The sequence below is a fragment of the Dermacentor andersoni genome, chromosome 7 (genome assembly GCF_023375885.2).
Source record: "Dermacentor andersoni chromosome 7, qqDerAnde1_hic_scaffold, whole genome shotgun sequence".
Classification (NCBI taxonomy): Eukaryota; Metazoa; Arthropoda; class Arachnida; order Ixodida; family Ixodidae; genus Dermacentor; species Dermacentor andersoni.
Genome location: NC_092820.1, coordinates 98,176,830 through 98,235,540, shown reverse-complemented (window position 1 = coordinate 98,235,540; position 58,711 = coordinate 98,176,830). Strand labels below are relative to the sequence as shown.

General features: G+C 46.0%; 2 long non-coding RNA genes across 2 annotated transcripts; both read right to left on the bottom strand.

Annotated features, from left to right (window-relative positions):
• Positions 1-7,662: 7,662 nt before the first annotated feature.
• LOC126534075 (uncharacterized) lies at positions 7,663-23,393 on the bottom strand. The gene is made up of 3 exons (XR_008612964.1): positions 23,142-23,393; positions 12,495-12,578; positions 7,663-8,093 (listed from the first exon to the last, which is right to left on the bottom strand). It is a non-coding gene; the product is annotated as an uncharacterized lncRNA (long non-coding RNA).
• A 7,752-nt stretch (positions 23,394-31,145) lies between these two features.
• LOC129385434 (uncharacterized) lies at positions 31,146-47,395 on the bottom strand. Its single transcript, XR_008612965.1, has 3 exons — positions 47,280-47,395; positions 31,672-33,554; positions 31,146-31,214 (listed from the first exon to the last, which is right to left on the bottom strand). It is a non-coding gene; the product is annotated as an uncharacterized lncRNA (long non-coding RNA).
• Between the last annotated feature and the right edge of the window lie 11,316 nt (positions 47,396-58,711).

Here is a 58,711-nt window from a genome sequence, read left to right as displayed (position 1 = left end):
TTTTGCGCTGTCCGTGGAAACATCAGTGACTTTGGTCGTGTTGCCTTTCAAAGTTGTACCCGTTTGAACGTTAACAACTTTATGGCATAAGAGCCGAGACCTTCCAAGGGAGGAGTTTGTATTGAATTATGCAATGCTCTGGTTCTAGTGATCAGTTTTTTATTTTTTTGTAACAACCATACTTCGATATGCCTTTACACAGCACGCACATCTAAGATTTTGCATATTTGGAGATATTGTGATGATTCCTGAGTTATCCTAAAGGATGTGCGGTCTGAGTCTTCCCAAGACCTAGTGAAGCTAGTGCTTGGTGCTTTTGATTTTTGTGGCGAAAGGCTCAAATTCCTGTTTCAGTTACCTGAAGCGCCGGAGCGGTAGAAAGACAGTGACAGCTCAGACAGCGCGATGAGGAAGTCGGATGAGGAGGGCATGGCGAAAGCCTGAGAAGAGAAGTGTAGTGGTACGCAAGACGGGCTCCGTGGTGAGGGCCGCTACGAGATTGCGCCAGAGTAGCGCGTGTCGTTTCTTCACCGTTGAGGCCATCGATAAAACATGTGGCGAGCACGTCCGCCCATACCATGTATGGAAACAAAGCGTTGCATAAGCGGAGGTCTGTCTGCGGCGGCAGGTGTGAATTGTGCCCACGCGCCACTCACTTGCAGCTTCTAGCGACCTCACGATTAGCGAGGCAGTCGGCCACACTTCGGTCCGATTGCAAGTTGCCTCACCAGGTAGATTGTCGGTGCCAGCCGATATGTCACAAGATTGAGGCACGTGTATAGCTGCACTCATATCTTGAATTAGGGAATATCGTAACCGTTGGTGAATTTTTCTGCCGTAGGGAGGTCGACGGGGTTTTGGCAGCAGATGACAATCAGTTGTAGACAATGGGTTTCGCCATCGCCTATCCCTTCTGTTTGTGCCCTATTCATGCATACAGTCTGCCTTCTGAGTCGATCGTCAGTTGGCAGGTTGCATAAAGGCACTAATCTCGCATCGCGGGAGTGGTCACATGACTTCTTTTAAACGATACTTTATATGGCTAGGGGAAACGGAAATCCGTCAGTCCGCGCCCGTTTACAGAAAACTATCATCATGAGAAATGGCTCGAGCGTCTTCGTCTTCTTCACATCTGGCCCCGTTGCCACTCATCATTCTACTGTACAATTTCACCTCTTCTGTCATCCTAACGAGGAGGCCGCGTTTGTGGGGGCATGAACCATTGCTCAAGGGGGTATGAGGCAGGCAAAGGCTAAAAATCGCAAGCGGCAATGGCTGGCGTATGCTCCTAACCACGCCACTAAGCAAACTCAAGATATCGAATCTAAGCGACAATGGCGGACTGCAGGCCTACCGTCAATGACCTCGTACTCTCCATCGCAGACAAACGTGTGGGCAACCTCATTTAGAAGCACAAAGACGTAACCAATAGGTGGTAGGGACATTAATGCACTGTCGGGATTAACCTAGTGATAAATGCCGGAGCCGCACGATTCAGCTTCGCTAGTTAACCATCCGAACCGAGTGCTTGGGCGGCGATATATCTTTTTTTCCATTATCACGCAATTCCGCTGTATCCCTGAAAATTAAAAAAAAAAAACATCTGCTATTAGCACAGAAAGAAATTATTTGGATGTTTCTCAATAGTCCTTGCATCTTCTACATAGAAAATTTTGGGTTTGTATCATTGATGTTAAAGTTCCCTAATTATTTATTGCCAAAGCCTACCTAAGCTCCTACCGAAAAATAGATCAAGAGGCTCAAGAGGAGAGTGAGCAATTCTAAGTTGGCTGTATTTTCGTAAGGCACACGTAAATTTTTTTATCTTCGGCCCGACTTAGCTGAAACATCTTTATTTGGCATAGCAAGAAGGCCAATTTAGGAGACAGTAGAATGCGGGATCATGTGTGTCACGTGGAGTGTCTCCAAATGTTTTCACCTTCACTGGCCCGCACGTAATCGCCATGCCACAAAACTCTTTGCTGAATAAAATCAGTTGCTTAGCATTTCATGACCAACCTCACACAAGCTCCCCTTCTAGGATTCCAAAATATGAGTTGGATCTGCATATTTCTTTGCCATGTTTACTATGGATGCTTAGGACTCCATCATGTTTGCCACAGAGCACTTTCCCTGAGGCTTAAGTGTTGTTCACTGTCTTCTCAACAGATTTCATACTCTCAAGTTTTAGGCTTTTAGATTGATCTAGACTATCAAATTTCTGATTGTTTCAGTAACAATGTTTGTAGCGCTAACAGAAAGTAGCATATGTAGTAAAATCTTGATGGTCGTTGCAGTAACACTGTTACATTTTCCACTGCAACATATGAATACAAAGACTGTACAATCAATAGATGATGCTCCGCTACAAGAGACACCTTAAACACAGTTAGACTGGCTTGTATAATGAACAGTTTGTGCCACGCCGCCAAATTCAAAGCGAAAGCCCGGACGCTCCGTGTACGCATAGCCGCCTACAACCGTTGAAAAACGCCTAGGAGGGGGCAACACCGAAAAGACATTAGCCCTTGAGCGGCCCTTTTTGCCTCCTTACCCACGGCACGCACGAAGCCCTTACGCGTGCGTGGACGACTCGCCGATACTGTATCTCTAAGCGAGCGAGATGGCTATGCTTCGTGTGTACGCCCCTTCCTCCTCTTTTTTGGTGAGGCGGACGCCGCAGTGTCGGTGTGGGCGCGTTTCCCTCTGCTGCGCCTGCAGCGGTTAGAAAATGTGTTGAACTAACTGCCACATACGGAGCGGGGGGCGCTGATCTCGGACGCTATGCGGGTGTGCGTTCGCTGCATGTCCTCATGGCCGAGGGTGCTCTATATAGGGTGCCCCCGCCAAAGAATTTCAAGCTTCAGCTGAACCTAAAGCATTTTGTCGCTCTCCGTCATGAAGCTTGTATAGCTGGCCGCTCCGTAGCGACGTAATTAAACGTTCTTCTTACTGGTTATGCCATTGTCACGAGGCTCTGACTCTTGCAGTTCAGCTTATTTAAATCACTGAAAACACTATGTTAAAGTAATCAGAAACGTCGTAGCAGCTTGTAAAGGCGGACGACAAGCAAGCTATATTTAAAGCACATTGAGAAAACAAACAGAAAGCACAGACAACAGAGCTAAAGTTCATGCAAGTGTGTGTTCAAGGTACGCGAAGACCGTTCAACACGGTAGTGGGCACGATGTACAGTCAAGCCGATGAGTGCGCGAAGAGCAGATTGGAGCAATTCGTGGGGATGGAGCTCGGCGCAGGGTCTATGCTTATGCGTGCTGGCTGCGGTCGGACATTCATTGTCCGGATATTGGCCGAGGTAGTGTGGATGGCGGACAGACCTGGCTGGAAGCCGTTACGACGTTCGCCAGCCGCACTTTTGTGGAGGGACTGCGTGAGGCGCCTGCGTCCAGTGAGAGCCTGTCGTGACTACAGGCTGAGAGCTCCAGCCCTCCGCACAGGCTACCGTGCATCGGATGCCGCATTCCAGCTCGCGCCGCGTCTTCTGCTATCGCCAGCCTCTGCCCGAACGCTCTTCTTTTTCTTCCACTGCCCGTGGGGCTGCTAATTGGTTGATTCTCATGTACCGCCCTGCTGCAGCTTCGCGCCTAGATTGTCCTCTACATATTCTTCTTGATGCGCCCGCAACACCATTCTGTGTCGTCGTCGTCTTCGTAGTGTCGACACGCACAGTGACGGCGCACATCATGACATGTGTCCCACTTGAGGAGGTTTTTTTGGAAAAACGGCAGCAATGTCCGTCGCATAGTTCTACAAGACTAAATTTGCAGGTAAAGTGTACAATGACACACTTGTTTTCAGGTAAAGGCGCTGAGAGAAGCCAACTGTTAATTAAAAATGACCTTATGTGATTCCATTCCATGTTTGTCTAATAAGTGACCACATTGGCACGCCACCGTACACTTGGAAGATGAGACTGCAAAGTTCTGGCATAGTTTTGTAGACCCAACAAATTTATAACAACACTAAAAAGGATCTCGGCAGATGAAGTATTATAATCTTTATCAGCAAAGTCTTCTTTCAGCAAATAGTCACGGATCCTGTAGTGATGGATCCCAATGGTACTCTGGCGGTTGGCCAGGCTGCGATTATTCTACGGCACGTTTATTTCTTCCTTTACGTACTCTGGTAGGATTAGGTCATAGTTAGAGGCTACAAGATGACATTTTTTTGACATTTCCTAAAGTTACACAAGTTATAGTAGCATCTTCTTTTGAATTTACGCTAAGCTTTAAACATAATGCAGTTTCTTTGATTGAAAATAGGGTACCCTATCAGAAAGCACGGACGCCACTTCAGTAATCTTAACAGACAAAACCTTATTAGTATTTTGGCAGTAAACATACACTGACCTTTTCTCCGCATCGACATCGAGACGCTCTGTATTGCCTCTCGACGATTGGCATACCAGCATATTTACTTTCTTTGTCATAGATGGTAGAGATCATTCCGCTTAACCTACACTTACTCACTAGATAAATGTATACCGAGGAGAGAGTGCGTCTCCATCACTGTGTAGAAGATTAGAACGAGCGTGAGGTTTTTCCAACATGCCGCCAGATGTGGCTGCCATGCATTTTTCAGTAGGTAATATTAGGTGTAATGATTCTGCCTTTAATTATTGTTTCTTCTTTTCTAATTTAATTTTCCATCATAGTGCGACTTGGTCATCATCAGCAACAGGAGATTTTATTTTTGGTATCGTAAGAATCTCAGAAACATTATTTTCTAACCCCAGGCCTAAATGATCCATCACATCAATAGTTCTGTCAGCGTACTGTGCTTCAAGTGCTGCCATCTCTGCTGCCAGCATGCAACGCTCTTCGACCCAACGAGCTTGCTTAACTCGAAGGTACTCTTATTCACCTAGAAACTGCTTTTTCTGCCAAGCGCGTGTGGCTTCTATTACAGCAGCAGTCTCCTCACGGTTAATATCCCATCTTTGCTCCACAAGAAGCTCTCAACTACACAATCTGAAGGCCCATGCCTTCCCCTTTCTCTACAAGCTCTCCGAGACCCATGATGCTGCTTTCCCTCTGTTTCGCGCTTGCAATCGGCCTCGTCCTGTCGTAGACACCATGCACACAACAAACAAGCTATATTGAAAGCACATTCGGAAAGCATACGGAAAACAAACCAGAGAGCTAAAGTTCATGCAAGTGTTCAAGGTATACGAAGACCCTTTCACATTGTAGTGGGCGCGATATATAGCCAGAACGATGAGTGTGCCAAGACCAGATTGGAACAGGTCCTCGGGATGGGCCTCTGCCCATTGTCAATGCTTGTGTATGTTTGCTGCTGCCGGATACCCTGTCGATGTTCACTGACCGGAGCTTGGCTGATACATGGGAGATGCCCGACAGGCCCGGCTGGATGTCCTTACAACGTTCACCAGCCACAGGCTTCGGCATGAACTATACGAGGCGCCTGCATTGAAGTGGTAGCCTGTGGTGACCAGTGGCTCCGAGCTTAGATGGCCGCTATCCCTGCGCCACGGACGCCATCTTCCAGTTTCCCATGCGTCTTCCACGCTATCTCGCTTCCCCCCCAGCGCTCATCTCATATTTTTCTTCCATGCCACGTGGAGGCTGCTGACACGTTTCGATTCTCACGCAGCCTCGTGTTGCAGCTTCGCACCAACTTCGTCGTCAACACTTTCTTGTTGGTGCGCCTGCGTGACCATTCTGCGGTGTCGTCGTCTTCGTAGTGTCGGGACGCACAGTGACCGTGCCAATCGTGACAGTTGCCGCGGTGCACACGGCCTGCCTGCCCTCTCTCGTGACTAGTGAGCCGCTGCAAAGTAAGCGGCACGATCGTATCAATTGGGCACCCGTTTGTAAAATTGAACATCTCTCGGCTGGTCAAGTTCGAGACCCCTAAACCCACGCTACCTCGACGGTCTTGAGGCCACGTCGTTAACATGGTGCATTGCAATATGCTCTTCTGAAATATCTATCTCTAGCAGTATCAATTTCAACGGCGGCTGCAGAGGCACGATTCATCTCCAGACTAGACCGCCTTGATGGCGTAGTGACTATGGATTTGCGCTTTGACCAAGTACCGGCGTGGCAGCCACATTTCTATGGAGGCGAAATGCAAAACGGCCATGGGATGGGCATCTAGTGTGCTTTAGATAACACCGTATTGGGCAGAAACTTTACGGAGTCCTCCACTACAGCAAAGCGTAAGAGAGAGAAGTCGTCTCCGACCAGCTGTTACGCGTCCTCCGCGGCGCTGATTCGAGTACCCTCAAGCACTGCACCGTCATCTGGTTTCGCGCCCACCTGGGTCGGATCTCAGGTGGATCAACCTCGCCCAACCTCAACGAGACAGCGCGCACGCTTACCGGCCACGCCCCCCCCCCCCCCCCCCCCCCCCTGGGCAACAGCGTCTCGACGAGCTGGAGGCGAACAGGTACGCCCCAGTACCGTATAACGAAGTCACTAAACACTTTTACTTGGGACTAGGTCTCGTTCCGCCCCCGCACCTCAAACTAAACCGGCTGCAGGCACTAACGCTACGCTTGTTAAAAATACACTTGCCCGACTCTACCTCGGCCAAGTGGGAGAAAACCTACGAATCCAGCTAATCCAAGACCAGCGATGCGCCGTCCAGCAGGCTCACGCAGCGGCCGCCAGTAGCTCCCTGTCGGTCCCAGCGTCGGAGACGTCCAGTGCGCGCTCACGTGCATCCAGCAGGACCTTTATTAATTAAAGTTTGTCCAATCCAATCCTCCACTACAGCTTGCCTCAAAATCTTATTGCGCTTTTGGCCCGTACTTCCACATAATTATTCAACTACACATAGGAACGGAAAGGTCGCGGATATAATTTGCACTAACGTGCCAAAAATATTAACCAACCATTCCCCAGCCGGAAAATGAAGGTAAGCGAAGCTTGTCCGCCGTGCACCTGACCTTCGTCACAGTTAAGTAACCCCCAGGTAACGGTGCCTGATTTCTTCGGCCTCACGCTCCCTCAGCTAGATTCCTCCTCGTTGCTGTCGGATTGCGTGGACTCGGGTGGCAATAGCGGCTTGGCTGGCGCGCCGACGGCGAGCCCATTTCACGGGCAAGTGGGCGAGTTGTCGGTGCCGCTCGGCGAAAGCTGCTCTTCCTCACAATGCGCGGCCGTCCCATCCTCTTTCCGGGACTGAACTGAACGAAAACTAAGCCGGCACAGCACGCGCAATACCCTTTCCTGCTCTTAGCCCCTCTGACGGAAGCGAAACAGCTCTGATTGATTGCGGAATCTTTGCTGGTGGCTCATGCTCCAGCGCTGGCGCAGTTGTCAACTCATGAAACCGCCCTTACCCACAGCTGCTCTGAGCTGGTCGCAACTGGCTTTTTGTGCGTGACCACGACAACGCTACTTGTGAGCCAATACAAGCTTCGCGTAAAAATAGAGAGTGTTGCTTGCATATCCTACACGCAGTTACCACGCCTATCTGCCTTTTGTCCAGATTGATGCCAAAGCGCATCAGCTGTATCGCCTACGGATGCTTGTAGAAGATGGTGTCATCTCTCCACTAGGGGCGTCATTACAGCGCTAGCGATAATTGAACAGTTTTTGTTTCATGTGTCCTACCTCGCTGTAACTGATGTATGCCTTGTGAAAAAAATGGACAATCATAAGGTAAGCAAACTATGTGATTATATATGTCAATATTTATTTCATACTTTCACATACACCAAGAAAAGCTTTTCTTGCATGCCAAAAGAATAAAAAAGTAATCCACACATGAGATGGCGGGGCAATGATGTCCTATTTCCTACAATGAAACTGCTAATTATTACTGAATATGAATAACAACTTCTACTAGCCGCCAATGATGTCAGATTGAACTTCTTCTCGACATAGTACCTAACACCTAACGGCGGTGCTCATCTTTTGGCGATGGCTTCGTTTGAATGGTAAACTCTGGTTCGGTCTTGTTGTGCAGTATGCCCTGACAAATCGTGTCATAAATACTATGTGGTTTATTAGTGAGCTTGGAAAACTTTCGCATGCAGCCGCGGCTAGGGCCCTGGATGATGGAGGAGTTTCGTACTCTGAGGTCATAGATTGGTTGGTTTCCTGGAAGGTAGAGTGAAAAGAAAATATAATATTTGTTAATTAGCTAACCCCAATATCAAAATCAAGAAGTTATTAATCACCACTTGATTTCTTCACAGCATATACTTGTCACAGTGTGCGGAAACAAACTAATTTTTACTCATGAGCGCTAGTTCGAGATAACTTGCAGTGCTGTCATAAATAGCACATATTATGGAGAAACGTTTTCTCGTTCGTGTATGTTTACAATTACCGGAGAACAACAAATGCCATTCCACATAATAGAACAAACGTGTATCAATCTACACCGAAACGCTTTCTTTGCGAAACATTACGCCTGTTTGACAGGAATCACTCTGTACATACAATCATTCTCACTTGAAGTTTGCATCAATACGTGATTATCGTGAGCAATACGTGAGCAAACGAGTGAAACAGGGGGGAGAGGGGGTCGTCGCCCAATAGGGGGAACAGATTTGCGTACGTCCTCTCCTCTGCAACATGGCCGTGCCTGAGATGGTCAACAGGGCGAGCTGAGATGGTTACAGGCTACCCGTGAGCCTTTTCCTTGCCTATACTATTCAAGTTTGCGTAATTTCAACTTTCGTAGACTTGCTGAAATAAGACGCCGTATTAACCGTTTCCTTCCCGCTGCCGGCGCCTTTCCTTATGCCAGGGTTGTAACAGCGAATGCTCATTCTGAAGTCGTCAAATGAGATCTGTTCAATCTAACCCGGCTTTAGAATTTTTTTAACTCTAATACTAACAAAAGCTGTTGGGCATTCACGATTTACATGAAAGATCTGTTTTATTCTTTACCCCACAAACTCATTCTTGAATGCATTCAGCATTCTGTCTACAAGTATGGTACCATTGATTTCCAAAATGAAACTTGGGTATCAGTTTCACTTTAACTAATTTAACTTTTATCAACTTTTAACGTTTTATTGAGGGTCAGGCTACATCCAGTTTGAAGGGACATCATATTTGCAAAAGCAGGGTGTCCGCATTGGGTCCTTAGTGACTTAGTACTTGCTCATTTCGATCCTCCCAGACATGCTTTGCTTCCAAAAAAGAATGTCCTTAAGGTGTTCCGCTTTGTCGATGATATTTTGGTGCTTTTAAATTGTGGAGCGCAGGCCATTGAATGGTAAAGCAGAAATGTGTCGACAATGTTCAAAGATGCAATGAGCCCGCTTGCGCTTGACCTGAAGCACCAACTCCCATACAATGGCCAAATTATATTTGTGAGATATCTGGTTCTGGCTTAAATGCGTTCGTGTCTGTTGGAGCTATGAACCTCATGCCAACAAACCACTTCTGCCTTTCAAGTCCACCCACACTAAGCTCGTTAAACGAACTATTGTCTCTGATGCCTTCAATGTCTTCAATGATCAATGCCTTCAATGCCTTCAATGATCAAAGCCGAAAGGTTGCTGAGCGCCGGGTAGCCTCAGCGCCTCCTCATTTCGGTCGCAGAGGGCCTTCTTAAAGAGATGCACACAAAGCGATAAATGTGGAAAGTTCGCGCACAGCGTAGGCAGAAGATAGCTGCGATACCTTACATGCGCACCCCACCGCACAATCGAAAAAAGTGGCCCAACATTGCGACGTGAAAGTCGTGTTCTCTGTCCCCCCCCCCCCCACCCACACACACGCACAAGCTGTCGAAGCTTTGCAGGTTGACCAACCCGACGGCAACCCAGCAGCGTGACGGCGGCCCAAATTGCAAGCGGTCTTTTGTTGAATGCGCAGGGGAAGTTTATCAAATTGCTTTAAGGTGCGGGAATGTGTATGTTGGCCAAACTGGGAGATGTGTTAATGATAGGTAAAAAGAGAACTCAAACAACGTAAAAGAATGCACGCGAAGGGAATGAGTTTGAGGCTTTACTAGCAAGTCATTGTTAGACTTGCAAAGACGGCTCGCCCAACATCGAAAACACTTCCGTTATCAAGAGGAGTAAAACACGTGTGACAGAGGGAATCGCAGAATATAAACCCATCTATAGACTTGGCGTGGTATGTATCAGGAAGGGGTCCCTCACGCTTGTAGACAAAGAGCGGCATATTTACGCACGCGAAGATGTTAACCTCTGGCTCGGATAGCCTTTATATTTATGCGCGAACCATTCACAATGACGTTGTTGGAAGTTCAGCGCTCCTCCTTGTCGGCCTGTTTCCGTGCATGTCTTTGTTTATTGCACTGCCGCCTCTTCAAATGTGTTACGCCAAATTCGCCACATTAATCAGTGTTTCTTATCTGGGGGAAATCTATTATTGGGAACCAGCTTGTGGACATCTGCCGCTGTCTAAGCGAGAGTTTTGGCAATCTGAAGATAAATCGAGGTGGCACCGTCGGCAGGGTAATTTTCTTAAACGATTTCTACGTTTTATGTGGCCTTGAATTGCACTCGATCTATAGGGTTCAGTTAACGCCTCTGGTTTTCAGATCTCTGAAAGTACACTGAGCACTGTGTACAATGCCTCAGCGTGGTGGCAATGCCTGGGAGCATTTCAGACTTAAATGCTGAGCTTCAGCATATGGGCAGGGTGCGTAGCAGATAAAAAAGTGGGAATGGGCAGAATTTAAAGTACAAATAGAGCGCTGTCGCGTCCAGCGCTCTTTAGATGTAGGATATGGGCATGAGAGCACGAAATACTTGAGACGAACGTTATGGAAAATTGCATGCGCTCATGCAATGTCCTGCGCTACTATACCGATAGTAGGGATTCCAGTGCGCGTAACTTCAAATTCGCGTAAATACGTTCTTGGGCAAAGCCTTGCGCAATAAGAAGGCTGGGTTACAGAAAGAAGCTGCATGACTTATGAATTTACTTCACTAAAAAGCTTGTTCTCGCAGCTATATTCAGTTGCACAACATCGTGAGTAGCACGCTGAAAAGACAAAAAGCACTGGTTTCGTGCAGCCGCCGTTATCAGCGGAACAAGGATCAACATTTTTGTGGCATTGCCTGGAATAATTCACTGCCGTCACTGCTTTTACCATAGTTCCTCGTGCTACACACTTTCATACTGTCAGAAGCATCAGTTTACAGTATGCTATGGACTTCGATACCTAATAATTTTCACTTTAGAAAACACCTGGGACCACAGTCGAACGCTTGCATCGATAACAACGACGGCGATGACAACTTCGCTAGAATAGCCGGTACATGCAGACTCTTGCCATCTTGTCCATCATTTTGGTTTCAACACAGTGCAGCAGACCGATTTTGACCCCCTGATGGTTATCCGAGAATGCGAATTAGGATAGGAATGTTTACAAAATAATCATGGAGGTTTTATAGAGGACAGAAAATATCAGGGAGGCATAGACAAAATGCTATGCTGTTAAGTGAGTTTAGATGGCTTGAGGGGCTCAATATAGCTGGGAATTCGGAACTGCCCTATGTCTCATTATATGCCAAAAATCATTATTGTCATTCCGACTGATGCGTGGAAAGCAGTCTGACAACTCTGGCTCCCGATGGGGGCAACATAAGTAAACCCTATATTTGCACAGCAATGCAATGCGTGTTTGTAAGGGTTTGTTTATCCGAAGTGAAAACACTTGGTGGCATCCGGAACCTAACAGCTCGCAAAGTCCAACAGTGGTCTAGATGAAACACACAGGCCAGGTATACGTAAGTAACGCCTAGATTACTCTTTCCTTCGGAAACTGCTTTCATATATTCGCTTATCCTAAACTGTTGCGCTGCCACTACAGCCTAATGTCATGGTCGGTGGCGTTATCTTTATTTTCAACTGTACATTTCATGTGGGAAATGTGAACATTCGTCTCACGTTTGTACTTACAGAATGTCAGTGCAATTTCGTTTTTGTTCTATACGTATATTTATATTTTAGCTCCTTCAAAACAATGTTGTGGTAGGTGTGATGGCTGCAGATTTGAACGAACACTAGAGATTGACTTTACCCAATACATGAATTATTAGGGATATCGCTGCGACTTGATTTGTCTCGCAGTAAACTTGATAGAGCTGATGGTATTGAGTAGAAATCAAGCTTCATGTTTCTTATATATGGTATAAACATAAGGTCACCTTCTTCAGGCTGAATTTATAAATGTCCGCCATAGGTCACGAAGTAAGTACGTCTTGTAAATATGTAAAGCATGTTTTTAGGTTATACACTGTCAAACAAAATTTTATTTAATCTTGCCTGTTTGAAATAAGACAAAATGCACTTGTGTAATTAGACGAAATGAACCATGCTGTAATAATGTCAAACCAAAATTATATTTCATTTCAAATTATAAATCACGAACCGAAAATATATTGCATAATATAAGCAGAAAGACACCAAAGTGGTGTGCAGCAATACAGCTTTCCTATTATGTGGTTGCAACATATTTGTTGGAGGCGTTTACTCCAAATAAAAAAAACTCGGTATTTTACTTACCGGGAAATATGGTAACCTTAATCACAGCTCATCTTAACTTCGTACTAAGATACACAACATCTTCCGTCTGCTTATACGGAATACCTGAAATAGTAATAACACGTGAATTTAGTGTAGCCTACTGCAGATAGCAAGCTTTTTAATGTCGTGCAATGTGCAGTGCAGAAGCAAACATTCCGCCTTCCCAATGCCGCATTGGCTGCTATTTTGTTTTATGAGTGCGAATATTTTATTTTTGAGAGTCCCGGTGAAGGCAGCATACACAGAAGATATATTTGTCCGAAGGACAGAAATTCTGTCTACGATATCCTGTTTACTGTACACGTTCTCAGTGAAGAGCCACAAAACACAAAAGTAAACATACTGATGATGGTAAAGATATTTAAGCAGGTCACTATAACGCGTAGCCAGTGCCTGAGAACAAAACCTACATTATAGCAACTTAGTTCAACTATTAGTATAAAGAAATTACAAAGACCTGCTTAGCGTGCGCGCTGAAAATTATGATATTGATACATGCATATTGCGTGTTTCTTGTGGACGATGCACGCGGGTGCCGCGACGAAGACGACAAACGCTCTCTGGCTCTCGAGCTGTTGGCTGAACTGGCCAGCGCTGCAGTTGGCAATTACTTTGTAATATGCGTTGTACATAGTCTCCATTTCTGAATCATTCGCTCGCGTAACAATATCATATATGGGGCACCCCCTGTCAAAGAATACAATAAAATCACCGGTTCGATAGTTAGTACATTGAGTAGGTAAAACAAACTTCTAATATCAGTCTAAAGTCAGCGCTCTTGTCACTCTGCCTCTGTTGCCGTGCCTTCCTTAGGTTTCGCGCGGTGACGTAAGTTTCTAATCTCACGCGCATTTATGGGCGCACATTTATGAAAATTTGGTATCAAAAACAGCAGCGCGCCGTTTAAAGGCTTCAAACGACACCACTTGCTATCGTTATATTTGACTTTTGTATTCAACGTAGACCTCACAGAACGTCGCTCGTCATGGTTATTATCAAGTCATAACTTGAAATGGGAACAAACGATTAAATAAGAAGACGCAGTGCGGAACTGGTCTTGATTATTCAGCAGGAATAGCCTAGTGCAGAAATGTGACTGCGGGGAGAACTGTGTTTCAAAGGAATAGCTACCCTTTGATGTCACGGCAAGGCAAATTCCTGTGAAGGGCATTTCGATTCAGGAAATACTCGTTGTATTGCGGGTTGATTGAAAAATCAGTTTAATGTCCCAAAGTTGAGCAATATGTTTGTTGTCATGAAGGAAGGGTAGAAGAAGCGGCTACGCTGCAACTCTAGAAGTAATGTGTTGTTTGCGATGTGTACTAACTTGACGGTATGAGCGACATTGCCGGGCTGAAACGCGTCCACAGTGCCAGCGTTGCAGCTAGGTTGTCGAAGTTATAAAGTTGCTGTTTACACGTTGGATGAATGGGTGTGTGGCCCGATAGATTAAGCATTCGGACAATACACTGCTTGAGCCTGGTTCCAGTGCCACCCTCCGACTTATTGAACTCATGCAAGGAGCCCCAGCATAGCCGAGTGAAGTACCTAGCGGCCTTTCCAGACGAAAATATTGCTTTGCTATAGATACTACGATATGGATCAGAAGGTAAGGCACTAGACTAGACGCTGAGTGAAAGAGAAGAGCGATGGAATGACGCCAAGGGCTAAACTAGTAAAAATAAAACTGACTGTACTATGCATGCTGGAATGGCCAGGAGCCTAGCCCCATGGCTGATTACTCACCGGGAGAACGATGACGAAGTGCCTGTTTCGTCAGAACGTTGCTCGCGTACTTCTTGCCTTTTTTGCAAAATTATACGTGTACATTTGAGGCGTCGCTATTTTGTCTATCGGAGATGGACGTGGACAACCTTGGACATCTACCAGACTTGACAACGTCAAGAAAACTGACTGGTCCTCATACGGACTGTGACAGCTACGACTCCCGTATCAACTCATTGAGCAGAGAGGAGACTTCAACGAAGACTTCAAACTTGTTGTGAGCCGTAAGGCAAAAATACGTAACACCTGGACGTCTTCGTCCTCGAGCACATTGAATGATATACCACAGTGGAGGCCTGTGACCAACGTCATCCTTTTTGTTCCTGCTGTGCCCGGCGGGAAGAGCAGCTGCTGAAGGTATTAGTGCCGAAAGAAATTACTGACATCAGAATGAAAACGTGTAAAAATGTCCAGGCGATTGATGTCACGCATGCGGCCACGCTGAATATCCTGCGCGGCGTCGCTTACTTGGACGTCATGACCGTCGATTCCCGCATACCGCTGGGCTCTGAAGTCATCACTGGCATCATCTACGAAGTGGATTCCTCCATTCAAAACTCCTACTTGGGAATTCTTATACAATCAGCCAGTGAAGCTGCTGTCAACGCGAGTGTCACTGCCTGGGTAACTCATGTTTTTTGAAGATAGTATTCAAGGGAGACAATCCACGTTATGTAAAGCTGGGCCACTTCAACATTCTGTACGACCTTTCCTACCTAAGCCATTGCAATGCCTCAACTGCATGAACCTGGGACACGTGAGAAGCGTATGCGAGAATACAGCACAGCGTTCTCGCTGCGCTGAAACCCACTCCGTGGATGATTGTTGCGCCACTGTTCTTAAATGCTCGAAAGGTCATGGTTCACACGAACCTTCGTGAAAGTATCTCCAAAATATTCAAATGGAGCTGGCTGTCTTAAGTCTCATTCCGAAGCTGCCAAAACCATCAGAAAGCGGAGATATCGTCATTCAAGGATGTCGGTTCCTCTACCGCGTCCATCGCATGCCCTGCTGCTTCATCTCTCTTGCCGTCAAGACCGGTCGCGGCTGATTGGAATCAGAATGCTGAAAAAGCGCGGCTGCAGCTGATTCAGCTTGGCCAATGTTGTCCAAGCCACGCAGTCCACAAATTCACAATGCACATAGGCAACCTCCAAAACTGGGCCTCCGCCTATAAACTGCCTGAAAAGGACAAAAAGGGAATTGCAATGTATCGAACACTGATGAACGCCTTTCGCGTGCTCTTAACAAATTAAATCCCCGTCACCTCTGAGTGCACTTCAGGTACTGGATGCTTTAGGTCCAGTAGTTAGAAGCCTTGAGTGGACACCATGGCTCATGCAATGCTGTCATTTCGCACTGAGGTCATACAAGCTTCCATATTATAGCAGAACACCAGAAGATAGAGGTGCTGCATCTTATCCTTCCGTCAATATATCCTCACAAATAGCATTTCCGTAATCACTATTTGGGAACCCTACGCACTTACTCCAACACAATATCAGGGTAGGAACCATTTCTTTCGTCGACATCTGAGGAGCGCAATGAAATTGTCGTGCACATCCGCACATATTTTAGGTATTCCGAGCAAGCAGTAGAACCACATGATAACAAACATTATGTCTGCCTACATCTAAGAAAGCAGCAAGTATCATTCACCCGCCGTGGTTGCTCAGTGGCTATGGTGTTGGGCTGCTGAGCACGAGGTCGCGGGATCGAATCCCGGCCATGGCGGCCGCATTTCGATGGAGGCGAAATGCGAAAACACCCGTGTACTTAGATTTAGGTGCAGGTTAAAGATCCCCAGGTGGTCGAAATTTCCGGAGTCCTCCACTACGGCGTGCCTCATAATCAGAAAGTGGTTTTGGCACGCAAAACCCCATGATTACGATTAAGTGTCATTCATCTAGGAATACCACCGTCCGGACGATTTCAACGCTACAGACTTCGAGGTATTTGTTACAGATCAGTTAACCTTGGATCATAACGGGAGAGTTCAACGCGTATCACTTGCTGTAGGGTAGCTCGGCAATCAGTTGCAGAGGCAGGAATCTTGTGTCATTCAGCTCTGATAATGACCTTTGTATCATGAATGATGACAGTCCTACACACCTGTGGGGCCTTAAGTACAGTAGTTGCCTGGAGTTGACCTTGGTATAACGATGTTTCAATTCGTGAGTCCAGTTTTTTTTCTCACATCGAAGCACATGGAAGAAACCATATTTCTAGATGCGTGCGGATCAGGGGGCCAAACAATTCCTCCTTGTTGAATGCAGTACGAAGAATAGACTGGCCTAAATTTGAGCTACACATGGAAAATGCATGCAGAAAACGCATTTTCCATAGCCTAGAGGATGCCATCACAGAGGCAATGAGAGAAGCTTCATGCCTCCTAGCGATGAAAGCGAACTTTTTCCAATTAGACGTAGAACTGGATAGGATAACTGCACTTCGACGACGAGCTAAAGGAGATACAGGTGGACGAAGGCAGTTAGTGACCTCAGAATTGCACGGAGAACGCAGAAGAAAATCCAGCACCATTTGGACAAATTGTAAGAAACAACGTTGGAAGAGCTTTTTGTGAATCACTGGACCCTCGTAAACCACTTTAATACGTCTGGCGTACTGTTCGTGGCCTGCGCTCGTCTCCGCACCAGTGACATCCTTTCATGTCCGTAGCCCTGCATCACTGCCAGACGTAACTTTATGTGGCGAAATATTTTTCAGCGCAGATAGCTTGCGTGTGTGTCACCCTCAACACCGAAGACGTGAGTGTCGTCCCTGTGTCTGGCGTCCCAGAACTGGAAATTTCATATACTATGGGAAAACTGCTCACAGCTTTGGCTGCTTCTCGACGTTCACCTTCACCAGCACCAGGCGACATCACCTATGCAACTCTTGCCCATCTTGGACAAGAGGCCAGGCAAGAGCAGTTGAATTGCTACAGCCGATCATGATATGATGACATAGTTCTTCAGCAGTTGAATATTAGTAGGCTCGTGACGCTACTCAAATAAAAAAAGTCGCCTTTCGGCCTGACGTCTTAGGGTCCTATTGCCCTGACAAGCTACTTAGGAAAAGCAATGTGAAAGATGATCCTTACCCCCATTGAATGGTATCTTGAACGCCACGATGTGTAGCTTGACCTAATAACACGCTTTCGGCAAGTCAGATCATCAACAGACAATGGTTTTGACCTCCTAACGTTCACACAACAAAAATGCCTCCTGCGCGTATTAGTGACGCTCCCTTATTATGTAGAAGGGGGTACGATAATGTCACACATGAAGCGATCCACGAGATAGTGCAGACTGTCGGAATCGGTGGCCACCTGTTTCAGTGGATACGCGAATATGTGACCAGAAGCTCCGTCTTTGTGTACACCGAAGATGGCCCAACTGCCAACTATTATACATACGGTGGCGTCACACAGGGCGGGGTATTCAGCCCTATTCTCTTTAGCATACCCATGGTTGGCCTTGCTAAGATATAACCCAAGGAAATTCACCTATCAATGTTCGGTGATATCTGCCCTTGTTCTTCTGCGGTGAGGCGTCTTCAAGAGCGTGCAAGAATTCAGCGGTCACTCACCCTAACGTCGTCGTATATCCACAAACAAGCCCTTAGTGTGTCCATCGAAAAATGCGCGTAAATCACGTTGACGCGCAAACCTATGACACCGTACCCTGTTTCTGGCAATGACCATGCTATCGCGTACGAGAAGTCTAACCGCTTCTTATGTGTACTTATTGACAGGAACCTTTCGTGGAACCCCCCTGTTTCTACCTGAAGCTGAGGCTAATTTGGATTGTACAGATATGAAGTTCCTCTTCGGAGAAACTTGGGAACGTCGGTATGGTGCATGCTGCAGCTGCACAATGCACTGCTTCTGGGATGTTAGGATACAGCTTGGCGGATTTTGCGTACACATCTAAAACAAATAATCGTATCCTTGAATGTTTGCAAGGCCAGGCTGTCCTGGACTACCACGATGCGCGTCGGCTCAAGAAACAATAATGATTGCTAAAGACTAGTTGGTTCCAACATAATGATTGACAAACAAATAGCATTCTGGACGTTGCCGCTTTGTCAAGTACAACCTTTCCACTCTTATTTTCAAATTAATAAACGACAAAATGTCATTGTCGCTAATTCTGATTTCATCTCTAACGAACACTACCTGAAGACGTTTCACGCTGCATAATTTTTACATTCTCCCCAAGGTTCTCCCTAATTATTGCGAAGAGACCGTTCAGTTTGCAGCCATATTATCATAGAATACATCATCATTTGTCATACAACTCCAAAACGTCCACTAATTTTGCCATGAACTGAAAAAATCTTTAGTTATGGGATATGCATCTGACACAGTGTACTGTATAACCCTATTTTTGTTTTATACCTGCCACTCTTATGTACTTCAACATGCTACTAGGTATTTTGTAAATTCCTTACTTCTCTTCTTTTCCCTCCTTTTCTGTGTTAGTTTTGTCTAGGTTGACAATAGTACTTACTACCGATAGAGTGTTGTCTATCATTAACGTCAGTTACTTATATTTGTATTTCCTTATTTATCATTTCTGAAATTGCGCCGATTCAGCTGCTGTGTTTTGCCGATGTAACTTTTCTCTTAACCATAAACAGGAAGTCCCAATTCAGTATTATATTTGTAAAGTATTTTTGTGAAATGATAAAAAATAAGAAGTTGATTTATTGATTAATTGATTGATTGGCAGCATTAGAGCACTCCTTCGACATCTGTGCCGCGTAGCCAGTCGCTATATTGCTGCTTTGCTCGCGCAAATACACCAGGCTACATTTTTCAAACTTGTTGCGACACATCAAGGCTCCCTTCCGTCGGGTTTTACACCAGCAGTAAGACCACTGTTACCACTGTTGTGCTTACAACAACCACAAGTACGCCTCACGATTCCGGTCATTGCGAAGACACGTCATTCTACCACGGCTGTGCAGCAGTTGGCACCGTCATTACTGAACAAAGCATATGGACGAAGAACGTACTTTTACACCGACACATTTTCTCAGTCCACACCTGCACAGACGTTGTTATCGTCCCCACCATACAAGCCACAATTAGGTTCAAAGTGTCCCACATAACGACCTCTACAGCTACATAACTAGCCGCCCTACATACCACTGTTAGTTACATGGTACAAGCAGTATATCGAAATTGGGTCCTTTTTGCGACTCCAAGACAACCAACCCTTGAGAGTCTGCAGTCCTCATTACCCATAAAAAACGCGTGTTTTTCGCAGAGTGTTTCTCCATTAAACCCTCCTTACGGACATCATATCGTCTTCCAATGGTTTCCTGGGACCGTGGCACCGTCGGAAATGACTTTGCTGGTGATGCCGCCCGGTCAGTCCATAAAGAAACCCTGTCTGCTCCTATACCCTTATCAAGGACGCACGCTGCGAGGGGTCCTCGTTTACTTGCTCAAACCAAGACTGAAACTACGTGGAACATCCAGATTTTCTCCAACTGTCGTCTACACCGGCTGGATCCTACAGTGACGCTGCAGATTCCGTAGAACTTCTCCCGCCATGGTGCAACTTTACTGCGCCGCCTCTGGTTAGGGTCTGACTACGGGCTAGTTGGAATTCCATGGTATAACTCGTCAATTACAGCGCAAACATAGACGGAGGACAAAAAAGACGACGTAGACAAGCGCTGTCTTAAAGACTGACGGTAGATCCTTGCCTGCCTCATCCATTCGGAGCGCATGATTTTACACACCCTTTTTCCATGCCCTGCAGACGGATGAAATCCACCGAAGACCGTAAGAACCTCGGCGGGTAGTTGTCCAGTCCGGCTATGAATGCAGTAAGTCAGGATGCGCGCCTGGCAAAGGGCAAAGGTTGTCAAGGTGACAAGGACGGATGGGTGAAGACAAACAGTGTTAGCGATGCCCGACGAACTAGAAATATACTGAAGCAAGGTCTGACTACGGGCTAGTTGGAATTCCATGGTATAACTCGTCAATTACAGCGCAAACATAGACGGAGGACAAAAAAGACGACGTAGACAAGCGCTGTCTTAAAGACTGACGGTAGATCCTTGCCTGCCTCATCCATTCGGAGCGCATGATTTTACACACCCTTTTTCCATGCCCTGCAGACGGATGAAATCCACCGAAGACCGTAAGAACCTCGGCGGGTAGTTGTCCAGTCCGGCTATGAATGCAGTAAGTCAGGATGCGCGCCTGGCAAAGGGCAAAGGTTGTCAAGGTGACAAGGACGGATGGGTGAAGACAAACAGTGTTAGCGATGCCCGACGAACTAGAAATATACTGAAGCAAGGTCTGACTACGGGCTAGTTGGAATTCCATGGTATAACTCGTCAATTACAGCGCAAACATAGACGGAGGACAAAAAAGACGACGTAGACAAGCGCTGTCTTAAAGACTGACGGTAGATCCTTGCCTGCCTCATCCATTCGGAGCGCATGATTTTACACACCCTTTTTCCATGCCCTGCAGACGGATGAAATCCACCGAAGACCGTAAGAACCTCGGCGGGTAGTTGTCCAGTCCGGCTATGAATGCAGTAAGTCAGGATGCGCGCCTGGCAAAGGGCAAAGGTTGTCAAGGTGACTTCCGTCACCTTGACAACATCGGTGATTTCATCCGTCTGCAGGGCATGGAAAAAGGGTGTGTAAAAATTATGCGCTCCGAATGGATGAGGCAGGCAAGGATCTACCGTCAGTCTTTAAGACAGCGCTTGTCTACGTCGTCTTTTTTGTCCTCCGTCTATGTTTGCGCTGTAATTGACGAGTTATACCATGGAATTCCAACTAGCCCGTAGTCAGACCTTGCTTCAGTATATTTCTAGTTCGTCGGGCATCGCTAACACTGTTTGTCTTCACCCATCCGTCCTTGTCACCTTGACAACCTTTGCCCTTTGCCAGGCGCGCATCCTGACTTACTGCATTCATAGCCGGACTGGACAACTACCCGCCGAGGTTCTTACGGTCTTCGGTGGATTTCATCCGTCTGCAGGGCATGGAAAAAGGGTGTGTAAAATCATGCGCTCCGAATGGATGAGGCAGGCAAGGATCTACCGTCAGTCTTTAAGACAGCGCTTGTCTACGTCGTCTTTTTTGTCCTCCGTCTATGTTTGCGCTGTAATTGACGAGTTATACCATGGAATTCCAACTAGCCCGTAGTCAGACCTTGCTTCAGTATATTTCTAGTTCGTCGGGCATCGCTAACACTGTTTGTCTTCACCCATCCGTCCTTGTCACCTTGACAACCTTTGCCCTTTGCCAGGCGCGCATCCTGACTTACTGCATTCATAGCCGGACTGGACAACTACCCGCCGAGGTTCTTACGGTCTTCGGTGGATTTCATCCGTCTGCAGGGCATGGAAAAAGGGTGTGTAAAATCATGCGCTCCGAATGGATGAGGCAGGCAAGGATCTACCGTCAGTCTTTAAGACAGCGCTTGTCTACGTCGTCTTTTTTGTCCTCCGTCTATGTTTGCGCTGTAATTGACGAGTTATACCATGGAATTCCAACTAGCCCGTAGTCAGACCTTGCTTCAGTATATTTCTAGTTCGTCGGGCATCGCTAACACTGTTTGTCTTCACCCATCCGTCCTTGTCACCTTGACAACCTTTGCCCTTTGCCAGGCGCGCATCCTGACTTACTGCATTCATAGCCGGACTGGACAACTACCCGCCGAGGTTCTTACGGTCTTCGGTGGATTTCATCCGTCTGCAGGGCATGGAAAAAGGGTGTGTAAAATCATGCGCTCCGAATGGATGAGGCAGGCAAGGATCTACCGTCAGTCTTTAAGACAGCGCTTGTCTACGTCGTCTTTTTTGTCCTCCGTCTATGTTTGCGCTGTAATTGACGAGTTATACTCTGGTTAGGGGTTACTTTTATGAAAGCGTGCTCATTCCTTAGAGAATGCACCACCTTCCAATCTGTGACTCATGCAACTGTGAATAGACCATGGAGCACGTCTTGTATTTTTTAAATCTCTATGACATCGAAGGCGACGTTCTTCGGAGTGTGTTAAACCGATTAAAAGACAGGCCTTTTTCAGTCTAATATTTTCGGACCATGGCCCCACGCTTCGTCAGCTTAGAAAGCGATGCTGGTATTACTACTAGGCCGATATCTCTGGAGACAAAAAAAAATTTTACGTCGTCCTTCGACTTAAAAATCCGCAGTAATCCAGCCACTGTAAGCTTAAGGGTGGAGTTAAATGTGTAGATTTCGTTCTGGTCTTAAAAGGTTATAGAGCGGCTATTATTCGTACTAGCAGCGCGCAGTGTACACCGAATATCACGTTACCTTTGTTTAATATTCTGTAAAAAGCGAATGCGCCCACCGAGTTAATTTCTACTAGTGAAATGACCTTCATATATAAATTACATATTGGGCTTTATGTAAGTGGGCCTAGATTGTGTTACTCTGTGGACTTATGCCGTTTTTATTTATCAACACCCGCAAAGTATGTTCTGGTTCCCGAACTGTATCTTCCGTTTGATGAAGATTCGATGCCCTATGTATTCAAACCACAATGCTGATGACAAAGAGTTTCCTTCTAAACAGTATGCATTAGTGTTTGTCAATCGTTCGAGTTGCATCCCGTCGCGCCCATAATCACACGCATTTCACATAAATGCATGATGGAGGAAGCGCTACTTTGTCTCTAGTAAGCACTGCGATTGAACTATTAGTAGAGAAAAAATATGTTTATGTACGGACTGTATTTACTGAACACATATTTTCCTCAGCTCATCACGGACGCCATCAGGGTTGAATGTTTCTACAAACGCAAAGACAAAGAAACAGTTCTACGTTTCGGGGTACCTTGATTATGAATAAGCATCTGATTCACATGGCCTGGGTCAAATGTTGCTTGTAGGTAGCCAGATACTCTGCGACTAAAAAAAAAGACAGATATGAATACTCTACGTTCCATTGAACGTGAAAGTGATCACACCTTTTGCCATTTTCGTAACGTGATCGCAATAAAAGAACTGAAATTTGATTGATATTCTTCATTTGATCCACTTCACATTCGCGGTTTAGATCTCCGGTGGTTTTATATAACTATATTGGCTCCGCTGTAGACAAAAACTGAAACAGGCAAAAATATATCTATGAGCTTAGAAATGTAACACTCAATGTTTCTCACACTACAAAAAGCCTCCTGTGATCGCTGAAGCAAATAGAGTTTTATTATCAAATACTTGCTGTCCAAGTTGCAAAATATATTGCGCCTGCACGTTAGGATTGCGTCTAGGAACATTCTTTCAAAGATATACAGTCGAAACCTAGTAAACATTTCATTTCCTTCACTGAGTCTTATAAAGTACATGCAAGTAAGGTCGCAATCATGGATGCTTGCAAACCCAGCATTAGCTCTTGTCCTAAAACACCTGTACTGAATATATATAACAACTAGTGTAAATGGAAAAGTGAGCTTTTTGTTCGCACACAAGCGTTATAACCACAATCCAACCTAGAAAATGCGAAATGATGACAGGAGAGTTTTACCTATTGCATGTGAAAACCTATTGCTTTAGTTCAAGTTATCTCGTTTCAGAAGTGTTAGCAAACGTTGTTGATCCAATGAGCTTAATTTTCTCAGAAAACAGCAACTAGAATACAACTAGGTTCATCCGTTTGAAAAGAACTCGAAACTACCGGCTCAAATCAACTGAGTGACACCCTGTTTTGTCATTTAAGGCACGCATAACTGCTTTGTCCACAATTGACAAAGCTAAAGATTACGAACCAAATCATAAACAAGTGAAAAGAAATAATTAACTGGGAAAAGTAACAACAAGTTCTTAAGGCATGCCTTGTGAAAAAAATTAATATATGGGCCAAATAAATGGATATAGAGGGCTGATGCGCTTTTTATTAACATTTATACGCGGTGAAATGCATTGGTCTAGTCAATTTTGTGTTGGTTCACTTGTGAAACACTTAAGATAAGCAGCGGTAAATTGCATTAGAGAGCGAGCAAAAACTCAATGCAAGAAATAAAAATATGGCATTTAAAAGATGAATGCACAGTGCAATGAACAAAGAGAATGCATAAAATATAAAACTAGCTATAACACAAACAAAAACAAACAACGAATTACACAATACAAAGCAATTTATTAAACATTATTACCCCAAATCAAGCATTCAATGCTGTCGACTAAGTTATCTCTAGGTAATTGGCATGGCACTGTAATATTCGGTGTTCGTTAGTGCGTTTTTTTAAAAGAATGGGGTCACTGATGTGTGTAATGAAGCAGATAGGTTACTCAATTGGAGCAAAGTTAAAGAAGGGAATGATCGGGATCACGTGAGGGTGTTACGGCGGGGTATATTGATGTTATGTTCGTTATCACTATGCGCGGATTGATATGAAACTCGGTTGGACGTAAAAAGAATCGCAGGGTTGCCTTCTTGTAGAATAATTTCTGAAAAGGAGAAACGGCGGTTACCTTCCGGCGAAGGGAGATGAGAGGAATGCGAAGTGTGCCTTTCAATATTGTAGCACTTGCAGGACGATGGTAGATTGCTCCGCGATACTGCGCTTCTTCCAGTTTATCTAATTATGGGCTTGATGTGGATCCCTGATAGATGATGCTCATTGAACCCGCGGGCGGCTGTATGCGGTGAGCAACAGTAATGTTGTTGGAATTGTTACGACGGAAATAATTCTCTTCCAGCATCCTAACGTGCGGTTTGCTTTCTAAAATTTTGGGCTTTTAAGCGCTAGCACCACGATATTGATTATGAGGCGTGCCGCAGTGAAGAACACCTAAATAATTTCTACCGTCTGCGCAACACTGAAGCCACTACGCCATCAGGGGGATTGTGGCGGTCATCTTTAAGTATTAGGTAGCGTACATTTTGCTTCAAGTGAGACTTCGAGCTTCATCAATGACAACATACTAGTAGTATGGCATGATTGAAGAGGACAGTCATTCATGATGCAGGTAGGACCAATTGCGTTAAATTTGGAAATGCACAGAAGTTTGTACTTAATAATGTTTAGCTCCATTTGCCAAGTAGGGCAGCATTAAGGGGACAGGGTAGGTCTTATTCTTGCCATGCATTTTAGGCTTTGTTCGTGACCCTTTTCTCATGATCTGCTGGGGTTAGAACATTAACCTTGGTGGCATTGTAATCAGCAATGTTAGGTAGTGTTACTGAACCAGGATTATTTTTTTCTAATGTTTAGATTTTTTGTTTTCTTTATTTTACTGGACCGACCAAATTTTAGAGCTAACATCTGCAGTAAATAGCCTGTAAACAAAAATCCCCTACAAGAATATTTATAATCCTGGTTCAGTAGACTGTCCGTAATGTTTGCTCAATATATGGAAAATATTATCTCCCTAGCGCTTGTAGTTTCTGAAAAAAAGGGTCAAATGCAGCAAAATTTTTTTGTTTTGAGATAATTGGCTTTGAAGTGGAAGAAAGAGCTTTATTGCAATATAGGACTATAGAAACAAATTCTGGCGCATTTTTTCAATAGCCACCAGCCTGGTAGTCCCCTCCACCGTTAACACTTCTTTTCTGTGCTAGCTGTCTTGTTTTCCGGGCCTCCTTAGTGACCAGTAGTGTAGCCCTCTCTGCAAAGTACAGTCGCCGTCGGTCAGCTTCGCGCAACCACTGGACTGTGAACCGTCCTGGAGAAACTCCAAATGACCTCAATATGTCGGTTCGAGCAATGCTGCGTTCATTAAAAGTTAGCACAGCATCTATTGTCGCTATTTTCAGCGTCTTGAGGCCAAGAAAGACATTCTTCGGAGCGCGCTCCCATACAACGTTGTTGAATGCCTCATTCGGGTTCTGATTTTTTCGATGGAGACATTTCTGGAGAAGCTCAGGCTTTGAGAGCTGCTGAAACATCGGCGTTCCGCTTCAAGCGTTCAGCCGAGCGCGAAAGCTTCGATGCAGACGCGCACGTGGTGGCCGCGGCGCCCACTCCTGGATTGTGTTGCGGAGAATTGGCGTCATTGGAGATCGACTTATGCCGGTTTCCGTGAAAGAGACGTTTTCTAAAGCACTTCTTTGGCTTCGTCACTGCATTAAAGCTAAATAACCGGCACCAAAGTATAAACAAATTCGATTGTCCGCGAAAACACGCCGAAGCACGAGCAAACCGCCGCGCGTTGCGAGTAATCCAGCTGCGTCTCAGGATTCGTTTGGCTAAGTGAAATATGCTAGCTAGGTTTTCACTGTTGTCAGATGAGTGACAGCCGTTCCGCTAAACGTGAGAAAAAATAGGCGGTGAAACAAAAATTTTTTTTTCAGTTTAGGAGAGGCACAGGTGTCAAAGGGGGCATGGTTGGATGCTGCCTAGGTTTCGAAAAAATTGATTTTGAGGTAAGTATATTGCGTGCGCGCAAATGAAACACTGGGCCATGTTAAGGAAAGAATAGAGAATTTAAATTACACAAAAACAAAAAATCTATTTTTTTCGGAAACTTTGCCTACCCTGTTCCCTTAAGGGAGGTTGTTTAGACCGGATGAAAGAGGCATTACATCAGAGCTATTGTTTATGTTAAAACTTGTAAGACAGTCATCGGGAAATCAACTCATTTGTGAACGAATTTGTTGGGTTAAATCATTTACATATACGAACACATAAAAAGGTCCAAGAACAGACACCTGCTGGATGCCGCATTTATCTGGAGCTGTGAAAAATGTGGAAGTATCAACCAATTTCAAACAAGAATATCGTTAGCTACATCCGGGTCGATGTTGAGAGACTTTGTGTAGCAGCAATGGATATTGAACCTGGTCAAAATTTTTCACAAAATGCAGAAATATGTAATGAGTAAGGAAAACGCTGTCAAGATATGCACACAAAAGTTTCAATGAGCGATGTCAGCTTAATATAAGAAGAAGATTATTTCTAATAGCCATGTTGAAAGTCGGACGCAAAATTGTTGACTGACAAAGTGAGAAAATACACTGTGCTCAATTATTTTGTAGGCTACGGAAGTTACAAATATCGGTCTATAATTAAAAAGCATCGTGTGTTTCCCCAGATTAGTGCGTAGAACATTTTTTTCAGACAGCCGGCAAGCAAACCATAGGTACAACTGGCCTCCAACATTTGCCTCTGAGATTATTAAGGTATACTCAGAAGTGGGTTTCGGTACTTTTAATGGCATTTCATTTGTTACACATGAAGAACTAAGTTTATGATGTGAGGGATATACGTTTATTTATGTTAGATATGTGCTTCTATAGTTCAGTGTATTCAGTATATCACGAAACATAAACCGTCCGGCCAGATTGTGCACATGTGCTTTGAACATATTTTGCTTCGAGCCAGTGAGCGCAGACATCCAAATGTTAGTTCTCGGGCGTTCGGGTATTCTAGATGTTGTCGTTGCTCTCTAAACATGCACACTTTGTCGACTAACTGTCCTTCTCATACGCAGCTTACGTACGTTCAGCACATGTATCAAAAAATACCGCCTCACTGTGCAGAGTGTAACTGGAGACATGGCATCAGCCCTATTTGTATTACACTGCTCGTGTTTTCTGTATTCTTTAGTTTTGGTACCGGAAACATGGAAGTTTGGTTATGAACAACAAACTCAGTGAAGGCTATGTTACACGCAATTGTTAAAGGGAGACTAAATAAAATTATTAGGTGAAGCTACATTGAAGTCGTAGGTCTGTAGTAAAAATTTATTGTTAGTAGCCACAGCAGTGCACTTGGAGGGGAAAACGGAGACACACGATAATGATGATATATTAGCATTCCCTTAGAAATGGGGCGGTGACAATTCAGCTAATTCCGCAATCAATACATGTCTATCAGTCCAGGCTTATTAAAACCTATGTGGCGCCACCAATTTTAGAATATGGTACCTTTCATCATTTCATGTGATACCTTGCTGATGTACAATGAGTGACAAAGAGGGAAGGTTTAGTTGGGATTACTTCAACTCGTGTGTATTACTGCAAACGAATGAATTGATCAGCAGAAGTGGGATTTTCGTTGGCAAACTTATACGCAACAAAGTCATATACAATCGAACATAGGAACTGATCATATACTTCTGGGCGAATAATCCATCGACTTAATTCAGCTTAGTGTTTCAGAGCGCAGCTCTTAGACACCGTTAGTGTGGCGAGCGTTGGTGTCGGCCTCGACGTCGCCCTAATGAAGCGGATGAGCACAAAAGCGCAGGAGGTAAAAGCGAACACGAAGCGGGATATTGACACGCGTACTTGTATATCTTTTTCCTGTGACCACTTTTCTCCGTCTAAAGAATATTATCGCTCAGCGCGGGACGCGCCCACATTTATCGGAAGTTTCTCGAATGCTATCGACGGTTCTTGCTGCTGTCTGCTGTCACCGAAGCTTGTGTAACCTGATTGCATGTGCGACGCGAATTGTGTCGAACTTTCTGAAAGACACGCGGGCACCAGCGATTACTCTGGAACCTTCGATGGCTCATGTAGGAAAAAGCCGGTGCGCTTGACCGGCAAATCAGATTTCGAAGACCGCCGACTATGTTCGCCACTATCGTTGTGCTTTAAGTATAGCAGGTTTTTGTGGGCACGGGCTCGCCCAGTCAAGGTTAATTACCTCATTCACACTATTGCTACTGTCTTCTTTGCCGTCACTACAACGTGACAGTATGAAACATGCGAGCCACGAACGGCGGGGACCGATGAAAGCGGTCAATGCATATTCGTACTTGGCATTAGCCGGGCCGCTCGTTTCGTACTATTGTCTGCTCGCGTCAGTTGTCGCTCACGAACGTTGGGTTTGTTTGATTTCGCCTTGTTCGCGCTTGTATCGACTGTCCTGTTTTCAAATTGTTTATTGACAATGATGTGTTCAAGCCGGGACGTCCTGATAGAAATTATTTTTTAGAGACAGTGGGCCATGTAAAATTGTTCATACAAGAAAGCGGAGGCGACACCCAGTACCTCATTGACTTTAGAATGTAGCGACGTAGCAACAGAAGCGAGCATGCCAACGTGATTGTGATCAGCGGCAACGACGTTGTCATCTTCCTAAGGCACGAGTCGCGTTACGAACGGAAGCCGAAGAACGTAGACACAGAGCTGACCTGGCAGCAGACGAAGGAAAAAGCACGCGAGAGCTCCTACCTCCAGGGAGGAGGCGAGGTTTTCATGCTGTCACGTTACTGGCACAGCTGATCGCCATGGGTTGGTGTGGCAACTCTGCCGCAGCGGCGTTTTAAAGGAACGGACAACCTATTTTCATGGCACTTATTTTTTTATTGTGACGAAAAGCTTACTGGCAGAGTATCTAATCGTGAAGTGGTACCATGGAAAACACAGTGGAACATCTTTTTATCAGAATTCTTACGTCTGCACTGAGGATGTAGCCGTTCAGTGCAGGCATGCTCAAAACGGTGGCATGTGAGCGGCCTAGCCGTAATACGCCAGCATTAGTAGGAGGCAGACGTAATAAAGTAATATTTCGTTTGTGAAGTCGATGTCTCTGCGTTTCATCTTTTCCCATGTGTTAAGGTATTTCTGCGATTATAACTACGTGTTTTCGTGGTTTCCTGTTCAACTGCTTTGGTATTTAACCAGCCAAAACAAACGCAATTGGATCGAAAATGAAACGACGCTTTTACACGTAATAAGCAGTTCAGCGTGTTGACGCGCACCTTTTCATTTCCGAAGTATAGAAGAATGCGCTATTGTTTTATCATATAGCAACTCCAATTTTAAGCCGTAACTATGGTGTACTTAACAGCCGACTTACGTCCAGTAATCTTATAGACGGCATCTGAAGTACGACTACAACTGAAGCACCGCCAGGCGTCGCCGCACACTGGTTTTTGAGACTTCCCATGCCTAGTTTAAATTATAATTCCTACTTAAATCGCGAAGAGCGTGCTCGATTCTTATCAATATATATATAATAGTCTTTTTTTTTCCATCAGCGTCTCACAACACATTCTGGCAAGTTGTCAGTTCCTTAACGCCAGCGGCGCGCCGCGCGCGTTGTAGTGCAAGTGTGTATGGAGCTTTCTTCGGCGATGGTCGCCCCTAGATAGCGCCACAGCAGCGCGCGTCATCTGTTCACCGATGACGTCATCGATAAGGCATGTGGCGAGCGTGTCAAAACAAAGCGCTGCCTGGGCGAAGGTCTGTCTGAGGCGCCTTCATTGAATCGCGCCCACGCGTCACCTGCAGGTTGCCTCTCGTGATGTTTCGATTAGCGAGGCATTTGCCCAGAACTTAGGTCATTTACAACGTGGCGCACGAGACCGCCTGTAGGCGTCAGCCAAGATATCGCGAAACGAAAACACGTGTAGGGCTGCTCTCTAATCTCGCATTACGGAGCGTCGCAATCGTCGGTGAATTATTTTCTTCCGCGCTACTTCGGTGGACGGATCAAGTAGAAGGGCCGTAAGCACGTCTGTAATGGTGGCGCACATAGGTAAACTATGAACTTAAAAACTTTGTTCATTGTGGGGCCCAGCAGCGCTTTATCGTAACTACGGAGGAGGTAAGAGCTACTTGAATTATTTCAACGTTTCCAGGAGAATTATTGCGGGTATTGCTGACAAAACCTAATGTTATACTGGCAAGGAATAAGGTAATTGGGGTCTCGCAACTACGGTTCGCAGTAATTGCCATGCGGAAATTGTAGCGCTACTATGAGATGCGGATACTTAAAAATATATTTTTCTTCTACAGCGTACGATACGTAGTCGAGGTCCCTTTACAAACCTATTTTCTATTTTCAAATTTTAGGTTATGCGTTTGAAGAAAGAAGGAGAGATGGTGATTCAAAGGCGGTCCAAAATTCGACCTTATTTTGTCGAAGATCCGTTGGTTGCTTACTTTTGCGATGCTTTCTTCATTACGTCGTTTTGTTTGATTGCGATGACGTGTTCCAATGTGCGTAGCATACTGAAAATAAAAGTAACAGAAATATTTCGTTAACCTTCATGTAACGGACGCTGGAGTAACTACAGGACTTTTCCTAAAGCGAATCCTTGAAAGTACGTCTCTCGCCCTATATACGCGTGGATGTATATACGGTGTTTCAATGAGCTCCGAATAAAAGTATCGTGAAACTTGCTTATGTAACATTTTATGCAGACCGCCGAAGCTGTGCGTGTTTGCGCGCTGTCCAGAAATAATCGCCAAGCATCTTCCTCACGCTCGAAATTTTCGCGACGTTAGAATTCACACATTCCGTTTTCTTTGATATCGAGAATATAGGAGGTTGTATTGGTGGTATCCCCTGCCTTTGTTAAGAAAAGCCATTCCTTATTAACCAAGAACATTTTTAGGTAATACGCAGGTTTGTTTAGCAATTCTCTAAGAAAAGCGAGCAGGTATGCAGGTTTAAAAGAGCAATTACAAATTATGAAGTCCTGTTTTCTTTCCTGGCTGCCGGAGAGAAGATGAAGCAAGACTTGTACGCAGAGTAGTCCCAGTGAGACCCGTCAAAATGACATGTTCTGTAAAGTCAATACTTAAGCAAGTTGCGTAGCGTTAGTATTGAATACTGAGGGGGGAAGCGCAGAAGAAATATTACTTATAATAATGCCTCGTTTTTCGTGCTCAGCTTTTGCGCGCTCCCCCTTTCAATATTCAGTTGTGCATTGATGCTTACACACATTGATAATTCTTTTCACATAAAAATATAAAGCTACAGCTGCAGTAAAGAGAACTTGAATAACGTTTCCAGTTGGGCTTCTTAACTAGGACATCGTGAGGGAGAAAAAGCGCGCAATCAGGCGAAGACAAAGGTAGGCACATAAAAATGACTCACACGGCATCTTACTTTTACGGAAACGTTTATTTGGCTGGCAGGCGGATTATGTACTGGAAACTATAACACAAGAGTAAGGAAAAACTGGATTGATTCGGTTTGAACTGCATTGAAATACATTGATTCGGTCGCAGGACCATCGCTTTAGTCTAACCGGTTATGCCTTATCTCAGGAGCGTAGTGATCGGCCGCTCACCGCTCGAAAGCTGCGGTCACGGCTAACTAAATTATGGTAAGCAGGCCGATTGCCTCGTCAACGTCGTTCTCAAATGGAATGTTGTATGGCCACCACTGGAGTACCTCGGTCAGGAGAAGTTTAGGCGATTAGCAAAAATACGGTCCTTCACCTGTCAGCCGCCCAAATTGGCACGTCCACGGCGGAGACGCCATCAGTGCAAGGATAAGGCCCATCACCTGTCCACCGCCCCATTTGACATGTCCACGCTGGAGACGGAGTCAATGCGCGATCCCCCATCCCCTGCTTGTGCCCAGTGATGAGCGTGTTTCCAAGAAAGCCCTCTTCGGAGAGAAAGGGCAACAATCCTCCGAAGTGGTGAGATCCGACGTCATCGGTATCCTGATGCCGGATTGGGGGAGGTGACTGAACAATGACGACGCTCGGGATAAGAACAGCGACGGACGCCTGGAGAGATCGGCTGCTACAACTTCTTCATGAACTTCTTCTGTACTCTGGATTTTCTCGTAGATATGTAAATATAAACTTGTTTGCAAAACGTCTTGGATGTCAGGCCCAGCCTTATGTTCCCTTACTCCTCCGAAATCAAAGCATACTCCACGTCTTCGGATTCCAAGTCGCCACAGCACCTCAGTGCGGCGGAAAGCTCTTTCACAAAGTAAAAATATCCGCTGGCTTGTGGGAGCAGGGGAGAGAACACGAGAGAGAGCGTAAACTTTTATTTCAAATCAACAAGATTTGAGTCCGGCGTCTTTTTAGTGGGTCCGGGCACCCGCCGCGGACACGGTTCCGAGACCTTGTCTCGAAGCGGCTTCCTCGGCTCGCTGGACGGCCCAGAGTTGTGCTGTCAGTTCAGAGCTGAGCAGTGCGGTCATCCAGCGTGACCGGAGGCTGGCGGTGGAAGAGACAGAGGGGTCGGCACTGCCCGACTTGTTTGTTAGCTCCCGACACTCCCATAACATGTGATTTAGTGTGGCAACCTTGCCACACGATGTGCATCTGTTTGTAGTGTACATGTCTGGATACTTGACGTGCATGAGTCTGGGGTTTCTGTAAGAGTCTCTTTGTAATTGTCTGAAGTGTTCTGCTTGCGTCCTGTCTGACCTAGCGTGAGCGAATGGGTATATGCGTCTTTGTAATTGGTAGTGTGCCGTGATGTCGTGAAAACTGGTCATACGATCCTCCCATGCCCAGACGTTTGCAGTACCCCGCGGGGGCTCTTCCTCCGATGCTGCTCGGTGAGTCAGGCCTCGAGCAACACGAAGATCAGGAGCTAAAAAGAAAGGAGGAAGGCTGTTATTCCCAACTTTCTCGAAATCTCGCAGAGCTTAAGTAGGTAGGTCACCATGAGCTAGTTCAAGCTGTTTCTTCTGCACCTAGAACATTTCTACACTTACACAGGAAAATTTGTCCAAGCTCTCAGGAGAGGCCAGAAAGCAAGAATAAATAGACGGAACGCTTAAGGCAATGCATTCGCGTGCAAGATACATATACCTTGCGGCAAAGTTTGTATCGGCCAAGCTTGCCGTTGCATACACGGTCGGTGTAGTCAGGACCTTTACAAATTCAGTGTGCTGAATTCAAGAGAACCGTGGTGTGCACTGCCCTGATTGCGGCTGTACACGCGCCTTCGATAAAATGTGGGATGAAATACAGGCACAAATGAGCACTTTCAGGGAAATAATTGAGCCTACCGAAACAGCACGAGCGGGTAGAAATTGTGCAACGTGTGATTCTGCGGCTTTGTCCGAAAAAGAGATAACATTTTTTTTGCAACCACCGCCATAGCGTGGTAGTATTAGAAGAAGCAGTCTAAATGCAGCTTTTTCATGTTTTGTTATGGTTTTCAGTACATCATCTTTGCCGACAATGTTGTTACGGGGATGTTCGGAGTATAAGACAGTATTTACAATGTATATGCAAGCAGAGTCAATGGGCTTAAAATGTCTGACTAGTAACAACACACAGCAGCCAGCGTTTCGCCGATGTTCTTCCTCTCTCACTTCTTTCATCCTTTCGTAACAGGACCCCCGGTTGGTGAAGCGCAGTCTCGGCGCATGGTGGGCGAAGAAGCGCGAGCGAACTATGGCTTCAGCCGCGAAACGTGCACGACGTCAACAGGCGGCGGTCTTGAGAATGAATGAAACTGTAATGTCACGATCTAGTAATTGACGCCGTTAACTTGACGTAGGACATCATAAGGCCCTGTTTAGCGAGAGAGAAGCTTCTCGGAGAGGCCGACCCAATGACATCGTGACGAATGCAGCGCCCAAGAACCTGAGGCGAACTGAACATCGCGATGACCCCGGTGGTAACGCTCTTTTTTCAGATACTGCGAGTCTAATAAGCGAGATCGGGCGACTTGACGCGCCATGTGAGCACTATCGAATACATCACGAGCGTACTCAGTGGCAACGCGGGGCACAGAAGGTAGGATGGTGTCAAAGGGCAAAGTCGGGTCGCGACCATGCATACAAAAGATGAAAGGACGTATATCCTGCGGTGTCATGTCGGGACGAGTTATACGCGAATGTCATGTAGGCCAGCGTGGCGTCCCAGTCGTGGTGATCGTTGGAAACGTACATCGACAGCATCTCTGTGAGTGTTCGGTTGAGACATTCCGTGGTAGGCGGTGTACAGCTTGTGCTAAGTGGCACAAAAGCTGAGGAGTCCACAACTCGAGACAAGAACGAGCAGCCGCGGCCTGTAAGTAACTGTCGAGGTTCAGCGTGCTGGAGAATGTCGTCGTGAAGGAGAAAATTGGCGACGTCAGTTGCGCAACTAGTCGGCAACGCCTTTTTTATCGCGTATCATGTCGCGTAATCAGTAACGACGTGATACGTGTTCTTTAGAAGATCTGTCAAAGGCCGAGCAACGTCAGTGAAGTTATTGATGAAACGTCGAAAATAAGAACACAGGCCGACGAAGCCGCGCTCGTCAGAAGCAGAACGTGGCACAGGGAAACTGCGTACTGTGCGAACTTTTTACGGATCTGGTTGGACACCGGATGCGTCAGCGAGGTTTCCCAACACGGTAATCTGACGGCGCCCGAATTGACACTTCATGGAGTTCATTTGGAGACCGACGTTTCGGAAAACAGTAACAATGGCAGTGATTTGGGTACGATGGCTGCCGAGCGTGCGAGAAAAAACAATAATGTCGTTAAGGTAACAGAGTCAGGTGGTCCATTTGCAGCCTCGAAGAAGAGAGTCAATCATGCGTTCAAATGTCTCAGAAGCGTTGGATATGCCAAAGGGCATGACTTTGAACTGATATAAGCCATCCGGCATGATGAAGGCCGTCTTCTCGGGGTCCATTTCATCAAATGAAAGGTGCCAGTAGCTGGACCGAAGATCAACCGACGAGAAGTATTTAGCTTCGTGCAAGCAGTACAAGGTGTCATTGATGTCTGGTAGTGGTCTTTTCGGGTGATTTTGTTTACATGGCGATAATCGACGCAACAACGCCAGGTACCATCCTACTGTTTTCACAAGGACGACAGGCGAAACCCAAGGCCTGGCTGATGGTTCGATGACCCCTTTGCGGAGCATTTTGTCCGCTTCTGATTGGATGACTCGACCTTAAGCATGCGATACACGATAGGGACTCCGACGAATAGGATTCCTGTCTCCGATGTTGATACGGTGGTGAACAGCATATCTTTGTCCTAAAGGCTTGTCGCCGAAATCGAAGACATCAAGGTGCGATTCGAGGAGGACACGCATGTCCCTGGCCTGTGCAGTGGGGAGGCCAGGTGCAATCATCTTCGCCAAGTCATGCGTTAAGGAACCATAGCTGTGGGCTGCAATTGGTGCTAAGAAACCACTCTCGGCATTCAGACGCTCAATGTCCAATTCAGAAGTATTGGAAACACTGGTCAAGAACATGCCGGCTGGAAGCACTTGGGGGTACTGCCTGAAATTCAGAAGCGGAAGAACGATGTTGTTATTATTAGTCGTCACCAGCGTATGCAGCAGAGCAACGTTCCGGTTCAAAAGCACGTCTATGATGGGGCGAAGCACATATTCACCGTCGGGTATCTGAAACGACATAAGTGACTGCCTAAGGTGAAAGACGCACATCTTGAAGCGAACACAAGTGCCGTGTAGAGGTGCTCGGAGCATCGGCGACTTGAGGCAATTCCAATTGAAGAATGCCGGTTGCGCCGCCGATGAGAGCGGAATGATGGAATAAAAAGTCCAATCCAAGGATAATGCCGTCAGGGAAGTTGTCGATCACAGCAAAGAAAACAGAAGTAGGGCGGCCGGATATACATATACGCGAAGTACACATTCTAAGTGCAACCAGCACGCCGCCTTCGGCCACAAGAAGGACTCGGGCAGCTGCTGGGGTTAGGACCTTCTTTAAACGTGTACGTCACATTTCGCAGATGCGCAGGATACACAGGAGCCCACGTATCACAGATACGTGGGCTCCTGTGTAGACCAGTGCTTGGAAAGCTAAGCCCTCTATTTTAACGTCAATTACACTTCTCTTTGTGGGCACAGACAGAGGATTTGCTGCAGTAGTGGGCAATGCAGGACCCCCTCCCAGGGCTGCATTTTTTAGTTTTCCGAAAGGCTGCGGCCAAAAGCCACAGGGGACGAAAGGTCACGTGGCTGTGGCGAACGGGAAGATGGGCGATGTGTTTTTGGTGAACGAGAATGGTGTCCGCGCGGCGATGGTGAGCGACTGTACCAGGTGTTCCTAGCAGAGTTTTCGGCGCTGTTAGACTCCGCGGTGGACAAAACATTGCGGATATCTCCATTAAAGCGGCTCAGGTTGGTCGGCGTGCCAGGTAATGAGGGCCACGAGTCCCGACAGTATCTGGCGACATCACTAATGCGGCGACAGGTGAAACATATCGGCACGCCGTCCGCGGTTCTCTACTCAGTCGGGTTGCGATAACGCGGTGGGGAGCGTCGGGGTGGAGCAAAAATAGCAGAAGGGCGTTCGTGGTCTCTGGGGTTGGTGACAGCAAAGACAGAATGTAGGCCAAAGTTTTCAAGTTCCTGTCGAACGATGGCTTGCACGAGGGGAACTAAAAAAGGGGTAGCATCAGGGCTACGCGAACAGAAAGCTGCGGGCGCCATCGTGTCCAGTTCACGTCGAACGATTCGCACCACGTCCTCTGATGGTGACGCATGCTGCTGTGCGGGCTGAGCTTTACACGTCGACGTTGCGGCAGTATTGGCAAGTCTGGTGACTGGGAGTAGGACGCGTCGGCTTTTGCCCTGCTCGAATTGTCGGCGCTCTTTGATGATAGCATCAACTGTGGAGCAGCTTTTGCACATGAGCAGAATAAAGGCGTCGTCAACAATTCCTTCTCAGCTTCTGTCATGTCGTGACCGGCTTTACGACAAAGTGCCAACATGTCCTGGTTATGCGAAGCATAGGACTCTGTGGGGAATCGGGCATGAGAGGCCAGCTCCTGCTTGGCGGCAATTTTACGGCCGGATGGTTTGCCAAAAACCTCCGTTAACTTCTTTTTGCATTAGTCTCAGCTGGTCAGCTCCTCTTCATGGTTTTCGAGCCACACCTTAGCCGTGCCTCTTAGGTAGAACAACAGGTTAGCTAGCATAAGCATAGAGTGTCATCTGTTGATTCCACTCGCGTTCGTACACAGCAACCTACTATTCAACCTCGGTGCCATCAATCCCACAGAATGTTCCGCGGTCCTTGGGTTGCGCATCCACAACCGAAGGGGACAGCGACGTAGCGGGCAATGGCGACGTTGGAGGTGGCAACGACGTTGATCCCGAGTGCTTACCGTCATTCATGGTGAGGACGGTGATGCGACGTCCACTACGGAGCTCCGTTTCCAGCCGTGATACCCCGCACCTCCCACCAATATGTTACGGGGATGTTGGCAGTATATGACTGTATATACAATGTATATACAAGCAGAGCCAATGAGGTAAAATGGCTGACTAGTAACAACACGCAGTAGCCTGCGTCTCGCGATCTATTCGTTCCTCTCTCTCTCTTCTTTCATCCTTCCCTAACAATATAAACAGTTTGTTGAAAGTACAGAGCCATGCGAGTCATTTCTGAACGTCTCTTCGTCTTCGTCACAATCGGCGCTGTGCACCCTGTGCGAAAAAGATGAGAGAGAAAGGAAACGCGGACATAAGTGTTACCTTACAAATAAGGTTTGTTAAAATTCAGCATACCACTATAAACATTATGTGTTCTGACGCATGTGGTATCCGCGTACTCGAGCATGGCGTTATCGCTCGCCATCCATGCGCTGTCCTACCAATTATGCCGACAACCAGCGCTGCCTTGCACATCAGCCAGGAGCCTCCGTGGTTCCGTATCCTGCAGCATTTGTACTGAAAACCCATCGCCAGCAACATCAAGCTTCCGCCAGCCGGTAAATCTTCATCTCTCGACGTGATTCGCCAGCGGGCATCGAAAGACGCCAAGCATGCGAATGTGCCAAATATTTGTTCTTCTGCCGAAGGTTTGTCCCCATCCCCATTTGAACTACAAACGCACAAGTAGTGTCACTTTGCTGCTTATTCCATGCCCAAGTGTACTTGCTTGCATTGCCTGTGAATTCGTACATGTGCTTAAACTTTTAATACTAGGTGGTGATGTAGAATTAAACCCCGGGCACCGCAAGCCCGATCCTAATACACGCAGCTCAGGTCATGTAGCAGATTAATGACGTTAAAGAAATTCAACGAAATCTGCAGAAAGAATTGAACGATATAAATGACAGACTAACAGCCGTCGAAGAAAAGATGGAGTCAATTCAAAATGTTAGAGAGGATGACCTTGCCACTGCAGTATCGCCTGTCGTGCTCCCTGAAACAGCTGTCATTTCTAGTCGGTTAGATGACTTTGAAGACAGATCATGACGTGAGAACCAGATATTCGACGGTTTTCCTGAGAAACCCTCCGAGTCATGGGCTGATGCAGAAAAAAAGCGTACGTGAGCTCATATCGTCCACGTTAAGCATACACTCTGTATGCTTAACGTGTCTGATGAAGCAATTGTTCCTTCACATAGGTTCAGTAAATACGTGCCAAATAAGTGCCGCCCAATTATTGCGCAGCTTTGAAGCGCTAATGTCAAAGAGGCCATTTAATTCAGCATGCAAGAAATTAAAACAAACCAGCATTAGAATTAATGAGGATTTCTGCCTTGCTACACGCACATCCCGCAAAAGGTTGCCGCAATTCGCAGAAACCACCAGAGAACCGTATTCAATTCACCACAACAGGTTGTTTTTGAATAACCAGTTCTATATGTATGTCGCGTCAACCGATAACGTATGTGATGAACGTTTTCACAATGGTTCATCGGTTGCCCATAGCCGTTACGCGTTCACATCTGCTTCAGTAACACTCATTTGTCATAGCTATCACCCAGCCGAAATAGTTCATCTAGTGACGTTAATTTTATTTTTTTCAATACTCGCAGTGTTGTTAACAAGCGTGATGACCTTTCTGATCCAATTAACACGTGTAGTACTGATGTCGTCGTACTTACAGAGACAAGGTTATCGTCCAAGGTGCGTGATAGCGAAATATTTGAGTGTATAAAGGTACTCGAATTTTATCGCTTTGACCGTGGCTCTAGATCAGGAGGACGCGTTCTGATAGCTGTTTCCGGTCACCTTGTCTGTTATTATGTTCGCGCTGAGTCACCTTTAGAAATTTTTCGTGTATGCGTGCGCATAAACCACTATGATGTAATTTTTTCCATTTGCTATCGGCCACCTAAAGCTCGGCATAATTTTTCGCCTGATTTACACGATACTTTGAATGATATTATTGTTCGGTGCCCTCACGCAACTATTTTCATTTTAGGTGACTTTAATTTCCCTATCATTGATTGGTCCAGTCTTTTTCTTGTTCTCAAAGAATGCTCAAGTGAAAGTTCTGCATTCCTGATGGTATGCTGTGATTTCAACTCCTCTAAATTAGTCACTACTCCAACAAGAACTACTTTGCCCACCGCTAACCTACTTGATCTTATTCTAACAGCAGCTCCCGATCTCGTGCATTCACTTGTTTTTTGTTTTTGTTTTTACCAGGATTGAGCGACCAATTAAAGCAGCTGGTAAGCGCCCCACCAGTGAGCCAAAATACATCAGAGATTATAAGAAGGCTGATTTTTCAGTTATTATCAGTGAACTTTAGTGAATTAGCAGCCTCTTCGGAAGGCAGCATGCCCAGCTTTTATGAGCGTACAGTAGAAAATAACTTGTCAATGTTTAGAAAGAAAGTTAAATGTCTAAGAAGCAAATGTGCACCACTCTGGGTCATCCGTCGCAAACGAAGGTCACCTTGGTTTAATGTGTCCTTATGGCGCTTTCATAATCAGAAAATAAAAAGGTTTTCTTCGAAATATAGAATTCTGGAATGGTTACGGTGACTGGACCGCATATCAATACATCACGCGACAATATAAAAACTCGATTAAGCACGCTAAGCACACTTTCTTTGGCACTAATTTACCTGCTTTGTAAAAAGACCACCCCAAGAAGTTCTGTAATGTTGCTAAGGGTGCACTTGAAAGCGTATTATCAATAACTGACGACAGTAGCGTAACCGTTTTTCGTTCGCAATGTTCTTACGTCTTCAACGAACTATTTCCAAAAATACCTTTAGCTGAGCTTGTTGAGCGCCTGCAAGAATATTGTGACGCGAACTTTCGTGCAATGATTCCTGTAGCAATTCATTATGATGGTATCGTTGGCCTTATCAGCAATTGAAAGCTTGCGTCGTCATGCGACATCGATGGTGTAAACGCAGTTTTTGAAAAGTGCGGTTCCTGAACAACGCGGTTTTCACGAGCACAAGCTTGTCCATTTCTTTTGTTTGAACTTTTCGCTCAGACTTTAAATTCTGGTGTGTTGCCTTGTGATTCGATGGCTGTCAAATGGGTGCTGTTTTTTTAAATCTGGTTACACTCATTATGCTCTAAATTATAGGCCTATAATCTGACCTAAGTCTGGCCAGTGTCCCTTGTAAGATTTTTGAACATGTCATTTATTCTTACCTGGTTCACTTTCTTGAAGCTAATTGTTTTTTCACATCTCATCAGCCCGCTTTCAAACATGCATTCTCCTCTGAAACGCAATTTATTTCATTTAATAATGACCTATTAGTAGCCCTAGATTGGGATGTTATATTGATTGTGTATTAGATTTCTCTAAGGCTCTTTACCTTGTCTGCCATGAACTACTTTATCTTAAGCTCAGTAAACTAAATCTTTATTCTAACATTCTTGCACAGTTAAAAAAGTTTTCGTTAAACCGAGAGCAATTTGTAGCTGCTAATGGCTATGATTCTTCTCTCTGTCCTGCCCTTTCAGGGGTGCCCCAATGTTCTGCTCTTGTGCCCCTTGTTTTTCAAATTTACATAAACGACTTATTTGATTGTGTTAATTCCTCTTGTATCGGGAATGACGCACGTGCCATGCCTGGTGCGGCGATTCATCGTGCTCGCCTAGATTAGATATGCGCCTTGGTTGCCACACCCCTTGCGGCTATAAAAGCACTGTACGTTCAGCAATAAAGAGCATTTGGTCGCTGGCCACCTCGACTGATACATGGTGTCAAGAGTGGGGTAGCTCACTTCGATGGAAACACGATGGAGCAACTTCTGAAGCTTCCTGAACCACTACTGTTGTCTGGGAATATCGCCAAGAACTGGGAATAGTTCCAGCAGAAATTCGAGCTTTTTCTGGAAGCAACGGAATCGCCAAAAAGAGCCCCGAACCACGGCCGCCAAAACAGCACTGCTGCTCAGCACTGCCGGAGCAACAGTGCTGAGCACTGCTGCTCCGGCAGTGTTCATGCATGTTCAGCAGTGTTCATGCATGTTCGGCAGTGTTCATGCATGAACACTGCCGGAACACTGCATGCTCCGGCAGTGTTCATGCTACCGTTGTTAAGAAATTCAAGGAGTACTGCCAAGAACAACAGAATGAAGTCTATGAGCGGTACATATTCCGATCCAGAGTGCAAGGCGAAGGGGAGTCACTCGAGCATTTCTTGCGGGACCTCAGAAAACAAGCAAGAAGCTGAAATTTTTCGGGAATAGCTGATTTCTTAATCCGCGACCAAATAGTGTTTGGCACCAGTAGCCCACGACTGCGTGAAAAGCTCCTCAAAGAAAAAGACGACACTTGCCAAGGCTGAGTTGATTTGCAAAGCGGAGGAAGCAGCATCGCTGCAAAACAATGCATGGGCGCAGCCCGATAAGCACGTGGCGCTGGTCATGAAGCGGTCTGGGCATGTTCGCAAAGCGGAGCATGCGGTGCAAAAAGAACCGTCGGCACAGCCCGATAAGCAAGTGATGCAAGACAAGCAGCAATCTCGGAAATGCGCCAGATGCAATCGTTTGCACGCCATACCCGGCAGATGCCCTGCGTTCGGCAAAACGTGTTTCATATGCCGAGGTGTTAACCAATTCGCAGCTTGCTGCAAGAAGGGCCCGCAAATCCGAGAAGTAGGCGAGGAGCAAGACAGCTTCGACATTCTCGATGTGACAGTCTCGAGCATCGACGCGAGAGCGGACTGGGTAGTACATGTGAAAGTGGCTGACCAGATGGTTAACTTCAAAGTGAACACGGGATCTCAGGCCAGCTTGCTGCCCTACTCTATCTACCGACGATGCAAGACGGCAGCAGATTTGAAACCGAGCTCTTCGGTGCTTCGATCACACAGCGGTGGTGTCGTTCGACATTTCGGTATGGCAAGGCTACCAGTGACCGTGAACGGCCGGTCTAAGGACGTCAACTTCTATGTCGTCAAAAAGGGCAACCAAGCTATACTGGGACTACTAGCATGCGAGTCGCTTGGTCTGGTATCACGTGCAGTGGATGCTGTAAAAGAAGGAAGCACCACAGCGGGCGGCAGTGAGGACGTTCTAACCTTATTCCGCCAGCTTTTTCAGGGAACAGGCAGCGTGAGTCGCCAGTATAAAATGGTCCTACGCAAGGATGCGACGCCAGTTGTCCAGCCAGCTCGGCGGGTGCCCTTGGCGCTGAGGGAACCTCTGAGGGAGGAGCTGGAGCGCATGCAGCGAAGTGGCATCATTGAGAGGGTCCAGAAACCGACAGACTGGGTGAGCCCTTTGGTTATCGTGCGGAAGAAAGACGGAAAAATACGGGTTTTCATGGACCCTAGAAGTATCAACGAGTGGATACAGCGAGAGCATTTTCAGATGCCAAGACGCGAGGACATAGAAGCTGAGCTCGCCGGCGCGAAGTACTTCACGCTCCTCGATGCAAGGGCGGGTTTTCATCAGGTACCTTTGGATGACTCCACAGCAACTATATGCACGTTCGGTACTCCGTTCGGGCGTTACCGGTTTTTGAGGCTCCCGTTCGGAATCTCATCAGCCCCGAAAGTTTTCCAGAAAATCCTGAGCGAAATATTTGACGGCTGTCAAGGTGTGGGAGTGTACATTGATGATATTCTAATATGGGGCTCGTCTAAGGAAGAACACGATACGCGCCTGCGGAAAGTGCTGCAAGTGGCAGAAAAAGCAGGCTTAACTTTCAACGCTGAAAAGTGCGAGGTTGGAGTGACTGAAATTAAATTCTTGGGTGACGTCATTAGCCACGATGGAATAAAGCCTAACCCAGCGTTGACGCAGTCGTTGAGGGAGACTCCATGCCCAACGAATAAAGCCGCTGTCCACAGAATGCTAGGAGTAGCAAATTATTTCAGCAAGTACTTGCCTAATCTCGCAGAACGTACTACGCTTCTTCGCAGCCTCATCAAAAAGGACTCTGTCTTCGAGTGGACGGAAAACTACGCTATTGAGTGGAGGATGATCTGCGACATGCTTAGCAGTGCGCCTCTCCTAGCTATTTTCAACCCAGCCAGAGAAACTAAAATCGTGGCAGATGCATCAAAGCATGGTTTGGGGGCTGCACTTTTACAGCGCCACGGTGAAAACTGGCGGCCAGTCGCTTATGCCTCGCGTGTAATGGCCAACTCGGAGCAGAGGTACTCGCAGATTGAAAAGGAAGCATTGGGGATAACGTTCGGCTGTGAAAAATTTCATCACTTCGTATACGGACGTAAAACTGTTATCGAGACTGACCACCGTCCACTGCTTGGTGTTGCAGCGAAAGGAATCAGTGATATGCCACCCAGGCTTCAACGTTTTTTCTTGAGGCTAATGGCTTATGATATTGAACTGCAGTATGTACCAGGAAAGAAATTCTTTCTCGCAGACATGCTATCCAGGGCTCCAGGGACAGCGACTAAGGCCTACTCCGACGACACGGAAGATGTGGAGGTCCACGCGGTTGCAGTCATGTCAACCTTGGTAAGCGCTAGAACACTGGCCCGTCTGGCCAAAGCAACGGCGAATGATCAGGTATTGCAGTCAGTGATGCGCTACATTAATGGCCACGGTGACATTGTGGGAATAATGAAGCCATTCGCGTCCGAGCTCTCATTGATTAAAGGAATTGTTTTTAAAGGCAGCAAAGTTGTAGTTCCGAAGTCAATGCGAAAGGAAGTTCTCGAACGTATTCATGAGGGACACAATGGCTTGAACAAGTGCCAAGCAAGAGCCAGGGGCCTAGTGTTCTGGCCGGGGCTGAACTCTGATATCAAAAACCTGTTGCAGAGTTGTGCAGTTTGCCGCAAATATACGTACAAACAGCAAAGTGAGCCTTTTATTATCAGACCTACACCGGCCCATGCATGGTACCGCGTGGGCGTTGACATTTTTCAGTACGGAGGCAGCTCATACCTGTCGGTTTTTGATGCCCATTCGAACTTCCCGGAAGTGGAGAAGCTGACTCGTACAACATCCAGTGCCGTAATTGAGAAGTTGAGCGCCATCTTTTCAATATACGGCATTCCAATGGAAGTCCACACGGACAATGGGCCGCAGTTTTCGTCTTATGAATTTGCTCTCTTTGCATCCAGGTACGACTTCAGCCACGTCACGTCAAGCCCCGAGTTCCCGCGATCGAATGGACTCGCTGAGAAGGGGGTTCAGATTGTGAAAAGAATCCTAAAGAAAACGGAAGAAACAAAACAAGGCTTCTGGCTCGGGTTGCTCAACTACAGATCCACTCCGCTCGAAGATGGCCGCTCCCCTGGTGAACTCTTGCAGGGCAGGAGGCTTCGCACTCTACTCCCAGACTTCAGGCAGCAGCCAAGCATACCAGTATTCAAGCGAGCCCAGGCAGACACTCGGGGGAGAACGTTACCACCTCTCCATACCGGCAATGTCGTGAGAGTACAGGAAAAGACATGAAATCGCCGAGCTCAAGTTACCGAAGCAGTTGCACCGAGGTCTAATCGAGTAGTTACCGAGGACAACAGAGTGCTACGTCGCAGCCGACAGCATCTGCTTCCAACTGGTGAGCTGTTCCAGCAAGAAGCCCTCGAATGTGACGACCGGGAGAGCGAACGAGCGTGTGAAGCACTGCAACCCATGGCACCTGCTGCAACTGGAGACTCGCCTGTGAGCTCCGAGAACATTCCGCAGGCGCCGCCGCCCGTGACTACGACTGGACCGACTGTGAGCTCAACGGCTCCGCAGGCTCTTACATTGCGCCGATCTACCAGAGATAGGAGACCACCGCAGCGCCTGCGGTACGACCGCAATTTCAACCAAGTACTTGACATCTATTCTCCACAGGAGGGAAGATGTATCGGGAATGACGCACGTGCCATGCCTGGTGCGGCGATTCATCATGCTCGCCTAGATTAGATATGCGCCTTGGTTGCCACACCCCTTGCGGCTATAAAAGCACTGTACGTTCAGCAATAAAGAGCATTTGGTCGCTGGCCACCTCGACTTGTATACCTCTATTAGGCTTATTGCAGAGGACTGCGTTGTATATCGCAAGATTTTCTCTGATAATGACACATCGCTACTACAGTGTGACCTTAATATTTCTGATTGGTGTAACACATGTAGCACTCCAGCACAAACAGCACTGAGATATACGTGCGGAAAAGAATGTTACAATGGTTAGAGACAACTTGCGGAGCCCCATCGGCAAACTATCACTTGTACTGATTATCTGCGCATTTGCGTAAGATTGCGCCCACTAGAAGTTTCTGAAGAGCACCTAAACTTCGAACATAGAAAAAATTGGTGGCTGAGCACGCTTTCATTCCAACTACGGTTTGTCGTAGTGCCTGAATTTGCAGTGTATTATGACCTGTGAGTTTCTTTGCAGAAATATTGCCGTTGCACATGAGATTGGTAAGCAAAAGACAAGCACTGTTTTTTTTATCTTCAGTATCTACATCTCAGAATACGCAAATACTTATCCCTTTTCTAGAGACGAATAAAATGCGACTTTGTGTGGCAGATGATGAACATAAGTTATTTTTTGCGTTTCAGACTTTGTAAAGCAACGATGTGTGTCCGGAGTATCAGATTCAACGCAGTGTGTTACTGACTCTGACAGTTTACTTTGAAATGCCATATTTCAAAAGTTCCAGTTGTTCGTGGACACACTCGCACCAGTAAGCAAGTGATACAAGGCCGGTAACGGCTAACAACGTTACAGGGCTGATTTCTAGTATGCCTTATATCTATGTCCGTGAAATGAATGTCAGATACATATAAAATACGTTTAGCTCAGAAGTATGTTATTACCATTCAGAAGTTATAACAAATCAAAAACGTTAAAATATGATTCCATAGCCATGTGCCGTAAAAGGTATATTGTTTTAATACACATGCCAGTGTTCCTTCTCTTAGCGATGCCGTTAACGTAGCCTGACGATTTTATATCCTCTCATCGACTTCGGTAATCCATTCCTCGTCAGAGCACCGCCACACATAGTGGGAAAAAGTACGTGACATCTGTGTCTCGGAAATATCACAGCCTGATACTTTTTTAATTGGGACTAACGTGGGCTAAAGAAAAGGTGCATTGCACTTCTTCCTACGAGCAATTATATGGCAGCTGCACCACATCCATGCATGGAGAGCTGCGTTTAGCTGAAGCTGTAATTCGGAATACAGGTTAAGAATAAATTGTTACCTTGAGACCAGCGAGTCCCCTTCTGATGGTCCTGAGATTACCTTCCAACGCGCTCAGAGACGTTGAAAAGAGAAGTAAAGCAAAAAGCTGCTTTCTCATTGTGGTTGTCTCGGAAAGTGTCCCCTCTGCTAATAGAGGCTGAGAGCGTTCGAACAGCTACTACGAGGAAAATATAAAAGCTGTAGATTTGGAATAACGGCTAACGCTGTCTGTCTATTGTCACGTACGGTTCACAGGTGCACAGCGACACAAACGCAGCACCGCAGTTGCTTTCACGATTTCTTGGTACAGGTATGCTCTTTCAATACGTACATTCATTGGCAAGGATAAAATGGAATCGTGAGCTTGGTGACGAACAAAAAGTCGCAGTTTCACCGGAAAGTGGAAGCATCGATTCGACAGCAAATAATAGACAGCTAAGCAAATTAACGACAGTAGTTTCATCAGTCATATAAGCTTGCGAACAGTCGCTTACTAGCTAAAATAAGAAGCATGGTTTAAGCGCGCACAGGCACACCTGCGGACATTGCACTCAATGAGTGCTTACACTAGCTGGTAGTAGCTGGCGCTAGCTGCGCGGTAGTAGCAGCGGGTGAAATGACCTTCGTGCTGTCTATCAATTCAGCAATCTGAGCCACATGAATGTAGCACGAACAAAGGTATGAGTCGTCGGCGCGCCAAGACCCTGCCGCGCACCAGCCAGTGCTATGATCTTCGAGCAATATATCGCTTTAACGCAAAATACGCTGCGAGAGCGCAGCACGAACAACGGCACGATCTGTGGAAGCGTCTACGCTGGGCCATCAACGCAGACCGCTTTCAAGATACGGCGCGCGCGGAGCACGCAATTGAGCCGTGATCGTCGGCTCTCCTCGCATGCTTTCATTCGCGGATACAGAATATGGCAACGGCGAAGGTATTATCGGCCTTTGACTGTATAGAGAACATCACGGCGACGGTAAAAATGTGCCTGCAGGGTCCATGTAATTGCTACAGCAATAGTAATGTTGACCTGCCGCTGCAGCCAAGGGCTTATGATGCTTCGCTGCTGAGATTGACGTCGCGGGTGCAATTATCTTCTCTGCGGTCGCGATTAGATAGGGACGGAATGTCGAAACACCCGTTTACATATTTTAGGCGCACTTTTAAAAAAAGGACTACGTGGTTCAAATTATTCTGGATTCCCTCACAGCGGCGTGCCCCATTAGCATAGCGTGGATTCCGCTCCTAAAAAGCGCTGATTAGAATTTAGCTTTTCAAAAATATGTACGTTTCTTTCCCTAAGACAGATGCGTCCATTTTCCTGGTTCGAAAGTTTGAAGTCGAACCATCCGTATTACGTGTTTCAATAACGTTGAGTAAAGGCGAATCTGCTTTTATTATATTATATAATAAAGGTGAAGTTGGTTCAATGAACATTGTATTGCAACCTCAACATGCGTGATCATTACCATCTTCAGTTTTTGTTTCATTGATTGATTCAGAAAATGCACACCATAATGGTTCTGTGAAAGGGGACGTGAAGTGCAAGAGAAAAAATGATATTACAAACATTGCTACGCTCGCTTATTATATTTCCTCTTGAGCATGTCACACCGGCTAAAAAATGTGCAACGTTGTCACCTAGCGCAAGACGCAGCTTTCTGTTTCTAAAGTTTCTCGAACGTTATCGCTGGTTCTAGCCGGGGCCTTTTTCACCAAACCTTGCGTAAATATATTGTGCGCCCGACACGAATTGTATAGCGCTTTCTGGACGCCACACGCACATGAGCGAATTCTCTGGTACGTTCGACGAATCATGTATAAATGTCGGCGTGCTTGAACCGTAGAATATATTTTGACGATCGACGAGTGTGGTTCGCGGTATCTTTGTGTTAAGTGTTACTTCTTTGGCTGTGCACAGGTTCACCCAATAAGGAGATAGTTTCGGGGCGTTGTACCGTCAGCAGAACGTGACAATCTCGTGGAGGCATTTTGCGTTCATATACCGGAGGCCCCCGTCAAACCTAAACCCTGAAGTGAAAGACAACGTCGCACCGGATTATGGAGCTATCTGCAGGCTACAAAACCAGACCTCCCCCCCTCTACTCAGCACAGAGTTCCAACTGAAACGGCCAAGAAAAAAATACAAGCGCAAGTCAAAAGCCACGATAACGGACGCAGTATCCCCTGTAGCCATTATACTGAAGCAGCCCAGGGAGAATTCTACCTTCAATGGAGCTTCACCGGGCGATCCCACCTGGCTCGAAACTTCTGGAAGGATCTCAGCCTTCAACAGCTGGACTTAGGGAGACAAGTTGCGCCATGTGCACATGTCATTGGAAAACGCCGTGATGCCTTGATTTGAGAACTGGGAGTCCACTCTTTAAACGTGGGATCTGTTCAGCAGGAACATCCTAATCACCGTCAGGGGCGCCGTCCGACGGCAAAGGGCCGACGTTCTAGTGGAAACGCAAGTCAATTTCCCAAAGAGAACATTGTCACCTTTGCGGAAGACATTATCCGTCTTTTCCGCTACGACGACCCGGAAGTGTCCGAGAACAAAGTTCGTCTACTCATGAGTAGTTTGCAGAAAAAATTATTTGCCGGAATGATAAAAATCCGCCGCAAACACTCGAAGAGTTTATTTATGAGACCAACAACCTCGAGAAGACACTCTCAATCTGGAATAGACAATACAACTACTCCGAAGTTCTCTTACTAGGGAATGTATTTGTGTGTGTTTAGAGAATCGAAAAAGGTATGAGGTATGTTACCGGTAGAAAAAAAGGCAGAAAGATAGCTTAGCGTAAATCGCGAAATAAAATTGCATTCAAAATTACCGCTCTGTCTCCTATTTGGAGAAACCATAAAATATTCGGACACATATTCAAGAACATATAATTAGTTTTCTTGAAGCTAACCTGTCGGCAAGAGCACAGCAAGATTTTAGGCTCGACTTTTCAACCACTACACAGTTAACTCAAATAGCACCCCATTTTGCCAATACAATAAATTATAAAACGAACTGATCTGTCTCGAAGGACTAAAAGAAAGCTTTCGACAGTGTTTGCTAGAACAAGTTACATTATACATTGGGAAATATATACAAAAACCACCACCCAAGCACTCCGTGCAGATGGGTAACCATGGAAGATGAACATGCTCGGCTATAGTGTTTATCATTGGGTTAATCCTCAAGGTTCATTAAAGGACGGCTTGTTAGGCTATCGGATCCTCGGAACGCATTTGCTGCTTGCGCTAGGCTGTACGAGCCTGTTCTTGTACACGGGCAGCCGCGTTCCCGGTTCTGCTCGCGGCGTCGCTGATCGAAGGCTGCCTGCTCCTAGGAGTACGTATGGCGCGTGGTCTACCCATTTCGGAGCCGGAGAGAAACTGCTGTGCGCGAGCTTGGCTGCTAAGGAGAGCAACAATGTCACTACTAGCGCACCTAGTTCAACATCACCTAGACAGCAAAAGGTCGCCTCACTCCAATCCATGGCGACAGGTTACCTGACCGAACTGTCACAGAATCTAATGGGGATGCTCCCCAATATGCAACAGTGAGGTTTACGGTGGCGTTAGCAAATCGCGCGCCTCTATTTCTCTATTCTATCTTCGCGCATATGCATGGGGTTGAGCAGGAGGTGTTTTCGACGTACAGGCAACCGATAGACGGACGGACGAGCGAATCGGGTAGCAATATATAGCTTCATTGTAAAACGATCCCTTACTCAAATGATTACAAGCCTATATTTTCAACCAACATCAACGTGTTGCCCTTATAAGTTTTCTTCGCATATTGTATCTGTCGATTGTGGTATTCTCCCGGTTTCTATCTCTTGGCTGTCTCTTCTTTCTGTTGTTTATAAATGACATGCAAATTCCTTAGTATAATTAGGATTTGTTGCGGTATACTGTGTGATATACAAATAAATGAATTTCCCGAAAATAAGAATATAGTAAATGAGAATTTCACGCATATAGATCTTTGGTTGGATCAATGACAAGTGCCAGTTAGCTATTACAAGGCCGTGTTCAATAGAATAACCTTTAAAAATCCCTCTCTACTTCACTCTCCCCGGTAACATTATTTTCTTTCCTGAGTAACGCGCTGTAAATACCTTGGGCTATGTGTAACTAATATTCTTTGCTGAGCAAAACATGTCGATACTGTGGTGAATAGATTTTAGTGCAGCGTGTACCTATTAATTCGTCGTTAAAATTCTTAATACCAAAGGTCCATTTCCTGGTATATAATTCCAGTTCTTCCTAATTTATGATACACAATAATAATTTCAGATTCTTAATAAAAGCGAACAATAACAAAGAAAATAAGAATTCAAAGGAATTATTATATGTTTCCCCAAATTATATGAGCTAACTTCTATCAATAAACCGCTAAGGACGAACAGGTTACCACCCCTGGTAGATTTAAATCGCACTAACTACCTAAAATTACATATTTATACTTCTAACCAGTATGATAATATTCATGTATCTTTATACCTAATGATTTGTAGGATAATGCTGTGCAAAGCACAATTTCATAGCGCCTATGGATAATTCTGCTTCCATAATTTGCTGGTTATGACTGCTACTGAATAATTTTTATGTAAACACCTACAAATGTGGTACTCACTCATTTGGTCCATTGCTTTCTTATCAGAACGAGGAAGCAATCGTACAAATTCCCAAAATACTATTTTAGGCGACATTAAACTATGAAGGCTTGTAAAGTTCTGCTACTGGTGCGTTAAAATTTGAAAGCATTTATACAATGATTGGCAAGAATATTCGACATAAAACCGAACTTGGTTATTGTGCATGTAACAAGCTTTGCTAGAATCTTGACCAACTAGAAGACGTTTCTTCCTTAAATTATACAATTGTATTTCACGTTTATTTTGACAGAACGGTAAATATTGACTACTCCCCGCAGGGGCGTCTGCGTCAGCGGGGATTTGGTGTGTAGTAACACCACGTACTCGAGCACACGAGGGTTTGCCCCTCCCGCGTGTAGCCATGCGCGGCTTAGCCGTGTCTGGGGGAAAGGGGATCCTGCGCGTTGAGCCGACGCCCGGTGTTTGAATCTTTATGCCCCCCCCCCCCCCCCCCGGCGGAGGCAACACACCTCTTCGACATCTACTTCACATAGACGGCACCTCCAGACTGACCCACCTGGAGCAAACCGCCAGTCGCCCCTCCCTGTCTCTCTTTATCCTCATCTTCGTCTTTCTCTTCCACTTTTAATCTTTCCTGTCCTCTCATCTTTTCCATTCACTTCGACTTTTCCTGGCGCAAGAGTTAACCTGGTGTGGCTGTCCTACCTTGGGTATACCATATTGGGTTATAATGAAGGCATACTGCTGGCGCTGTGCAGACTTGTTTACATATTCTGCCACGTGCCCTTGTGGGGCTCCGTAATAGGTGGCAGACGCCGTTGCCACAAAAATCACTTCTTTCCATGGGATCCTCCAACCCTTTTCCAACCCATCGTGCCTCGAAAAGGCTACGCACCGACGCAACCTCGCTATTATAGCCCAAAGACAAAGAAACTTTTCCGAAATTCTATGTCCTTCACTCTGAGCAATCATCTACGAAAGCTAGAGCAATTTCACCATTATCTGTGGCCAAGTTTCTAAAAGAGACCACTGGAACTGGTTTCAAAGTAAGAAAGAGGGCAAGTGGGGATTTCCTCCTCAAATTAAAAGACAAGAAACAACACAACAGACTCGCACAGCTCGTAGCCTTTGGTAACATCCATGTTACTGTAAGCGCACATCGAACTATGAATACAGTCAAAGGCGTAGTATCAGATGAAAGCTGGTACCAGCGTTATCCTGTCCATTTCTACTTACTTGTGCTCGCGTCAGTACTTGCTGGAAACCATTATACGTTCACTATACCTTACGTGAATTCGTAAGGTTTCGTACAAGGATTCTGCAAAAGCTGTATTTCCACACTACTAAATTTCTCGAGACTCACGTGTAACATATCAATTTTGTCCTTTTTAGATGTACTAATATATGCAATGCATATAATTGTGACAGTATTTCTCATTGCTAAGTTAGCGAGTTATAAACTTGTTTGTTTTGTTTTCAGAAAATTTGCGATTGTCGCTAATTTTTAATAAAAAATTGACGACCTAGATCAAAAATTCGAAAGAAACAGTCATTAGATATTATAGTTCTTTTAATATGAAACAGACCTCGTTAAGTTTGGTGCAATGGTGGCCGAGAAAAATTAATTCTGCTTTTACTTGTATCTATATACGGGCACCCGTGCTAAAGCTTCCTCTGAGCACACACTGCAACATTTATGTTTCTATCTCTGTGTATAATCGTTTTCACCATAATTTGGGTCACTGCCTCTTCCATGGTTTAATAGATCACCGAGAAGGCTGTGATGAAGCAACCCCGTTGGAAGCGAACAGTTAGACCGACTTCCGGAACAAGATCTGTGCCAACAGAGTGTGTGATGCATTTAAAGGAATCTCTTTGATGCCAACTTTCGTCACCTGTTATGTGTCAGTGGGTATGTGGCATTTTCCAGTGGCAAAAAAAAATTCTAGAAATGTTTCCCCGGTGGTAGAGATTTATACGAGATGGGGTAAGACGGTGGGACTAGGGCGTTCCACTACATTGCTTCAACGTTAAATTAAACATATTTCTTCATTCATCGCGAGATGGGCTTTATCGCAATTCTTCGTATTGAATAATGCAGAGAGGTAATAAAGATAGATATTAAAACATAGGTATTGCTGCCTTGTGAAGTGCCCGATGCTCTGACCATCAAGCAACAGTCGCACGTGTATTTCTATTGTCCAAGTGCCAACTAGGTTTCTGAGATATTCAACGAATGTCGTACACAATTTTCATACTATCGCAAAACCTCACATCGGCGTATTTCCCAAGGAGCGTGTGACCCATTTAAAATAAATAAGAGGGAATGGCGATACGAGCAAATACTGTGACATCGCAGAGCGCTTGTGCGCTAAGCATATGTGCACACGTATGCTTCATTTACGCCAAGGATACGGGAATCAAAGTGCAATTGTATAACAATTTAACCAACGCCTGATAAGAGCTTCGCTTAACATAGATGTCAAAATGTAACCTATAAATTCCCACTTTTTCATGAAGAAATTTCTGCATGGGAAGGCGAGAACCATGTACGATAAAGCATGGTTTGTTTTTAGCCACTGGGCATAGAGTGCCTTTGCATAATCACATGTAAAACTGATGAAGATTTCATTGATGTCTCATCGATAATCACACCAAGGCATGGTAATGCTGGAGGTGTTACCTTCTGCAGTATTGACTTGGTGTGTTTTCTCAGTATAGAGTTGTGCTTAACATAGCTAACAAATTAATTGCGGTTACGCGTATTCTTGCGGTAATAATTTTCTCGTCATGGTGCCTCTGGTTGCTTACGAGTACATCGCAATTCAAAGAGAGGAGTTTGTCCCAGGCTTGCACGTTGTTCACTACCGTCTCTAAAATTTCTGACGGTAGAGTTCTCGGGTTCTTAAACTTAGATAGACTTTGAAATTACGGTTGTCTTTCAGAATAGAGCTCATACGTATTTCTACAAAGTTGCAGATCCACTTGTCGTACTAATCATTTGGTATATTTTCGATGGTCGTTGCATTAACAAGGCTAGAAATTGCAGTAACAATGTTCAGTGCAACATCTTCCGTAGCAACGGTTGTACTGCAACATACGTTGCAGCAAAAAGAACGAAAACCCCGCAGGGGCGTCTGCGCAAGCAGGCGTTTGGTGCGTTGCGACACCACGTACCCGAGCACACGAGGGTTGGACCCTCCCGCGTGTAGCCGTGCGCGGCTTAGCCGTGTCCGGGGAAAAGGGGATCCTGGGGGTTGAGCCAATGCCGGGTGTTTGGACCTTTACGGCCCCTCGGCGGCGGCAACACACCCCTTTGGCCTCGGCTTCACGTAGACGGCACCCCCGGACTGACCCACCCGGGGGAAACCGGTAGTTGCCTTTTCCTGTCTCTCTCTCTCCCTGCAATCTTCGTCTTTCTCTTACTTTTCATCTTTCCTGTCTTCTCCTAGCTTCCGCTTACTTCCAATTTTTCCAGGCAGCAAGGGTTAACCTTGTGTGAATAGCCAACCTAGGTTATTTCATATTTGGTTATAGTGGTAATGTACAGCTGGCGCTTGCAGGCCGTGTCTCACTTGCCCTGCAGCGCCCCCTTGTAGGACTCCACGGTGGGTGGCTGGCGTTACTGCCGAAATTACAATCTCCTATGGCTACTTCCTTTCCCCTACTACCTGATCGCTCCCTGAAGAGGGGGCGCACCGATGATGTCTTACAATTTTTCGCCCGTCAAAAAGAAACTTTTCCACGCTTCCACGTAGTCCACTCCGAAACACCAAACAAACCCGTACGAACAATCTCACCATTTCTCGTGTCCAAGTCTCTCACCCAAGTTTTTGGTACAGGTTACAAAGCATCCAGAATGGCAAGCGGTGATCTCCTCTTGGAGCTCCGAAACAAGAAGCAATATGAGAACCTACCGAACCTAGTATCATTTGGCGACGCCAAAGTGACAGTAACTCCGCATCGTACTATGAATACCACCCGTGGCGTAGTCTCCGATGATGATCTCTTGGAGCTGACTGAGGCTGAGCTCTTGGAGGGCTTCAGTGAGCAGAACGTCGTCAACGTTAAGCGAATTAAGATCAGGCGTGACAACAAGGAAATACAGACCAAACATCTGATACTAACTTTTGGCACAAGTGTCTTGCCCGAGTCCATCGAGGCCGGGTATATCAAGCTCCGTGTTCGGCCATATATCCCTAATCCCCTGCGTTGCTTCAAATGTCAGCGTTTCGGTCACAGCTCTCAGAGCTGCCGAGGCCGCCAAACCTGCGCTAAATGCAGTGCTAATGAGCACACTTCTGAATCTTGTGAAAACTCTCTCCGCTGCGTAAACTGTGAAGGTGAGCACGCTGCATACTCGCGGTCGTGCCCATCTTGGAAGAAAGAGAAGGAAATAGTTACGATTAAAGTAAAAGAAAACATAAGTTTCAAGGAGGCACGCAGGCGGGTATCGTACCTGCCCAAGAAAACCTTTGCCGATGTGGCGCGTCAGGGGGCAGCGTCACAACGGCCTCCGGCGGCTGTCCGACCCACAGGCAGTGAGTCGGCAGTTACGCCATCTGCCCCCGCGGCGGTAGCAGCTAGCGCTGCTCCGTCGACCCAGAATGAGGGACCAACGACCCCGAAGGTGGCCGCCGCCGAGGCTGTCCCAACCTCCCCGGCCCCTTCCAGCGCTGGCAACAGCCGGCGCAGCCAGATCCCTCAGGGAGCCCCATCGACCTCCGGGCTGGTGGGCGCAGGGGTCTTGCCCTCCAAGGCGGGACTCTCTCGGGAAACATCTCGCTCGCAAGAGCACGTGTCCGGCGCCTCACAAGAGGCAATGGACACTACACCCATCCTCAAGGCGCACCAAGCGCCTAAGGAGCGTCGAGGTTCCCTCGAACGCTCCAGAAAGAACAAAACCCCTATTACAGGGCCTCGAAAGGGCTCTGTAATCTAAGGCATCACTTCCGTTTCCGTACACACAGCACTAATTTACATTAAATATGGATACACAAATCATACAATGGAACGTCAGAGGTCTCCTTAGAAACCTTGATGATGTACAAGAACTGATCCACCAACACAATCCAAAAGTGCTGTGTTTACAGGAAACACACTTAAAACCACAACACACAAACTTTCTACGACCGTATGTCACGTTTCGGAAAGATCGCGATGATGCTATCGCATCATCGGGCGGTGTTGCCATTTCTATCCATAAGAGCATTGCATGTCAACTTTTACAGCTACAAACGCCTCTCGAAGCAGTGGCGGTTCGAGCTGTACTCCTAAACAAACTCATCACCATTAGCTCTCTTTACATACCCCCACATTACAAATTAACGAAACATGAATTCCAATCCTTTATAGATCAATTGCCAGAACCTTACGTTGTACTTGGCGATTTCAATGCGCACAGCTCCCTGTGGGCCGACTCTCGTATAGACGCGCGAGGTCGTCTTGTTGAACAGTTCCTTTTTTCCTCTGGTGCGTGCCTTCTGAATAAGAAGAAACCCACATATTACTGTCTTGCAAACAATACCTTTTCTTCAATAGATCTGAGCATAGTTTCTCCGTCCATACTGCCTGAACTAGAATGGGAAGTTACGAATGATCCTTACGGAAGTGACCACTTCCCCGTACTACTAAGAACACTTAAAGAATACGAATATCCACCACAGGCTCCTAGGTGGAAGATTGACACAGCAGACTGGGAGAGGTTCCGAAACTTAACTAATATATCATGGGATGACATGTCTTCTTTAGAAATCGACGCTGCTGTGGAGTACTTCACAGCCTTTGTAATAGATGCCGCATCTAAATGCGTACGTGAATTAAGCGGCTCGGCATGCAAACGGCATGTCCCGTGGTGGAACAAAGAATGCAGAATCGCACGTAGAAATCAGAACAAAGCGTGGGGGTTGCTACGCGCTTCGCCCACTGCAGAAAATCTTGTCAACTTTAAGAAAGTAAAGTCACAAGGCAGGAGAACCCGCCGACAGGCTAGAAGAGAAAGTTGGGAGAAGTTTTTATCAAGTATAAACTCTTATACAGATGAGGCCAAAGTATGGAACAAGGTAAATAGAATTATAGGGCGACAAACATATTCCCTTCCTCTGGTAAATACACAGGGCGATACACTGCAAGATCAGGCAGACTCACTTGGGGAGCACTTTGAGAGCGTATCAAGTTCAAATCATTATTCGCAATCCTTCCTGAAATATAAGCAAATAGAAGAACGTAAGCCACTAACAAGAAAATGTCGAGAGAATGAGCCTTACAACCGTCCATTTAGTATTGCCGAATTAAGAGCTGCCCTGAGCGCATGCAAGAGCTCCGCACCAGGATCTGATAGAGTCATGTATGAAATGCTCAAAAACTTACACAATGACACGCAACTTACACTACTCACACTTTTCAACACCATCTGGAATGCAGGGTACCTTCCAACCGCGTGGAAGGAAGCCATTGTGGTCCCTGTTTTGAAACAAGGCAAAGACCCTTCCTCAGTGGCAAGTTACCGCCCGATAGCCCTCACAAGTTGCATTTGTAAAGTGTTTGAAAAAATGATAAACCGGCGACTCAATCATTTCCTTGAACAGAGCAAAATGCTTGATCCTTATCAGTGCGGCTTCCGAGAAGGGCGCTCCACAACTGACCATCTTGTACGTGTAGAAGCAAATATTCGGGACGCATTTGTGCACAAACAGTTTTTGTTATCCATATTCCTAGATATGGAGAAGGCGTATGATACGACGTGGCGTTACGGAATCTTAAGAGACTTGTCGGAAATGAGCATCCATGGTAATATGCTAAACCTCATAGAAAGCTATTTGCCCAGTC